General features: G+C 43.9%; 1 protein-coding gene across 3 annotated transcripts; it reads right to left on the bottom strand.

The window, feature by feature from the left end:
* Nucleotides 1-2,603: 2,603 nt before the first annotated feature.
* MGST2 (microsomal glutathione S-transferase 2) lies at nucleotides 2,604-40,055 on the bottom strand. 3 transcript variants are annotated; one of them, XM_019025762.3, is made up of 5 exons: nucleotides 39,706-40,055; nucleotides 27,153-27,252; nucleotides 10,554-10,624; nucleotides 3,308-3,389; nucleotides 2,604-2,828 (listed from the first exon to the last, which is right to left on the bottom strand). In XM_019025762.3, the coding sequence occupies exons 1-5, from the start codon at nucleotides 39,761-39,763 to the stop codon at nucleotides 2,696-2,698; spliced, it is 444 nt and encodes a 147-aa protein (XP_018881307.1). In that variant the 5' UTR covers nucleotides 39,764-40,055; the 3' UTR covers nucleotides 2,604-2,695. The 3 variants fall into 3 exon arrangements, with proteins under 3 accessions (XP_018881307.1, XP_055240700.1, XP_018881308.1); XM_055384725.2 differs by lacking the exon at nucleotides 27,153-27,252 and having other exon boundaries at nucleotides 39,706-40,028; XM_019025763.3 differs by lacking the exons at nucleotides 2,604-2,828; nucleotides 10,554-10,624 and having other exon boundaries at nucleotides 3,314-3,389; nucleotides 39,706-40,050.
* Between the last annotated feature and the right edge of the window lie 20,893 nt (nucleotides 40,056-60,948).

Below are 60,948 nucleotides of genomic sequence, written 5' to 3'. Positions count from 1 at the left end.
ATGCAATTAGAACAAAGGAAAATCTATCGTTTGAATGTTTAAAGTGACAAGGCCTTGATAGTCTGCTACACCCATTGCTTATTTCCACGTGTTTAACCAAAGTGTGTGTGTGTGTGTGTGTGTGTGTTTTACCCTGCCCAGAGCCAATTTAAGTGCAAAACAGAAATTGCTTAAAAATCTTCAATTGTAAGATTTGGAAAGTTTCTTTTCAACTTGCAAAGGACATGGTTATGAAGTAATTATGCCTTAGTATCAAAAATTTGCATTCTCATCCTTCATTGGTCTCAATGTATAAAACAATTAAAATGTCACAATTCAAGTCACGATCATAACTGAAAAGAATATTAAGTAAAAAGACCATAGAATCATAGCTTTTTAGCGTATTTGCCCTATTTTACCTAAAAGAAAACCAAGGCAGAGAGCTACAAAGTGCTGGGGTAGCACAGCCAGCAAGTGATAGGACAGGATAGGGTGGTCTGGTTCTGGAGTCTTCACTTCTTTGATTCACAACCTCCTACTGATGGGGTGTCTTGTCCAAATTCAAATGGCCAATGAGTAGGGGAACCTGAGCTAGTATGCAAATGTGCCCACTCCCAGGCCAGTATATTCTCAGTGTGCTTTGGGGTATTTAATACTGTACTGCTATTTAGGATGCAGGAGGTTATGTATTATGGGAACACTAGTATTTAAGTGTCTCTCTTTCTTTTTCTATTAATATTTTTCCCAGCCTTTTTAACTTCTATTGTATCCACAAAAAAAGAAAAGTACTACTAAACAACTTTTGAAGATGCCCACACCAGACTCAAGGCTGTCCAATTTTCTTTGGAAAATTGACAGAGGGCCCTTTTCCTGACGTCAAAATGTGTTATGTATGCTCATAATTCATTTTGCCTTTTATTTGAAAGCTGTGAGGTAGAATCGTTCTCATTTTACAGATGAAGAAAATGAGGAAAAGTCATCTGCATTTTGCCAGACAATGACTGCACATCAGGGTCAGAACAGCTTTGGGGGTTCCGCTGTACTTCCCATATCACCCTCCAAACCCCACATGACACAGGGCATGCAGCAGAACCCAACCCACGTTCTACAGCCGTGAGCATGACCCACCTTCCTCAGCCAAGAGAAAGAATATTCTCTTCGCACTTGTCCCTGGGCAATTCCTTGAAATGGTATCCTTTTTTTTCTTCTTCTTCCTCTTGAAATTGTGCCCCCAAAGAGTTCAAGAAACCAATAACTAAAGGAAATTCTTGAATTTGGAGGAGGGCAGATAAGAAAAGAAATAACGTACTGAAACACTGAAACTCTCTCTCCTTATGAGATTAAAAAATAAACTGGCTGAAATCTGTTGGAACCAAGATGGCTAACTGGAGTCTGCACAGAACAAGCTTGCTGATGTCACAGCCTGAATTTCCATGACATTTCATACTAACTCCTCTGGAATTTGCACATGCTACCTCTGAGGCAGCATAAAGAGATAACTGGACATGCCCAAGGACTTTTCAGACCTCCCCTTTCTTTCCACCAATCACCTACTAATCTCAGAATTTACCCCCCTGACATTTTCTAATAAAAATACTGCTTGGAAGCCAGCAGAGGGAGACAGATTTGAGCTTGACTCCTATCTTCCTGTGAGTTGACTTGCAATATAAAGCTTTTGTTGGCCGGGCAGAGTGGCTCACACCTGAATCCCAGCACTTTGGGAGGCTGAAGCAGGAGGCTCGCTTGAGCCCATGTGTTGGAGGCTCCAGCCTGGGTGACAGCAAGACCGTCTCTTTTTTAAAATTAAATTTTTTTCTTTTCCCAAAAACCTGGTTTTACAGTATGGGCATCAGGCAGCGAGCTCTTTTGGCCTGGAAACACTTTTTTCTCTATAAAGTACATTTTTATAATCTGTTTTTGTTTTTCTTTGGGTTTTTTGTTGGTTTGAGACAGAGTCTGTCACCCAGGCTGGAGTGCAGTGGCGTGATCTTGGCTCACCGCAAGCTCCGCCTCCCAGGTTCACACCATTCTCCTGCCTCAGCCTCCCGAGTAGCTGGGACTACAGGCACCCGCCACCATGCCCGGCTAATTTTTTGTATTTTTAGTAGAGACAGGGTTTCACTGTGTTAGCCAGGATGGTCTCGATCTCCTGACCTTGTGATCTGCCCACCTCGGCTTCTCAAAGTGCTGGGATTACAGGCATGAGCCACCGCGCCCAGCCTTCTATAACCTGTTTTGTTTTGTGCTATCAGTTGATGACTCCCTTCTCTGGCTACTCTATGTGTTTGCCTGATGTCCCCCACATACCTTCCTATCTGTTGTTTTCCTATAACCAATGAAAGGGCTCAGCTGCCTTATCAGCTTCTGTCTGAAACTTTCCATCAAGAGAGAAGCAGTCAGAGTGGCAGGATATGTCAGTAGTCCTCGGAAAGGCCAGCACACGGGTCAGGCTGCTGTGTCCCTACATAACCGGTCATGACTTCAGCATGCATTTCTAAAACTAGGGCACAACACACTTCCACTGATGATATGGATGTACCTACCCCAAGCAAATTTCAATTCTTAAACAGGAAATGTATTCTCTAAATGGTTGTTTCTACAAAGCCATTTCAAGAAAAACAGAATAAAGACTTTATTTATTTTTATTTAACAAATGATACCATATTACCTTCATGGTGGGAACAGCTTCTGCAAGCATTAAAGGGAAGAGAAAAAGTTAGAATTGCCGCCTCAGTTTCTTGGCAATATTGAGGTCCAGATATTCATCCAGAAAGCTGTTTGCAATTCCCAGGGCACCTAGGAGGGTCAACAAGGCCAAAATCCCCAGACTCAGTCGGAAACCAGTGATCCTGCAGGGTGGACATGAGGGAGAAAAGTGACAAACTGGACTGTAATAAGAAAGCTGAGAGTCCTGAGATAGGCTGTCCTATCGTTAACACTGTCCAGAACTTCTATATTTTTGCAATTTGAAAATTTTGGCTCATCACATAAGTTAAAGGGAATGCCTAGCCATAGAGATCACTTGGTTTCTTTGAACATTCAAAGCATTATCAAGGCTAGGCAGGATTATTTCCTCGGTAACTTTCTGGAGACAATGCAAAATTTTTGCAAGGAACTAGAGTCCACATTCGGTGCACAGTTTTATACTTGCATTTTCCCATCTCATGCCTAATTGTGTATGAACTGGCAAGACTTGACCTCAGACAGTATGGATTACTTTTGCCACCACAACTCACAGTGCTGTTAATATCTCTCAGGAGAAGGAAACTGACCCAGACCTTATCCTGCTACTTTTTGCATAAATACAAAATTACTGGGTTCTCCTTACCGTTTTTTAGCAGCTTCTGAATATCCCCAGAAGTATAGGTGACGGCCATATATGTACACCAGACCCAGACAAGTAGCAAAAACTATAGAGGGGGTGGGAAAAAAAGAAAAGGCACAAAATACAACAGCAGTCTCTTAAGATGTTGTATGATGACTGAGAAAATATTCACAAAACATATATTGGACAAAATACTTATATTCAGAATATAGAGAGAATCCACATAGGAAGGAAACAAATGTGCCAATAATCACAAGAAAAATGTTTCAACATGATTCAACATCAACAAATTCCCACTTAAATCTGTAATGAGGCTGGACGTGGTAGCTCAGGCCTGTATTCCCAGCACTTTGAGAGGCCGAGGGGGGTGAATCACTTGAGGTCAGGAGTTCAAGACCAGCCTGGCCAACATTGTGAAACCTCGTCTCTACTAAAAATACAAAAATTAGCTGGGCATGGTGGCGGGCACCTGCAGTCCCAGCTACTCAGGAAGGTGAGGCAGGAGAATCATTTGAACCCAGGAGGTGGAGGTTGCAGTGAGCCAAGATCATGCCACTGAACTCCAGCCTGGGTGACAAATCGAGACTCCATCTGAAAAATAAATAAATAAATAAAAAACTATAATGAGATGGCAACACCACACATCCAACAGAATGGCTAAAATTGTAAAAAACAAACAAACAAACAAACAAACAAAAAAAACCAGTAACACAAAATGTTGGTGAGGATGTGAAGCAACTGGAATCCGCACACATCATTGGCAGGAATGCAAAATAGTACAGCCACTTTGGGAAAAGTTCTGGTAGTTTCTTATAAAATCGAACGTAACATTTGACTCAGCAATGTCATTCCTATGTATTTACCCAAGAGAAATGAAAGCATGTGTTCACAAAAGGACTTGTTTAAGAACGTTCATTGCAGATTTATTCATTATAGCCAAAAACTGGAAACAGCCCAGAAGCCTATCAACAGGAGAATGGATAACCAAGCTGTGATAGAGTCTATTCAATTAAAAGAAACAGATCTATGCAACACAACATTTTGCAATGAAAAAAAAACAGATCTATGCAACACAACATTTTGCTGAGTGAATGAAGCATTATACAGGCTACATACTGTATGATTCCAATTATACAAAGTTCTAGAATGGACAAACCTAACTGATGAAAACAATCAGAAGTGCTTGCATCTGGGAGTGAGAATGGGGACTGACTGGGAGAAGCAGGAGGACACTTTCTGGGTGGTTGTCATGTTCTAGATCTTGATAGAGATTTGGACCACACAGGTGTGTGTACTTCTCAACATTCATTGAAGATTTATGCATTTTATTACATACAAAATTTATCTCAAAAAGAATTATGAAATACAGTATGATGATGTTCTATCATCGCATCCAGTGAAACATATCAATACATATCAATGTCTTCCCTATGTTAGGGCCCCACTCTCTTCCTCAGCACCTCACAGATGCAAGTTGCCAGAGCCCTACTGTAAACATTTGGAGTCTATGTGTGGGACTGCGATATGCTAGATTAAATTAAATTTATTATTTTACTTGGCCGCATGATTTTTTTTTTTTCTTGAGACAGGGTCTTGCTCTGTCACCCAGGCAGGAATGTGTGACATGATCACAGCTCAACACAGCTTTAACCTCCTGGGCTCAAGCAATCCTCCCACCTCAGCCTCCTAAGTAGCTGGGACCACAGGTGTACGCCACCAGGCCTGGCCAATTTTTTAATTTTTTTTTTTTGCGGAGAAAAGGCCTCCCTATGTTGCCCAGGCTGGTCTTGAACTCCTGGACTCAAGCCATCCTCCTGTCTTGGCCTCCCAAAGTGCTGGGATTGCAGGTGTGAGCCACCACACCCAGCCCCGTATCTACCATAAACCAGGTATTACTTTAAGGATTGAGGTCGGCAGTGAAAAAGATACAAGCTCCCTGACTTCAGAGAGTATACATTCTCTCAGCAAAGACAGACAACAAAGAAAAAAATGAGAAGAAAAGTGCAAACTTGAAAGTGCTGTGAAAGAAATGAAGAGAGATGGGAGAGAGAGGAACTGGAGGAGGTTGCCAAAATGGGGTATAGGAAGGCCTCTGGAGGGGATGACATCTGTATCGGCGCCAGAGGACTGGAACGAGCGGACCAAGGAAAGAGCTGGGAAGGAAGAGCTGGTGGACCCTTCCCAGGGTCTGAGGAAGCCAAAGAGTTCTGAACATGGTTCTCAGTTTTGAGACTCCCTGTCTAGGGAGTTACTCCCAGAAAGCCAATGAGAACAGTTCAGGAACAGTTAGTAGGTGACTTACTTTGGATGAGAAAGAATGAAAAGAAATTTCTGACAAGATACTCAAGAAATCCTTTCTGACAGGCAGTCTGCCTCATTCAGCCTATCACAGAGAAATCCAAAGGGTCAAATGGCAGAGACAGAGTCCCATTACCAAAACGCGCTTTTCTTATTAGTTGTTAATGTGCTCTTACGTGACAAGGAACAGCGGTTTCATTCATGCCCTTAAGCGACACAAGTATGAGTTGTAATAAAGTGAAGAAGTCTTTCTCTAAAGGACATTGTACCTGAAATTACTCAGTTCACAGTAAAAACTACAAGAAAGAGAGTGATGGGGTTGCCTTTGAAAGCAGCTGGATTTTGGTTTATTTAAATCTTGGCAATCAAGTATAGACCAAAATGAGACAGTGAAAGTTACCAGAAAAAGGAGATTGAATTTCTCCAACCAAGGTAGCAGGGGGTCGGTCGTCTGACTCACTGTTAAACGCATAAGCCAAGTTTGGAGAAAGCCCTCAGCTCACCAAGGATACCCCAGTCAAATAGAAAGTGGATGTTTGTAGAGTCGCTACGTACAAACGGCAGCACTACATACTTGGAGACCTTTAAGAAAAGGTGCATGGGTTGTTGGTACAAATACTTACAGACCCGGCTCTGCACTTGAAAGGAAAAATTTCCCCACATTGGTGAATGTCAAGTTGGAAAAATTACTTAACATCTCTACCTCAGCTTCCTCATCTGTAAAGTAGAAATTAATTATAGACCCTCCCTCATATGAAGGTTTTAAATCCTGTAAATCTTACACATGGGACAATGTATGCATAAAACTTAAAAACAGTACCTGGTGGCCGGGCGTGGTGGCTCACACCTGTAATCCCAGCACTTTGGGAGGCCAAGACAGGCGGATCACGAGGTCAAGAGATCGAGACCATCCTGGCTAACACAGTGAAACCCCGTCTCTACTAAAAATACAAAAAATTACTTGGGCGTGGTGGCAGGCACCTATAGTCCCAGCTACTCGGGAGGCTGAGGCAGGAGAATGGCGTGAACCCAGGAGGCGGAGCTTGCAGTGAGCCGAGATCGCACCACTGCACTCCAGCCTGGGCAACAAAGCCAGACTCCATCTCAAAAAAAAAAAAAAAAAAAAAAAACCAAAGACCAAAAAACAAAAACAGTACCTGGCACATAGTAAGGGCTCAATAAATAATAGCTATAATGATAATTATTATTATTTTCTTTTTGAGACAGGGTCTCACTCTGTCACCCATGCTGGAGTGCAGTGGCACTGTCATGATTCACTGCAGCCTGAAACTCTTGGGCTGGAGAGCTCCTCTCACCTCAGCCTCCCAAGTAGCTGGGACTACATGTGTGCCCAGATAGTTTTTTAAAAAAATTTTGTAGACACAGGGTCTCCTTTGTTGCCCAGGCTGGTCGTGAATTTCTGGCCTCAAGCAATCCCTCCACCTTAGCCTCCCAAATTGCTGGGATTACAGGCATAAGCTGCTTGGCCTCGCCAGCTATAATTATGAATGTGAATTGTTCATTCTGTGTCCTCTTCCTTCAGTTAATTAGAATTATAGGCGACCCTTGAACAACATGCGTTTGAACTGCACAGGTCCATTTATGCATGGATATTTTCAAATAAATATATTGGATTGTGCAGGAGGTGGGTTTACAAAAATAAACACATAAATATATTGGAAAACATTTTGGAGATTCGTGACAATGTGACAAAACTCACAAATGAATCACATAGCCCAGAAATACTGAAAAATTAGGAAAAAGGTCTGTCACAAATGCACAAAACGGATGTAGATACTGGTCTATTTTATCATTTACTATCATAAAATATACACAAATTTTTACAAAGCTTCAGCAGAAAGCCTATATAGATATATATATGAATTTTATGCAAAGTTAAAATTTATCAAAGCATACAAACACAGACCATAATGCATGATGCCACTTGTAGTTGAGAGAAATGTAAACAAATGTAAAGATGCAGTATTAAATCATAACTGCATAAAATTAACTATAGAAATACTGTACTACTATAAATATTTTGTAGCCACCTCCTGTTGCTATTGCAGTGAGCTCAAGTGTTGCAAGTATCTGCTTAAAAGGTGATGCTAATCATCTCCAACTGAGCAGTTCTTCTTTCCAGAAAATTGCGTATCGCAGTAAAAAGTGATCTCTCAGGGTTTTTGCCTATTTTTCATCAATGTTTAGTGCAATTCCATAAACCTTGAATAATGCCATGAGACCCATACAGATTGTTACTAGTGGTGCTGAAAGTGCTCCCAAAAAGCAGAGAAAAGTCATGATATTACAAGAAAAAATTGAATGGCTTAATATGTGTCATAGATTGAGGTCTGCAGCTGTGAGCTGTGGTTGACCACCATTGCAAGATAAATGAATTCAGTGCAAGGACCAGTGAAAAAAAAAGAAGATGAAGAAAGAAGAAAAGAAAGGATAAGAAAAGAAAAAAGAAAGAAAAGGTGATTTGTAAAGCTGTCACTTGCAGCTACACCAGCAGGGGGAAAAACCTTGCACTTTTTCCAAAACATCTTTTTATCTCATATTGAAATGCAGCTTTTATGTGGGAGCAGGATTGCTATAAGAAACACATACTTGTAGACTGTAATAGGATTCGAGAAAAAGCAAAATCCTTATATGACAACTTTAAGCAAAAGGAAGATGAAGGATCTAAAGCTGAAGAATTTAATGCCAGCAAAGGATGGTTTGATAATTTTAGAAAGAAGTTCAGCTTTTAAAATATCAAGATAACAGGAGAAGCAGCTTCTACCAACCAAGAAGCAATACATGAGTTCCCAGACATCATTAAGCAAATCATTGAGGAGAAAGGATATCTGCCTGAACAGGTTTTTAATGCAAACAAAAGTGCCCTGTCCTGGGGGAGGAAAAAAAAAGTCACAAAGGACATTTATTAGTAAAGAAGAGAAGCAAGCTCCAGGATTTAAGGCAGGAAGGGATAGGCTAACTCTACTCTTTTGTGTAAATGCAGTCAGGTTTATAATCAGGACTGCCCTTATCTATAAAGTTGCTAACCCCCTGACCCTTGAAGGAAAAAGATAAACAACACCTACCAGTCATTTGGTTGTACAAAAAAAAAAGCTTGGACAACAAGAACCCCTTCTCTCGATTGGTTCCATCAATGCTTTGTCCCTGAAGTCAGGACGGGATTACCTTCTAACATTCTTTTGATATTGGACACTGTCCCTGACCACCCAGAACCCCATGAGTTCAACGCGGAAGGCATAAAAGTAGTCTACTTGCCCCCAAACACAACATCTTTAATTCAGCCTCTAAATCAGGGGGTTATCAGGACCTTTAAGGCTCGTGATACAAGGTACTCTATGGAAATGATTGTCAATGTTGTGGAAGAGAACCCTGATAGAAAGAGCATTATGAATGCTTAGAAGGATTACACCATTGAAGATGCTAGCATTGTTATAGGAAGGTTGTGAAAGCCGTCAAACTTGAAACAATAAATTCTTGCTGAAGAACACTGTCTACAGGCTTGTGCATGACACTCACAGGATTTACAACAGAGCCAATCAAGGAAATCATGAAAGAGATAGTGGCTGTGGCAAAGAATGTGGGGGATAAAGGGTCTCAAGATATGAATCTTGGAGAAATTCAAGAGCTAATAGACACTACGCCAGATGAATTAACAGAAGATGACTTGGTAGAGACGAGTGCTCTGAACCACTGCCAGATGATAAGGAAGAAGACAGAAGAGGCAGTACCAGAAAACAAATTGACATTAGACAATCTGGCAGAAGGGTTCTGATGATTCAAGTCTGCTTTTTTACTTCTTTTATGACATGAGCCCTTCTTTGATACAAGCACTGAAACCAAACATAACAGTGGAAGAAGGATTGGTACTATATAGAAACATTTTTAGAGAAAAAAGCAAAAACGTCAGAAATGATGATATTTCTATAAATTTATACCTACTGCGCCTGCCAATTCTGTCTGCCCTTCCACCTCCTTCACCTTTTCTGACTCTGCCACCCTTGAGGCAGCAAAACCAACCCCTCTTCTTCCTCTTCCTCAGCTTACTCAACGTGAAAATGATGAGGATGAAGACCTTTATGATGGTCCACTTCCACTTAATAAATAGTAAATATTTGGTCTTCCTTATAATTTTAATAACATTTTCTTTTCCCTAGCTTGCTTTATTGCAAAAATACAGTATATGATACATAAAACATGCAAAATATTTATTAGTAGACTGTACTCAGTAAGGCTTCCAGACCAATAGGATATTAGTAGTCAAGTTTTGGGGAATCAAGTTACATGCAGATTTTCTACTGTGTGTGCGTGGGGCGGGGTGTCAGCGCCCCAACCCCTCCATTGTTCAAGATTCAACTGTAGATTACTAGATTTGAAGACAAAGCTCATGTCGTTCTCATCCTTGAGTATCTAGCATATAGTTTATCTCAATATTTTTTTCATTATTGAATTAAATTAGAATGAAGCCAAAGTTCATATATCTGCAACATAGCACTCTGATGCACACACTGTTTATTTTGTTTAGTCTCCAGGATTGGTAGCTATATAGTTGCATATCTGCTTCTTTTTTTGTTTGTTTTTTTGAGATGGAGTCTCTGTCACCCAGACTGGAGTGTAGTGGCACGATCTCAGCTCACTGCAGCCTCCACCTCCTGGGTTCAAGTGATTCTCCTGTCTCAGCCTCCCGAGTAGCTGGGATTACAGGCATGCGCCACCACACTCGGCTAATTTTTGTATTTTTAGTAGAGACAGGGTTTCACCATGTTGGCCAGGCTGGTCTCGAACTCCTGACCTCAGGTGATCCGCCCACCTGGGCCTCCCAAAGTGCTGGGAATATAGGTGTGAGCCACCGTGCCTGGCCATATATCTACTCCTTAATCGTTTAAGCATCATAGTCATCATTAGAACACAGTTGACTGTATTTTAACATTACCTTGGTTGAAATACCACCCAGCCATCCACAATGTAATTATGAATATAGGATAAAACTCCACACAGTTTTGTCTGCAGAAAAAAATAAAGACATAGGTTATTTTATGAGAAAAGTATACACTGAAGCATTGATTTTTCATCTAGAGGTAAATGTTCAGCCTATTTTAACAAAAGTAATATAAGAACTTACAAAAGAGTTTAAATGACCTTTACATTTAAAATCAATCTTTCAAGGTTGAACATTGTTTAAACCTCAGAGCAGGGCCAAGAATATTCTCTTACATATAAGTTGCCGGTAGTAGAAGTGAGTTATAGCACTTTCCCAAAAGACAGGCCTCCTGAGCCTAAAGATCACTCCATGTCTTATCTAAAGAACTTAAGAGATTACTCAATTCATATTCAAGAGATTTCTTATTTTAAAAATTCCCTCACATCCATTGCCTTCCACTTGAGTTACCCAGAACATTACAAAATGGTCTTTAAATAATTCCCTTAAAATCTCCTGAAGTAAATCAGTGAGCATATTTCATTCCCATTTTATGGAGGAAGAAACTAAGGCCTGAGAGCCCAGACTGACATGCATTGCAGAGAATTAAAGATAGACAGCATCCATCTCTAGATTCCAAAGCTCTGTCCTAATGTCAAGTCATATTGCCTCTATTCATAGAAGACGTGGATGGAAAATCTGACACTAATTTAAGCAAAAGGGAATAGTTCTCTGGGAACTATAATTAATTCATCTGCATGTAACAAAGGGGAAAAAGATGAATTATATTCATCCTCCTCCTAAGGTATAACTCCAAGTGATCTTGGTTAGGTTGGCCGAGCTCTTTGCTGACAATTTCACCACCAGAAAGAATTTAACGTAATGTGTGATGAGGTCTTGAGTAGATCCTGGTGGAAGGTCATAGTCTACAGGATTGTAAATGACCCCATATCTTTCCTTCAGTAAGCCTCAAAGCTTAAATACTTAATATTACAAGGCAATTGATGTAGAAATAGATGATGCTGGTTGTTGAAGACCTAGGTCTTTTAGCCTGGGTCACCATAAGTGATCTTTTTTCTCTGAATTTAAAAAAAAAAAGCATAATTACAAAGCGTAATTCTTCCCTCATTCTCCATAATCCCACAGAAAATTGCGTCTAGGTCAGCTCAACCTTATCAACTTGTGCCTCAACTACATGGGAAAAAACTCCCCAACAATAACTCAATCATCTTTTCAAGCTGGGTAAGAAACATGCATCATTAACAAGCTCAATGCTCACAGAAAGACATGGCTGAGGTAGAGTCCTGAAGCACGTATGGAAAATTTTAACCCCACCAGCAAAGACACCAGCGAGCTTACCCACACACACCTCTAAGGGCCAGGAGGGTGACCATCAGTCCCCTAAAAAATTGGAAATGGATAATATGAATTCAAAATTGCTTTCTTCTTCCTTTTTGGACTGTGGCCATTACCACCCAAAAGGCCACTGGTGACCCAAGGAATGTCTTGTCTAAAGCCTAACACTGATACTCTCGCAAACCGTAACTACAACTTTCTAGAACTCACAGAAGTAACCAAAGTTTTTCCTCCTGCTGCTTCTCGTTCTTGGCATGATTTTGCTTCTGATGGTTGTCTTTCCATTAACGTCTTTTTGAGTGGCTATGATAGGTTGAGTGAAAAGATACTTGATAAAATTCATACTTTATATTATGGCTATGCAAGGAATAAACAGCATTCCCACATTTCTTTTTCCATGTTTCTTTTTCCTTGGCTAAATCCATAGGCCTGTTTCCCATGAGGTAAAATGTAGTAGTAGCAGAGGAAGTCTCTAGTCCTTCCACACTCACTGAAAAATTTTTTTTTTTTTTTTTTTTTTTTTGAGACGGAGTCTCGCTCTGTCGCCCAGGCTGGAGTGCAGTGGCATGATCTCGGCTCACTACAAGCTCCGCCTCCTGGGTTCACGCCATTCTCCTGTCTCAGCCTCCCGAGTAGCTGGGACTACAGGCACCTGCCACCATGCCCGGCTAATTTTTTGTATTTTTAGTAGAGACGGGGTTTCATCGTGGTCTCGATCTCCTGACCTCATGATCCGCCTGCCTCGGCCTCCCAAAGTGCTGGCATTACAGGCGTGAGCCACCGCACCCAGCCCACTCACTGAAATTTTATATGAACTTTTTTGGAAACATAACACAATTGTCCCATCATTTATTGTTTTGTAATACACCTTAAATTATTCCAAATGTAAGCATCAAGTTTTTCCACAACATATTTTTATTCAAAATTAGGTGTGATAAGATTGTTTTAAAAGCACCTTCAAAAATAGCCCAGGTTAGCCTTCATAAAAGTCTAATTATTTAGAGGTTTTTCTAGTGGCCTTGGCTTGGCATCTGGGAACAAAGAGATAATATTGTGTAAGAATGTCCTAAGTCCAAACCGCACTGCAGAGGGCAGAAGCCCTTTGGGTGTCTGTCCACATAAATTGATAGGCATGTGTGCTTTTGTGTCTCTTATCTGAAAGAGGAAGAAGGCCTTTGAGCAAGGAGAAAGGAAATAAAAATAGAGGGTATGTTTTGGAGTTCCCCTGCTGCCCTCACAAGCTAGGGAACTAGTTTCACACCTAATGGGAAACCAGAGACCAGAACAGATGCTGACGGATCGTCCTCATGAAAAACTTGGTGAGATTCCAGACACAAGTGGTGCCATGCCTCAGATGACAGAAGAGACAAAGTCGGGGAGAGTCACACCCTTAATCTCCCTCTGCCACAGACCCAGAGCAGCTCCTGGTGGTGGTGGAAGGCACTCCAGAACCTGGGGAGGGTATTGTACTCACAGAGGACTGGGGAGCAGGACAGTGGCATAGCCCCTTGCTTCAACTGCTTGCCAGCAGGAGCTGTGTCCCTGGGCACATCCCCTGTATTCCCAGAAGGAATTGGGAAGATGGGGAACCGGGGTGCTGGGATCCTGGGTGAGCAGCAGGTGGCTGGAAGCCACTGAGATTTAGGCAAGGATGTGATTGCAGCTGTGTTTGTGCTCACAGGATGGCAACACCTGGAGTACTGGAGCAGCTCAGCACCATATCTCTGTACCTTTCTTTCTCAAGAAATAGGCCCTTTGTCCCCTGCAAGTGGCTGGTCACTGCTGAGCTCACCCCGACCTCACGTCCCAGCTGTGCTCATTGTACTTTCACCCTGGTCCCTCTTTTGCTGACCTGCCTCAAGCCTTAGTCCCTCGGAAATGAGACTTTGCCCATTTCTTGCTATCATCTCTCAGAGATTGAAAATAATTGCTGGGCGCAGTGGCTCATGCCTGTAATCCCAGCACTTTGGGAGGCTGAGGTGGGCAAATCATGAGGTCAGGAGATTGAGACCGTCCTGGCTAACAGGGTGAAACCCTGTCTCTACTAAAAAAATATAAAAAATTAGCTGGGCGTGGTGGCGGGCGCCTGTAGTCCCAGCTACTCGGGAGGCTAAGGCAGGAGAATGGTGTGAACCTAGGAGGCGGAGCTTGCAGTGAGCCGAGATCACGCCACTGCACTCCAGCCTGGGTGACAGAGTAAGACTCCGTCTCAAAAAAAAATAATAATAATAATTATCTGACTGCCAGTAGGGTGCCCTGTTTGTTGCTGACAGTCTTCCCTGCTGCCTGCCTGGTGAAAGCACCAAGTATTGCTTTGGCCTTGAAATACCTGGAATCCCATTCTACCTGCTAATTGTCACCTCCTCCAGCCCCTCCACCATGTGACCATGTCCTTCTGCCTGATTCTGGGTCCCTCCAGGCCTGGATGGTGTCCCACAATAACACGTCCTCAGTAAGCTGTCAGCAGGCATGTTTAACTCAAGGGGACCAAACTCTGAAAATTACTTCTTGACAATCCTGTCAGTGGCTAATTACAGTTTCATTGACATGAAAATAATTTATAGCCTATTTTAAGTCATGAAGGCAGATATATTCTATCCTCTTATTACAGGGGATCCTCAGGAAAATTTCCCAAATGGAACAGCAAACAGCCTGCAGTAGCTGTCAATCTTCCCTTCCTGTGAGAACAGGGGGTAGAGTTGATTATGACCACTGTCTCCTCTCCTGCATGTCCATACCGGAAAAACAGGCTGTCCATGGGAAAACAGGCTGTGTCTACTCATTCCCTGGCGAGAGCCCTCTTTGAACAATCCCATGCTCCTTTGATATTGAAGCTTCCCATGAAAGCTATCTTGGTTTGCCTGGGACTGAGGAATTTAGGGGGACATGGAGCTTTAAGTGCTAAAACTGGGTAAGACCCAGAAGAACTGGAAAGAGTCTGGTGGGCACTGTGGAGATTGAGTAGTTAAAGCTGCTGAGACCCCTTGTTGTTCATCCCAATACCATGGAGCCTGGGCCCTGGGGGCTCAGGACTACTGCACATTCCCACCTGGGTATGGTAACCAGGAGCAGTAAGGATGGCCCCAAACTAAGTGCTATTTGGGCCTTGTCTCAGTCAATAAGTATACTACAAAGTTTATGTTATTTGGGGGTGGGAAAAAGAATCAAACTGTGGCCTGGCAGCTCCAAATGTGGCAGTTCCTTCAACACTAGTCTCCAAACTTTTCTGATTGCATAGCTCTAACAGTTGCACAGCCCCATAAAAATATGCACACATCCTCCTGCAGCAGAGGAGGCCCACAACCCAGGAGCTCCCACATAGGACCAGACTTGAGCAAGACATGAACTTCCACTGTGTTAAACCATGGAGAATCTGGGATTTATCCATTAGCACAGCTAATACATTCAACTGGAAAAGAATATCATATTCATTATAAAACAAACATCATAAAAATTAAAGGATGGGAGATCAGGAAGCTGGTTCACACCTGTAATCCCGGGCCTTTGGGAGGCAGAGACAAAAGGACCATTTGAGCCAGGAGTTTGAGACCAGCCTGGGCAACACAGTGAGACCTCATCTCTATAAAAAAATAAAATTTTTTAAAAAAAGTTTAAGGCCAGGAGCGGTGGCTCACACCTGTAATCCTAGCACTTTGGGAGGCCGAGGCGGGTGGATCACTTGAGGTCAGGAGTTCAAGACCAGCCTGGACAATATGGTGAAGCCCTGACTCTATTACAAATACAAAAATTAACTGAGCATGGTGGCACGTGCCTGTAGTCCCAGCTACTCAGGAGGCTGAGGCAGAGGAATCGCTTGAACCCAGGAGGCGGAGGCTGCAGTGAGCCAAGATCGCACCACTGCACTCCAGCCTGGGCAACAGAGCAAGGCTCTGTCTCAAAAAAAAATTTTTTTAATTAAAGGATAGGATTTTAAGAATAAGTACAAACAGATGCTCCAATATTTTCCTCACCCTCACAGTGGATTACTTAGTGTATTCCTTCAATGTGGGCACATCACTTGGGAGACTTCTGGCCTAAAACTTTTTATGAATATTTCTCTATTTGACCGTGTCCAATGAACACAATATGCAACTTTGCTTGCAACAACTTTGTTCAGAAAATATGAAACATTCTCCTAAGGAAAACCTCATGAGCCATTTCTAATGCCAGGTTCACAGTAGATCTTTTTCTAAATAAAAACAGACAAAGCAATTCAAAGGAGGTTTGCTTCTTGCAGGTTTTCTGTTTGCTCCTGATTTTTTCTCTTCTTGTTTAGGTGACTCATCCTGAACCAGTGGGCTGTACACTGCCATGAGCTGTTTGCACTCTGAATGGATGACCCGGCCTCGGTCTTCTGACTTTGGACCCCGGGCGGTCTTTTGGATGATTACACTGACTGGGATCAGAGCAACAGGTTAATATGCTCAGAAAAGGCTTGGGGATGAGAGGTTGCTGGAGTTAATCTTTTTATAAAGACGTGTAACTGTCTAAATTGCTCCTTGTCAAGTAACTCTGAGTGGGACACAATAGAGAGGTGGCGGCTGGTGGCAGGAGAGCATGAGTCCCACCAGTGCCCTTCAGTGGTGCTGCTTGTAGGGAACACGAAGAGCATGCAGGGAAAGGAGATTTGCAGTTCCTCCACCTCCCAGCTCCCTCTTGTGCCCTGACCACCTGGAGAATCTCCCGGATTATGTGACAGATGCTGCTTGGTATTGGTAAGGACACTGGAGTTTGAGGAGCTCATCACACAGAGTCACTCTGTCATTTTGGGAGATCTTTTTTTTTTTTTTTTTGAGATGGAGTCTCACTCTGTCACCCAGGCTGGAGTGCAGTGGCGTGATCTCAGCTCACCGCAACCTCCGCCTCCTGGGTTCAAATGATTCTCCTGCCTCAGCTCCCAAGTAGCTGGGATTACAGGCATGTGCCACCACGCCCAGCTAATTTTTGTAATTTTTGTAATTTTTAGTAGAGACGAGGTTTCATCACGTTGGCCAGGCTGGTCCTGAACTCCTGACCTCAAGTGATCCACCCGCCTTGGCCTCCCAAAGTGCTGTGATTACAGGCACGGGCCACTGCACCCAGCCCCAGCCCTTTATAATAATTCAGTGGATAAGGGCATCTAGTGTTTTCTGCTATTATCCATGATGGTTGAACTTGTAAGAAAATAGGAATATGTTTACTGTCTCTTTTTTTTCCACTTATTACAAAAGTCAGTTGCCCACATTACTGTAATCTTATAGTTGCACAATATCTGAAAAATCACTATTCTTGTAAATTTTCTGTTTCTCCATAGTTTTTAGACATGCATTAAGGTCACTAGTTTTAATTTCCAAATTTCAGAATCAGAATTCAAAATGACATTAAAAAGTTAATAAAATGTAAAAAAAAAAAAATACAGTATCACAGTAGAATGAGAAGAGGCTAATATTTCTAAAGGGTACCGAGATTCACGATGATCAGGCTTACCTGTGCCTTGTGGCAGGTTAATTTTGGAACAGGAACTGAATAATTCAGCATTAAGCAAATAGGAGTGCATTCACAAGAACTAAGAGGCAATTCTTCTGTCTTAACCAGCACCAAAGAAACCATTATTAGTATACTAGATATACATCTAGACTCCAGGTTTAGAAATAATATTAAAAATTTTTGTCTAAAGAGAACCAAAATTTCTAAATGGTTGGAGAAAAAAAGCTGAAGAATTAGTGCTCCCTAGCCTCAAAATCCAGAAGATGAAAGATGCTTAATAATGGTCTTTCAGCACATGAAAAGGAGTGAGGTCAGCAGCTATTCTCCCCTTCCAGTGAAGGTAGAATCAGAGGAAATGTATTCAAATTGCAAGAAGATCAATTTATTACTTGGATCTACTTTTTAGATTTTATAAAATGACTTTACTCTAAAGGGATCAAGGTGCTCAGATTAGATGAGATAGAATTTTCTAAATTCAGTAATAACGTAAAGGAATGGTCCTTGGTGAAATTATAGTTGCTATTTTCACAATTTTAAAAAATGTATTCTGGCAAAAGACGGCAAGACTCTAGAGACTGTCATCTGTAAGTCCTCTCCTGTAAGGAAGGGAAGAGGAAGTGAATGGAGATTTTAAGGAGCCCAGGGCTAGTAACTCAGAAAGGCTGGACTCCATATCAGCTCTGCTCACAAATAGATACCCACCCTGAGATGACCTTCCAACAAGAAACAGTCCTTCAGGATCAGTGAACCTTGAAGTGACGCTGATGAGGTGTCCAGGTCCACCTACAGATAGAGTTAGTCATAACTTTGGGCTTCTTGGCTATGCTGAGGGCAAAATCAGCAGGAGAAAAGGGTAGGGAAAAGGCTGGACCTCTAAGCTCTAAGTCCTTCCAAAGAGGCAAAGGGAAACCAGTGCTTCTGGTCCAGGAGAGCCAGAAAAGACAGTGCATTCCTCCTCCAGGGAAAAGAACAGATAACCAAGTAGGCTTTGGACTGAACTGGTTATCCCAGGGAATTCTGCTCTAACTACTTCAGATAAAGTCTAAATGGCTTTGCAAGCAATGACTCTTGATTTGGTTTGGCCCGATTTATCCTACACCTTAGAATCTAAGGCAAAAATTGGGCTAGGGCTGGGAAAATTCAAGAAGAAATTCAGAGTATGGAGTAGAGCCATCCCCATTCACTCTTCAGTGAGAAACCAGGGGAACAACTACTGTGTTGTTGCTCAAGGTATTTCCTGGCTCCAAATCTGTCCTGATTATTGATCGTCATTTTTTAACTACTCTCTGTTCTACCATGATTAATCCAACAAAGCAAAACATCTCTAACAAGGAAACTGGGTTTGTATACAGTACTTACTTTATAAATAGTAACTTGAGAGAAATACTTGGAAATGGTGTTCAGTTTTATTCCTGGGACAAGAGGATTCCAGATATAGAAGAGAAGGGAGAGCAAAATAACTTCAAAGAAAGTCAAATTTGTGGAAACTATGAGAATAAAAATAGAACCAAGAAGTGGCCCAAGGACTTAGCCTGCTTAATACCCAGCAGTTCCCAACAAGTTTTCAGATCATGAAAGACAAAGTGGGAAGATCTGGAATTTCCTCCCGTGATGATTTTTATAAATAGCATAGTGTCTCCCAAACTTCAAGCATTAATCTAACAGTCAAAGTTTTAGCCTTTTAATGTATCACTATCTTTCTACAAATCAGCTTCTTTTTTGCTTAAATTAGGAAAAAATAAATTTTACATCATTACAAGTGCAGAAAGAGTGTAGCTTTCTAAATAAAGGTTAAGTACAAAAATAAATCCAATGAAAGCAAAAAGTTACTAAATTCTAGTTAGCTACTAATGATTGCTGACGGCTCTGACCATGAGATTCTTTCTCTGTTGAATAGGATGTAAACCAAAAATTAAATTCTAAGGTCCCCCAACCATCTGAATGGACTTCCTCCTCAGCCAGGGCTCTTTTAAAAATTTAACCTGAGAGGCTGTTTCAGGCCATGATGGAAAGTGAGAGTCAGACATACCCCCTTATACCTCTTCAGCATTAACAGCAACACAGACCTTAAGTCTGATAAGAAACATTTTACAAACTATTCTCTCTGAAGCCTACCATCTGAAGGCTTCCTCTGCAAACAAGAACTTTGGTCTCCATAATCCTTTATCTTAACCCAGACATTCCCTTCTGTTGATCCCAGGTCTTTAGATAAACTCAACCAGTTGTCAACCAGGAAAAATTTTAAATCTACCTCTAAGCTGGAAGCCCCCTGCTCCCACCCCACCACACTTCACATTGTCCCACTTTTCTGGACAAAACCAATGTATTTCTTAAATGTATTTGATTGAAGTTTCATATCTCCCTAAAATGTATAACGCCAAGTTGCACCCCAAACAAACTGGGCACGTGTTCTCAGGACTTCCTGAGGGCTGTGGCATGGGCTATGATCACTCATATTTGGCTCAGAATAAATCTCTTCAGGCTGGGTGTGGTGGCTCATGCCTGTAATCCCAGCACTTTGGGAGGCCGAGGAGGGTGGATCACTTGAGGTCAGGACTTTGAGACCAGCCTGGCCAAGATGGTGAAACCCTGTCTCTACTAAAAATACAAAAATTAGCCGGGTGTGGTGGCACATGCCTGTAGTCCCAGCTACTCGGGAGGCTGAGGCAAGAGAATCGCTTGAACCCAGGAAGGGGAGGTTGCAGTGAGCCAAGATCGCGCCATTGCACTCCAGTCTGGGCGACAGAGTGAGATTCTGTCTAAAAATAAATAAATACATACATAAATCTCTTTAAGTATTTTATAGAGTTTGACTCTTTGTTGACAAGGGAAAATGGGTGTGCACAGGATATCAAAAACGTATCATGATGACTTCCTGTTAAACATGGCAGATTGAACCCATGTTCATTTCTTCTCACTTCTGAAGCTTCACTAAAATGCTAGTTAAAGAATAAAAAATAGATATGAGTAATCAAGAACAAAGAGAATGAGAGCAGACACAAGAGTAAAAGAGAGGAAGTGAGGGTAATCTGGCTGCAACATCTGTCACCCCATCAATTGCCAGGGTTGATTCGGCTGATCTGGCTGGCTAGGCGGGTGTTCCCTTCCTCCCTCCCCACTCCATGTGCGTCCCTCCCAAAGCTGCATGCTCAGTCATAGAGGACGACCATCCTCCATAGAGGAGGACCAGTTTTCAGTCAAGGGTATATGAGTCGCTATGCTCCCCTGCTGGAACCTCCAAACAATCTCTCAAGAGTGGAAGAGAGCCATTAGCAAAATTCTGTGGGAAAGACAGCACACGGAGGAACAGTGGCTGGACTGGTAGAGTGCAGAAAGCTGAAACCTATGTGCCTGCTGAAGGAAGAAGCAATGAAGACTGAGACCATCCTTACCCCAGAACCAAAAGAAGCTCAGGAATTGGGCGCCCCAGGTACCTTAGAGGCCAAAGGCTGGAACATAAGTGTGGTTAAAAACTGAATAAGGAGGGCTTAGCTGCCCTCCACCTCTGCTTCCCACTCCTGAGCCCCAGCCTGCTCCCCATCACAGGAGGTGGGAGGCTTATTGCCTGGAGAAACAGAACCAGAGACTGTTAGGAACTTCAGGAATAATAGAGGGTGGGGGTAAAATTCTGTCCTGAAAACAGTCAGAATCTGCATGCTGCACACTGCACAGTCGAAAAACCTTCCTGTCTTTACTACTGCACTCTCAAAAGTCAGGCCTATTATCCTATCTCCACCCCTCTTTCCTTCAACCCCTGAAGGAGGTTTAAAGAGTTTTCTCTAGAGAAACTAAGTGGTACCAGAAAGATGACCTACAGATACTTTGAGGGTTCTCCAGAAGAAAGCTGCCTCCTGACCAATCACAAGCCCCAGTCATGCACATGGAGCTTCCACATCACTCTCTAATGCCTCTTTCTTAACAGCCAGTTGAGAATTATTAATACCAGATGTTTGGGTAAAACCTCTAAGATCTCCTTTATTCAGATCTCTCTGCAGGACCCTTGTCATCATCTTGACCTCCTGATGCCATCAGGGCTCAGTCCTCTTTTGTTCTTTACCTACTGATATGGTTTGGCTGTGTCCCCACCCCAGTCTCATCTTGAATTCCCATGTGTTGTAGGAGGGACCTGGTGGGAGATAATTGAATCATGGAGGCAAGTCTTTCCCATGCTATTCTTGTGACAGTGAATATGTCTCACAAGATCTGATGGTTTTAGGCCGGGTACGGTGGCTCATACCTGTAATCCCAGCACTTTGGGAGGCCAAGGCAGTCGGATCACCTGAGTTTAGGCATTCAAGACCAGCCCAGTCAACATGGTGAAACCCTGTCTTCATTAAAAATACAAAAAATTAGCTAGGCATGGTGGCAGGCACCTGTAGTCCCAGTACTCAGGAGGCTGAGGCACAAGAATTGCTTGAACCTGGGAGGCGGAGGTTGCAGTGAGCCAAGATTGTGGCCACTGCACTCCAGCCTGGGTGACAGGGTGAGATTCCATCTCAAAAAAAAAAAAACAAAACACAAAACTGATGGTTTTTAAAAGAGGCATTCCCCTGCACAAGCTCTCTCATTTTTTGCCTGCTGCCATCCATGTAAAATGTGACTTGCCTTTCTCCATGACTGTGAGGCTTCCCCAGCCACATGGAACTGTAAGTCCAATTAAACCTCTTTGTTTTGTAAATTGCTCAGTCTCGGGTATGTCTTTATCAGCAGTGTGAAAACGGACTAATACACCTACACACACTCCCCTAAGTGATTTTATCCAGTCTCATGGCTGTAAATCATCTTCCTGTGCCAATGACCCCTGAATTTATATTTCCAGCTCAGATCTCTCTCCTAAAATGCAGATTTGTTTATCCAGCTGCCTCTCTACTTGGAGGTGTAACCAGCAATGTATTTGTCAGTTTATGATGCAATCATAAACAATCCAAATAGCTTAGTAGATCATAATGCTTAAGGCCTCTCCTTAAGTCACATCTCAAACACAACATGTCAAGACAGAACCTCCTAATACTTCCCCAAAACCAGTTCTCCTGCAGCCTTCTCCATCTCAGATCATCGCAAGACCATCCTTTGGGATGGATGCTCAGGCCAATAATCCAAGAATCATTCTTGACTGTTCTCACACTTCACATTCATTATGTCAGAAAATTCTATGAGTCTACCCTCAAAATATATCCAGAACCTGACCACTTCCCATCATTTCACTGCTATCTCCCTGGCTCTAGCCGACAGAGACAGGAGACAGCCAAGGGTCCCTGGTGAAACCCCACCCTCAAGTCTAAAAAAGCTTGAAGGCTGAAAGCCCAGACTGCTGGTCCAGGATGAAACTCGCCACCCTGAGGGAGAACTGCCCCCGCTTGCCTGCCCTTTCCAGACTGATTCTTTCTGAATAAAGCCTGCGTGCTCACTGGAGGAACAGGGTGGAGCCACAGGAAGTTCCAACCTTGTGCAGAGGGAGGAGCCTGGTCTCCAGCTTGTGGGTGGTGACCTGGAATTAATCTGCGAGGCAGGGGCCTGTGAGTAGGACCCCCTCCCGCTTTGTTGAGTTTCTTTTTTCTTTTTTCTTTTTTTCCTTTACATCCCATAAATTCTGCTCTACTCACCCTTCAATGTGTCAGCACGCCTAATCTTTCCTGGCCATGTGACAAGAACCCAGTTTTAGCTGAACTAAGGAGCAAAAATTCTGCAACACAGCCACCATCATCTCTTGCCTGGAATTCTAAATGCATTTTCTGCTTCTACCAATGCCTCTATACAGGCTCTTCTCAGCAAAGCAAACAGGATTCTCCTTTTAAAATATAAGATCATGTCACTCTTTTGCTTAAAACCCTGTCATGACTTTCCATTTCACTCAGAGAAAAGCCAAAGTCCCCTACAGTGGCCTTTAAGGCCCAGTGTGACCCAGCCGTCTATGACCTCTCTGAGTTGACCTCCTCCCACTCCCTGCCAGGCTCCCTGCAGCCCCCTGACCTCCTGACTAACCCACTGGGTGTATCCCCAGCTAAGGGCTTTTCCCTGACTATTGTCTCTGACCCAAGAGCTCTTTCACTGCATGTTCACAAATGCCACCTTCTCAGTGGGACCTACACCCGTAGCCTTATTGTACATCACAGACCACCCAACTTACCCCCCAGGAACCCATCCCATACCCTCTTACAACGCTATCCTTTTTGTTTTTGTTTTTGTTTTTTTAGCACCAATTACCTTCTAACATAATATATGATTTTCTCTTTCATTTTGAGTTGGGGTCTTTCTCTGTTGCCCAGGCTGGAGTATAGTGGCATGATCATAGCTCAATGAAGCCTTGAACTCCTGGGCTCAACCAATCCTCCAACCTCAGCCTCCCAAGTAGCTAGGACTACAGGTATGTACCCACATGTGGCTAATTTTTTAATTTTTTTTTTAATAGAGAGAGGGGGCTCTTGCTATGTTGCCCAGGCTGCTCTTGAACTTCTGGTCTCAAGCAGTTCTCCCGCCTGGGCCTACTGAGTCCCTGGGATTACAGGTGTGAGCTACTATGCCCAGCTTATATTATTTTCTTATAATATCATCTGCTTATTGTTTATTTTCTGGCTTCCTCAGCGAACTCCAAGAGGGCAAGGATTTTTGTGGGATTTGTTCATGGATCTAGGCCAAGCTATTATAACAATGCCCGGTACACAGAAGTGCTCAATAAATACTTAATGGGTAAATAATAAATACAAATGAAAGACAAAAGCCAAAAAAGACACAAAGATACTTGGAAGAAACAGAAATGTTACAGAGAATTTTTAAAATTATAATTAAAATCCTCAAATATAAGAGAATAAACTACATCAATGAAATAAAAAAGTGACGGTTTAACATCAGCACCAACAACTAAAAAGCAATCAGAGAATAAAAATAAGTTATTGGAAATTAAAATTATGATATCTCAAATTTCAGATAAAAAGTTAGAAGTTGAGGAAATTCCTCTGAAAGAACAAAAATCCAAAAATATGAAAACCTGAAGATAAAAGAAAACTAGAGGATCAGTCCTGGAGGTTAACACACAACTAGTATGTGTTTTAAGAATGAAAGAACAGAGAAAATGAAGGAGAGGAAATCTGGGGGAAAAAATAATATTAAAAAATATTTTGGGCCAGGAGTAGTGGCTAACGCCTGTATTCCCAGCACTTTGGGAGGCTGAGGTGGGCAGATTGCTTGAGCCCAGAAGTTCGAGACCAGCCTGGGCAACATGGTGAAACCTTATCTCTACCAAAAAATACAAATATTAGCAGGGCATTGTAGCACGGATCTGTAGTCCTAGATACTCAGGAGGCAGAGGTAGGAGGATTGCCTGAGCCTGGCGGGTCAAGGCTGCAGTGAGCTGAGATTGTGTCACTGTACTTCAGCCAAGGCAACAGTGAGACCCTGTCTTAAAACAAAAAAAAATCTAAAACACAAGGACATGAGTTTTCAGGCTGTGAAAAGGCCTCACCTGGGGTTGAGCACAGTGAAGAAAAAGCCTCTCAACAAGCACAATGCTATTAACATCTCGGGACAGTAGGCCAGGCAAGATCCTGAAGCTTCCATAGTTTCCAAACAAAAGGTCCAGAATCAGAATAGCACAGAACATCTCAACAATATCAGTGGGAACTAGGAAGCCATGGAGCAAATTTTTTCAAAAACTCTGAGGGTAAGGATTTCTAATACAGAAATGCATGTAACCAAGCCATCCCTTAACTGTGAGGCAACATAAAGGTGCATTTTCAGATATGTGAAGTCTCAAAACTTTACCAAACATTCACCCTCTCTCAGGAAGCTTCTGAAGGGTGTACTCCACTAAAACGAGAGAGAAAACCAATAAACAGGAAAACAGGAGGTCCAGGAAATCCAAATCAGGACAGGATAAGGGAAATTTCTAGGATGGTGACAGGAAGTCCCAGGATAGCAGCTGTGCAGCAAGCACCAAGAGCATCCCGCAGCTTGAAGCGAAAAGTGGAGGACTCAGGCAGAAATGACTCCAAGACAGAAAAATGTTATCACTAGATTATCTAATGCATTTGAATGTAATGAAAGGAGATTTTCAGTTCTGCAGAAGATTTGGGCATGAAACTAAGCAAACAAAGAAATAAAGAGACAATTATTAACCCTAGGGAAAAAAAATTGCACAAGAAGGAAATGTAACCACAGTATACTATAAGGCCCTGCTTTCAACATTATTTTCTTAATCACAATAATATAAACATTGGCTATTGATTTAACTCAACAGAGTGATATAATGTTACTGGAAGGATGAGGTAAGGAAAAGAGGAAGTAAAGGAGCATGAAATTATTTCTTCCATAAAAAGAAGCCAACTGACAATGTCTAAAATTTGTGAATCAATAAATAGCAGTGAAAGTATAATGTTTAGAAATACAGAAGTAAATATCCAAAGTAGTAATCAAAAAGGGTTATCTCTAGGGATAGAGGGAGAGGGGAGGTAGGGACAAGGAAGAGTTATTTGTTGTCATAAAACCTGTAATCCCACTTTATCTTCAGATCATGTACATAAATTACTTTGATAAAAATAAACATTAATTTTGAGGTGTGGGACATGCTGGCTCCAAACCAATACTTTCCACTTGACATAACCATAAGGATTCAAAGATAATTGAAATGAGAATGACTTCTCATCATGTAGTTCAATGTTATTTAAAACCAAGTCTACACACCTCTTACAATTATCTCGTGTACTCCCGGTGGTATTCACCCAACGCTTTCAAGCCTAAGGAGTAGTCTGTAAAACCCTCCTTGGAGCAAGTGGGTAATCAAGAGACCAATGTTATCATCTCAAGGACCAAGGCCTACCAAAATTGATTCAAGATGTAACAAAAAGCCTGCCTAGTCCAATAATCATTAAAGAATGCAAATCCCATAATTTAAAAATTCCCCACCAGAAAAACATTAGGCCCAGATTATTTTAAGGCAAGTTCTACACAACCTTGAAGGAACACACTCTTCCAATCTTATTAAAATTCTCTAAGAAAGTAGAACAGGATGCTTCCTCCAACTCATTTGACACTAGGTTCATCTGTATCAAAATGAGACAAGAACCAGACAAGAAAGGCAAAGTGTAGGCCAATCTCACTTGTAAACATAAATGAAAAATCCCAAGATGGTAACAAAAGAACCCAATGATATATCAGTAGTGACGCATGAAATGTTTCTTAAAGCACGTATTTTGGGGGATGAAATATAAAGTACGCCCTAGCGTTCCTGCAGCAGGCAAGTTCACGGTGTTTATGGTGGAACATTTTGTGTGCGTCTGAAAAAACAAGGAGCACAAGATGATCAAAAAACATGGCGCATGCATGTGAGCTGGCAAGCTTTCTCATTCTTACAGGTTTCTGATTTTAAGAAATGGTTCACAGAGAAACTGGCAGAAGATTAATCCTGATCTACCTCTGTTCTGAAGTAGGGAGGAAAAAATAAGATAGAAAATTGTAGCATAACCAATCCAACTTCAGACTATTGTGGTCTCACAAGGCTCCAGGGGACCTCTTTGACCCAGTGACCCTCCTTGGGAGACACAGCAGTCCCTCCTGAGATCCCAGCCTTTTCTGTAAATATACCCTGCTGAATTGGTAATAGATGTGGGCAGAGACTTCATGCCCCGAACCCTTCAAACTTTCTGGATTCTGAGAACGGTCTTGGCTGTGAAGAGTGACTTGTTATAACTAGATATTGCACATGAACTTAGGGTCTTCTCCATATCCCTTTCCCCTAGTCAGGAATTGTGTCTCTATGGCAGGCACAGATCCATGAAGGGTGGAAGAAGCATTACTTACTGTGCCCGAAATACTCTCTCAAACTCTGGTGACCCAGTGACTGCTGGGGGCGTAACTTTGTATTTTAATCTTGCCTTTCCAACTTGCAAAGCAAAATAACCTGCAAGTAAAGGGAAACGTTGCGTTAAAGATGGGGCACGTCATTAGTCATTAGTGGAATGCAAATTTAAATCACAATTAGATAGTACTACATACCTATTACAATGTCTAAAATCAAAAAGACAGATGATAGCAATTAAAAAAGACAGGAGAGGATATGAGAGCAACTGAAACTTTCATACAATGCTGGTGGGAATGTAAAACGGTACAACCACTTTGAAAAACAGTTTGGAAGGAAGTCTTTTAGTTAGACATACCTCCAATGTATAACCCAGTCATTCCATTCATAGGTATTTCCCTAAGAGAAACAAAATTTTATGTCCATACTGTAGAGGCCAAAGCCCTTGGCCCCCTGGAGGTTCACTGAAAATCACTGACATGAGGCAGATTAATTAACAGAAGTTAAAAGAAAGATCACACACATTTATTTCATATGTATACATAGCAGCCTTCAGAACAAAGACCCCGCTCCACAGTGAGGTACAGAAGTTCATATGCCATCTTGAGGCTACAGAAATGTGAAAGGAAAATAAATCTCAGGACCCCAAAATCACTAAGCCAACGGAAAAGTCAAGCTGAGAACTCCAGCAGGCAAACCTGCCTCCCATTTTAATTCCTAAATAAGATAGCTACAAAGCACAATTTGCCCACAAGGAAAAGCTTACCTTCACAGGTGCTGGACAGAAAGTCACCCCCTGCTCATCTGAGACAAACACATATCTGATTGCTTATGTAAAAATGTGCCGATCACGGTGGCTCACGCCTGTAATCCCAGCACTTTGGGAGGCTGAGACGGGTGGATTACCCAAGGTCGGGAGTTCGAGACCAGCCTGACCAACATGGAGAAACCCTGTCTCTACTAAAAATACAAAAAATTTGCCGGACGTGGTGGTGCATGCCTGTAATCCCAGCTACTCAGGAGTCTAAGGCAGGATAATCACTTGAACCTGGGAGACAGAGGTTGCAGTGAGCCGAGATCACGCCATTGCACTCCAGCCTGGACAACAAGAGTGAAACTCTGTCTCAAAAAAAAAAAAAAAAATGCAGATTCACTGAGCCAGACTAAATTGTGTATTCAGTGAAAGGCTTATCAAGGACTCAAAAGAATGCAACCTTTATCTCTTATCTATCTATGACCTGGAAGCCCCTGCTTTGATTTGTCCTGCCTTACCTAGACCAAACCAATGTACATGTTACACATACTGATTGATGTCTCATGTCCCTCTGAAATGTATAAAAGCAAGTTGTACCCTGACCACCTTGGGCACATGTCATCAGGACCTCCTGAGGCTATGTCACGGGCATGTCCTTAACCTTGACAAAATAAACTTTCTAAATTGGTTGAGACCTATCAGATATTTTGGGTTCACAGAAGCAATGCAGGCTCAGAACATGGCCAAAAAAACAGGTTATGGTGGTAAGTCAGGTTTTAGTGGCAAGACAGGATATGGGAGGGGAAGAAGAGGCGGCTCAGCTAGCCAAGGGAGTCATGTTATGCAGATGCAATCTCACAGATAGCAGCCCCTCGGAGAAAATAGATGGTAAGTGTTTCTTCCAGATCTTTACAGGTGTCAGACTCCATTAATCTCTCCCAGATCTGGACAAGGGAAGGCCTTGCTGCATTCATGGAGATTCTCCACAATGCAAAGTTCCCCCACAAAAAACAGCTTTGCAGGGCCATTTCAAAATCTGTCAAAGAAATCTATCTTGGGTAAAATATTTTTATTTCCTTCAGTACAAAGAATTGTACACAAATATTCACAGCAGCTTTGTTTGTAACAGGAACAACTCTGTGATGGCTAATTTTACCCATCAACTTGGCTAGCATATGGTGCCTAGTTGTTTGGTCAAACACCAGCCTAAATGTTGCTGTGAAGGTGTTTTTTTAGATGTGATTAATACTGAAATCAATTGACTTGGAGTAAAGCAGATTACCCTCCTTAATGTGGGTGGGCCTCATCCAATCAGTTGAAGGCCCTAGGAGGTAAGACTGAGGTCCCCCAAAGAGAAAGGACTTCTGCCTCCAGACTGCCTTCAACACCAGATTGTAACATCAACTTTTGCCTACCAGCCTTTCCTGCAGATTTCAGACTTGCCAGCCCCCACAATTGTGTGAGCCAATTCCTTAAAATAATTCTCCGTGTGTGTGTCTATGTGTGAGTGTGTGTATTGATTCTGTCTCTCTGGAGAACCCTGACTCATAAGAGTATCCATCAACAGGTGAGTAGATAAAATAAATCATGATAGAGCCATACAATGGGATACTACTTAACAATAAGAAAAAGGAATAAACTATTGATACCCCCCAAAAATGAGTGAATCTCAAAATAATTTTGCTGAATGAAAGCAAGGATTTTAAAAAAGAGTACTACTGAATAATTTCATTTATATAAAATTCTCAAAATGCAAATGAATCTATAGTGACATAAAGATTGCCTGGAGATGAGGAGGCCAGGAGGGAGGGGCCACTAAAGAGAGCAAAGACCACCTGGTGGCCATGAAGCCGACCATCCAGAGGCAGAACTCCTTATCTGAGGAGTTTAGAAATAATTGATCTTCCCTATATCTAAGGCTGGTTCCAGGCTTCTTTCCCCAAAATTTATACGTAACTAGACTTTCTCTACCTCTATACATCTCCGGAATGCATGCATGACAAAACTCATTGTGCAACCCTTGCTGACATTACGACACCAAAATGTCTACAAATGTAATCATTTATCATGACGTACGTGGCTAATATGGACTAAATTACCCCTAAGCTCTTGCTTTAAGGTCCATAAATACCCCTAAGGAAAATCCTCCCCGGCGCGCTCAGTCCTCTCGCTGAGGCAGCCCGCTGCACTCTTCTGCAGCTTTCTCTCAATCTAATAAAACTTTCCTTTTCAAACCTATACTGTTGTCAGTAAATTCTTACTCCCTGTGGGCCAATCACTTTCCATTGCCAGGGCTCTGACACCTTGCCCAGCAGGTACAAGAAAACTTTGGGGATGATGGCTCCTACCTGCCGACATTTCCCTGTTATAAAACAGTATGACTTTCTTCTCCTTTATTTCGTTAGATAATCAACTCTGATGCCTGGGACCACCTTCATCTTGTGATGAGCTCTGTGGACTTCTTTCACTTCCACATCCATACTTCCCCCTCTGTCAGTTTTTGAGCCTTCAATAGGTCTTGCCTCCTGTCCTTAACTTCCTCTTTTCACCCCATAATAAACTTCTGGCATTGAGACAGAGCCAGGAACACTCTTAGGGACCTGCTAGCCACCTCAAGCATGGAAATAAAAACTCTTGAGTTCCTTCAAGGGAAATTCCAAGCACCTTGCTAGCCTTCAGTCCCGCTAAGCGAGAAGATAATAATAGTTTAAATAATAGTCACCCAAATAAGACAGAGTTACAAGACGTTCGGTTCCCTATAGAAACTAAAGATAACGTCTTCACATAGATTCTTGAGTTGTTTCTCAGAAACCAGGACCTCCATCAGATGGAAAATGCTGACCACCGTCACATAGACCTCAGCTAAGCGGGAACTGAGGACTGAATTCTGACCACCATTCCCTGTTCTAAATTTCTTCCTGAGGGGCCTGCAGAGAATCACACACACACACTTTATTTTCGTGAAAGGAAAATAAATCTCGGGACCCCCAAATCACTAAGCCAAAGGGAAAAGTCAAGCTGGGAACTGCATTGGACAAACCTGCCTCCCATTCTATACCTAAATAAGATAGCTATAAAGATTTTTTTTTTTTTAAGAGACAGAGTCTCATTCTGTCTCCCAGGCTGGAGTGCAGTGGCATGATCTCAGCTCACTGCAACCTCCACCTCCTGGGTTCAAGCAATTATCCTGCCTCAACCTCCTGAGTAGCTGGGATTACAGGTATGTGCTACCACGCCCAGCTAGTTTTTTGTATTTTTAGCAGAGATGGGGTTTCACCATGTTGGCTAGGCTGGTCTTGAACTCCTGACCTCAAGTGATCCACCCGCCTCAGCCTCCAAAAGTGCTGGGATTACAGATGTGAGCCACTTTGCCTAGACCCCAGATAAAAAAAAGAAAAAAAAAACTACATAGCTCCCTCACAATTTACCCACAAGGAAATTCCTTGTGGACAAAGGACAGACAGAACTCAAAGTGATTCCTCTGCTCACTTGAGACAATACATATCTGATTGCTTCCTTCGATTCAGTAAAAGGCTAATCAGAAACTCAAAAGAATGTCTCCTATCTACCTATGACCTGGATACAGACTTTGAGTTGTCTCGCCTTTCCGGACTGAATCAATATACATCTGACATAGATGAATTGATGTCTCATGTCTCCCTAAAATGTATAAAACCAGGCTGTGCCCTGACCACCTTGGGCACATGTTGTCAGAAGCCCCTGAGGCTGTGTCATGGGCATGTCCTTAACCCTGGCAAAATAAATTTTCTAAATTGTCTCAGATACTTTTTAGTTTAGAACCTTAATATTTCTTTCTGCTAACCCCAAGTTTTTAGACAAAGCCTTGCTCCCTTAACCAACTGCAAACCAAAGAATCTCTGAATCCACCTGTGGCCTGTAAGCCCCTGTGTCAAGATATCCTGCCTTTTGAGGCCAAACGAAGGTATAACCTCCATGTATTGATTTATTATTTTTCCTATATCTTCTGCTTTCCTGAAATATACCCCTGCTTTTAAAAACCCTTGCTTGGGCCAAGTCTGGTGGCTCACTCCTGTAATCCAGAATTTCAGGAGGCCGAGGTGGGAGGATCACTTGAGACTAGGAGTTCAAGACCAGCCTGGGCAACATGGTGTGACCCTATCTCTATAAAACAAATTTTAAAAACCCATTTAGGCATGGTGGTTCACACCTGTAATTCCAGCATTCTGGGAGGCCAAGGCAGGAGGACTGCTTGAGCCCAGGAGTTTGAGACCAGCCTGGACAACATAGTGAGACCCCATGTCTAGAAAATAAAAATACAAAAATTAACCAGGTGTGGTGATGGTGCACGCCTGTAGTTCCAGCTACTTAGGAGGCTGAGTAGGCAGGATCGCTTGAGCCTGGGAGGACAAGGCTGCAGTGAGCCAGGATCAATGCACTCCAGCCTGGGTGACAGAGCAAGACCCTGTTTCAAATAATAATAAAATAAATAAAATTTTAAAACCCTTGCCTGAAAGCCATTGGGGAGTTAGGGTCTTAAGCATTAGCTGCCCAGTTCTCCTTGCTTGGCACCCTGCAATCAATGCTTCCCTTTCTGTCACTGCAAATCCTGGTGCTTGTGTTTGTTTCTGTATGCTGGGCGAATGGACCCACGTTCAGTTGGGTTACAGTAACTATTATTTCGCTTCACATTATTTATTTCAGTTTTAGCTCCTTACCAGTTGTCTCCCCCACTATCCCCTTGTCTGACTTGTTTTAGTACCTCAATATCTGTTTCCTACCTGCTAATATTTTTAAAATGTTTCCTTTTAAAATTCCACACCAAGTGTGTAGTTTGGGTCTCCCCTGTGTTAAGAGTATTAGAGGCAATGTGTTTCCTACTGGAACAGGATATGATCTCCCCCTCTCACAAGAAGTCAATATTGATCCTGGTGTAGCAAGGGCTCTCAAAGCAGGCTCTTCCCTTCCACTAATCCCCTTCTGCTACAAATAAGCTGTTGTTTAGGATTTAAACATTGTCACTGAATATCTAAAGTGTGTAAATGCTGTCCGGGCCCGGTAGCTCACGCCTGTAATCCCAACAGTTTGGGAGGCTGAGGCGAGTGGATCACTTGAGGCCAGGAGTTTGAGACAAGCCCGGCCAACATGGTGAAATCCCGTCTCTACTAAAAATATAAAAATTAGCTGGGTTTGGTGGTGCACACCTGTAGTCCCAGCTACTCAGGAGGCTGAGGCAGGAGATTTGCTGAAACCCAGGAGGCGGAGGTTGCAGTGAGCTGAGATCGCACCACTGTACTCCGAGTCAAAAAAAAAAAAAAAAAAAAAAGTGTGTAAATGCTTGGGATTGGAGTTTTCTCATTCACACTGCAGCCTGAGAGAGCAGAGTGAGGAGAAGGAATGTACAGATGGGCCCTGGCTGTCTCCAATCCTGGGCTCCATCCCTCCAGGGCAGCATCAATCTGGAAAGGCCAATGACTCATGGGCTCAGCTAAAGGGATTTGTCCATTGAGGGGGAAATGAGGACTTGGCCACTCTGCACCTGCTATTACCATTGCTTCTAACATGCTTCACAGCCTTGCAGAAAATACTTGGCAAGTCTTCTTGTTTCCACCTATAAAATGGAAATAATGAAAGGTATGTGCTCCTAGACTTATGAATTAGTAATGCACAGGAGCCTAGAGCTTCAAAATGAGGCTGGGAGTAAGCAAGCCTTAAAAGTGCTATCTTTTCTTATGCTAATTGCACCCAATGGGCATCTGTTTGTGACACTAGCAAGTGTGAGGAATGAGCTTCAGTAAATGGAAGAGGTACTGAGATATCCCACCTACTCCCAGTCCAGCCCCAAGAAAGAGGATTCAGCTGGGCTCACCTCCAGCCCCAAGGGATAGAAGCCCTTCTGTTCTCTCAGGTGAGGGGCCTCAGAGAGACCATGGCTATTTTTGGAATAATATGATGAGAGTGGGGCCAGGTGCGGTAGTTCGTGCCTGTAATCCCAGCACTTTGGGAGGCTGAGGCGGGTGGATCACTTGAAGTCAGGTGATCAAGACCAGCCTGGCCAACACGGTGAAACCCCGTCTCTACTAAAAATACAAAAATTAGCCAGGTGCAGTGTCGTGTGCCTGTAGTCCCAGATACTCAGGAGGCTGAGCCGGGAGAATCACTTGAACCCGGGAGGCAGAGGTTGCAGTGAGCCGAGATCGCACCACTGCACTCCAGCCTGGGCCACAGAGTGAGACTCCCTCTCAAAAAAACAAAACAAAACAAAAAGAACAACAACAAAAATTAGCCGGGCATGGTGGCGCGCCTGTAGTCCCAGCTACCCGGGAGGCTGAGGCAGGAGACTTGCTTGACCTCGGGAGGCAGAGGCTGCAGTGAGCTGAGATCACACCACTGCACTCCAGCCCGGGTGACAGAGCAGTATGTCTTAAAATATATATACGTATATATGATGAATATATGATGACAGTGGGGTGCTATTTCACCTCCTTTTCTGTAGTTTCAACTTTATTTCCCTTCTTATGAGTTGATTAAAACCTCTAGATAATAATCTCCTTTTGCTTTGCCTGTCTTTCCTCTTTCCCTAGCTTTCTCCAGAGATACACATGTGCTGAGGAGAAACCAAAAATGAAATCCCAACCCCCAAACAACTGAACAGACCCACTCTTGGCCAAGGGAACCCCAGAGAGACCTGAAAAACTGAATTCCCTGCCGTGAGGGGAAGGGAGGTAGGACACACCTGGTTGTGCCCCCTCCCGTTTGGAGTCTAGGCACAACTGCCCAGGATTAAGGTTAAAATGGGGATCATAAGACTAACAAAGCCGGCTGCAGCAAGAAGACATCAAATTGTAGACAAGACCTAAGGCCTTGCAAGGCAAGGGTTAAGTCACGCCCTACAAACCATCAAATCTCATTAGGCCAGCTCTTTTAAATTAACCCAGTACGCGGCTTACTTTCCATCTGACGCTGGTATAGCATCACATGACCTCTTTATCTCTTTTTTTTTTTTTTTTTTTTTTTTGAGATAGGGTCTCACTGTCACCCAGTCTGGAGTGCAGTGGTGCGATCTCGGCTCACTGCAACCCATGGGCTCAAGCAATTCTCACACCTCAGCCTCCCATGTGGCTGGGATTACAGGTGAGTGCCACCACACTCAGCTAATTTTTTGTATCTTTAATAGAGACAGCATTTCATCATGTTGCCCAGGCTGGTCTTGAACTCCTGGGCTCAGGCAATCTACCCACCTTGGTCACCCAAAGTGCTTGATTAAAGGCATGAACCACCACACCTGGCCACCCCTTCTCTTAATGTAAGCATTTCTTTGTGCTGAATTCAAGTCTTTAAACAAAGCTTTACTCCTTTAACAACTGCAAATCTGAGCATCTCTGAGTCCACTTATAATCTGTAAGCCCCCTAGCTTTAAGATATCCCACCTTTTGGGGCCGAACCAATAGATACCTTCCACGTATTGATTTATGTCTTTGCCTGCAATTCCTGCCTCCTTAAAACGTATAAAACCAAACTGTAATCCAATTGCCTTGGAACCACCCACTGAAGGCTTCTTGGGTTTGTGTTTTCTCCGAGCCATGGTCACTCATATTGGCTCAGAATAAACCTCTTTAAAAGATTTCACAGAGTTTGGTATTTCTGTTAACCCCCGCCCCGCCCCCCACCGAAGGAAATCAGAATATTGCACCTCAAAATATGACTGAACTAAAGAAGCTGCCTCAAGGTCTTTGTGACCTCTCCACTGCCTCCTGTCTCAACCTGTGGTCTCTACCAAGGCACAGGATGCAGCTCAGCAGTCCTCTGAAACTCCCTTATCTACCTAGAAACCAGACCCCCTAAGACAAACACAATTGCCTGCCGTCTCCTCCCTCAGACCTCATTATCTCATGTGGAAAAGAAGACCGAGGAATGCACACACCTGGACGGACTTTCCCACCAGATTAAGCCTACCCCTCTGGCCAATCAAATTCCAGAGAATCATTGACAAGTTACTTTGTCTCCCAGTCCATTCATTCTCCCTAATAATTGTTTACTACCACTCAAAAGAATTGTCTGCATTCCCCATTTCCTCCCTCCCCTGTGAAGAATGGTATACAAACTGCTGTACCCCTTTGGATTATTGGGCAACCATTCTCTCATGCTGTGCATATTAAAATAAATTGTCATACCCTTTCTCCTGTTAATCTGCCTTTTGTCAGTTGACGTTCAGTGAACCTTCAGAGGGTGAAGGGGAAGCTTTCTCTCTGCCCCTTACCCCCTGTGATGCCCACCCAGCCACAGCTGGGTACCTTCACCCCGTCTCTACCTCTCCATGCAGCAGAAACTTCTCTCTTCGAAGAAGGACCTTAGGATGGGAACTGACAGTGCTGAGCGCCTACATGGGGCCAGGAACTGTGGTGGGATTTCCTCCCCAGCGTCCCATTAAACCCTCTTTGATGGTGACATTGAAGGGCAGTATATCCTGAACAGGGACACCCAGCTAGGAAGTGGCTAGACCAACAGATACAGCTCTGTCTTGAAAACCTAAGCTGCTTCAACCATGGCACATGGTGTCCCGACTCCATGAACATCAGACTTGCAAAAGGAGCAAATTCTGGTTCCTAATGCCAGCTAAACAGTTGTGTCTTCCTCTCTCTGTCTCCCTCTTACACACTCTCTCCTTTGTAAACCAAAAATAAAATTCTAAGCCCCCCAACCATCTAAATGGAGTCCTCCTCTCAGCCAAGGGCATTCCAAAGTTAACCTAAAAAACGAGTTCAGGCCATGATGGGGAAAAGGTGTCAGATGTGCCTCATTATATCCTCCTCCCTTTGGAATTCAGGCATAACTGACCAGCATTAACATTAAAACAGACCTTAATGTTAATCCAAACTACACCATTTTGTAAGCCCCCTGCCATTTCACAGACCTTGGTCAAAGTGAAACATTCCATGGGGGTTCGGGCCCTGAGAAATCCTGCCTAGCCACCTGACCACAAGACACAGGAACATCTTTATCATACCCTGCCAAGCAAAGGCCCAACTGAAGAAATATCCCTATCAAATCCTGACAGAGCCCAAGGAACATCCCTGGCCAAACCACCTGAACATAAGAACATCTTATCAATATCCTCCAAGGCAGCAAGCCATACTGCCCAAACCCCTCCCACCCATACCTATACATACCCCAGCCTGTAAGCAATGGCGGGCTCTGGCATTAAGCTGGTCCCCCATTTCCACAGGTTTTTGTAATAAACCTGTGTTGTTGTAAAGCCTCTCTCTCTTTCCCTCTCCCCCTCCTCTCTCTCTCTCTCTCTCTCTCTCTGTGTCTTTCTTTAACCCCACCTTCCCTTTAAAAAATCTAACACTTAAGACTTTTTGTAGAAATAAGACACCAAATTCCAGCCTGACTCTAGTATAGCATCACATGACAGACAGCAGGCCTTGAAAGAAATTGAAGTATTTTACCCTAAAATATATTTCTTTGTCATATTTTGAAATGGTCCTGCAAAGTTGTCTCTTGTGGGGAAAGTCTACATTCTGTAGAAAATCCCTTTCCCTTGCCAGGTCTTTTCTCTGATCCAGGAGAGAATTAACAGAGTCTGGCACCTTTTCAAGTCTCATAAGAAACATTTACAATCTATTCTCTCCAAACGCCGCTACCTGGAAGGTTCATTTGCATAGTAAGAACCTTGGCCTCCACAACCCCTTATCTTAACCCAGGCACTCCCTTCTATGGATTTGAGGTCTGTAGATAAACTCTTTTAATCAATTGCCAATCAGAAAATCTTTAAATCCACCTATGACCTGGAAGCCCATGCCCCACTTCCAGGTGTCCTGCCTTTTGGGACCAAACTAATGTACATCTTACATGAATTGGTTGATGTCTTATGTCTCCCTAAAATGTATAAAACCAATCTGTAGCCAGACCCCTTTGGGCAGATGTTCTTAGAATCTCCTTGGGCTGTCACCGGCCACTCGTCCCTCATGTTTGGCTCAGAATACAGCTTTTCAATTATTTTACAAAGTTCAACCCTTCATCAACATCTTTTTTTTTTCTTTGAGATGGAGTCTCGCTCTGTCGCCAGGCTGGAGTGTAGTGCTGTGATCTCAGTCCACTGCAACCTCCCCCTCCCAGGTTCAAGCGATTCTCCTGCCTCAGCCTCCCTAGTAGCTGGGACTACAGGAGCGTGCCATCACGTCCAGCAAATTTGTGTATTTTAAGTAGAGACGGAGTTTCACCATGTTGGCCAGGATGGTCTCGATCTCTTGACCTCGTGATCCACCTGCCTTGGCCTCCCAAAGTACTCAGATTACAGGGGTGAGCCACCGCGCCCGGCCCTAACACCTTGTCATTAAACATTCCCTGTCCACCATTAATCATCATTCACCCAGTCTCCTCTCCTCTCTCCCCACCCCTACCCCATCCAGCCCCCTAACATTCTGGCCCCAGTTCACACACCCCCTGCACAAGCAGCAAACAGGGAGGATGAGCACCTCTGTCAGCTTTGGGACATCTGTGGACCTGCAGGCCTAGGATAAAGGCGCATGCAGGTTTGGTAGCACCTGTGAGTCAGGATGCTACCAACAGTGAGCCTTAGACCTGTTAAATTAGGTTTAGCCTAAAGCTGCCTTCTGACATATTTTAAGTTCGGCCTAAAGGTTTCTCCGTACATCGTGAACTATATGCTTCCGTTTTCTGGGAGTCGCTTTCCTTTTTCTGTCCGTAAATCTTCTTCTACCACGTGGCAGCCCCAGAGTCTCTCTGAACCTATTCCGGTTCCCCATGCCCAACTGTGAATCGTTCTTTGCTCAATTAAACTCAGTTAAATGTAATTTGTCTAGGGTTTTCCTTTTAACAGATCTAAGTGCTTCTTTAATTAGAAACAAATATCCTGCTCTTCTCCACAACAGATTGTGTGACTCAAACCACAAAACGTGAGCCTGAAGGTTCAAGATCTTCATACAATCTCAAAACAGACTGGCTAGGCAAGACATTGAGCATGCACGGAGGCCTGGACTGGATCCTCAGCTGTGAGGCCTTCCTGCTTCTGGCTGTTTGTGTAACCTGAGCAGTCTACGGCTTGGCCCTATTTCCTGGTACAGGCATACTTGGAAATATAAAGAAATATGCATGCTTGGTAAGAAGTCTTGCACTCTTGCACTCGGACCCCTTTCCCCAGCTGACATTGTAGGTAAGATAATATGAATTGAGCAAATGTGACTCCCATGGAGTAAAAGCCCTCTATTTAACCAGGCACTCGGGATATTGAACAATCCTAGTGGGAAGCTGTTTTAAAATTTAGAGCTAATTACTTAATCTAAAGCTAATATTTCTGAAGGAAGTTTTTTTCAATCTGATAATCATACCACCATAGGCAGTTTATTTAAGAAAACACATTAATTAAAACGTCAACGTTCAAGAAATCACAACCAGGTTTAGAAGCAGGCACGTTTCCTTTGGAACACTTGTAATTAATATTCACACCACTTCCTGCAGGTTAGCAGTCTACTAACGCTCGTTTGAACGGGCTGTGGGTCGTAATCACAGATGATGCAGAATCGCTGAGCTCGGAGGCCCCACAGCGTTCCAGTTGGGAGAACTAATCTCTGGAATGTTCTCAGTCTCTGCTTGCCCCTGGGAAGAAGGGGAGCAGGCGGCATGGGTGACCCTGAGGCGACTGTGCTCTGAGGACCCAGAGCTACCTGCAAGGGCAAGTAGGAAACAAAACACCGGACCCATCTCCCTCCCTCCCTCTCTCTCCCGCAAGCCTTGTCACACACACACACACGCGCGCACACACACACGCACACACACGAACTTCCCATGCCTCTTACTTTGCTGACAGGCCGAGAGAATAGAGACAGCAGCCAGCAGGATCGAGTTCCCGGCCATCTTTCTCACGGAACTATTTGTAGAGCGCAGGGGAAGATAAATGGCGCTTCTTGACTTTGAATGCTGACCTTCCTTATCGGGTAAACAAAGTTGGGGACCGGGTGGGGGGAAAAGGCTGATTCAAGCGGCTGAATGACCTTTGCTCTGGAACAGAAGTCAGGAAGGCAGGCAGGTCTGGGGCTGCCGGTCACAGATCTTTATGGGGCTGGGAGTTGCTTCCGGCGTTTGTTTTAAGCCTCTCCCACGGCCAGCGGGCAGGGCTGTAGCTCACTGTGGGACCAGCCCTCCAGCCGCAGTGCCAGTTACACTATCTTCTCTGCCAATGCACAGACTCTCTGGATCCCTTTCATCCCCACGCCCTTCCCTCCCAGGGCCTTGCTGAGACCTTTCTCACCTCCTGTGGAAAAAGTGAGAAGGAAGTACTTACTTAATCCTGTTGACATTTTAAATGCTAATTTAAGCCAGTTCTAATTTATTCACGCTCTGAATGGCCGATTTAGGATTTGAACCCAGTCTAGCAGATTACAACTGTGCCCTATCCCCTGCACCAGGCTGCCTCTCACTGTCACCTAGAGACTCTGATAATAATCATACTTTTTTTAAGACAGGGTCTTGATCTGTCACCCAGGCTGGAGTGTGTAGTGGCACGATCATAGCTCACTGCAGTCTCCAACTCTTGGGCTTAAGTAATCCTCCTGCCTCAGCCTCCCAAGTAGCTAGGACTACAGCCACAAGTCACTGTGCCCAGCCATTTTTAAAAAAATAAACCGGCCGGTCGCGATGGCTCACACTTGTAATCCCAGCACTTTAAGAGGCCAAGGAGGGTGAATCACGAGGTCAGGAGATCAAGACTATCCTGGCTAACACAGTAAAACCCCTTCTCTACTAAAAATACAAAAAATCAGCTGGGCATGATGGCATGAACCTGTAGTCCCAGCTACGCAGGAGGCTGAGGCAGGAGAATCTGCTCTTTAGAGATGCAGATTCTGGCCTGGAAGGATGGCTCATGCCTGTAATCCCAACACTTTGGGAGGCTGAAATGGGCAAATGGCTTGAGCTCAGGAGTTCGAGACCAGCCCGGGTAACATGGCAAAACCCCATCTCTTAAAGAAATACAAAAATTAGCAGAGCATGGTGGCACGTGCCTGTAGTCCCAGCTACTTAGGGGGTTGAGGCAAGGGGATTGCTTGAACCCAGGAGCCTGAGACTGCAGTGAGCCAAGATCGTTCCACTGCACTTCAGCCTGGGTGACAAAGTGAGACCCTGTCTCAAACAAATAATAAAAATAAAGATGCAGCTTCCCAAAAAACAAAGCTGGGAGCCTTTCCTCACCCCATCCGACAGCACCATTAGAGGGTATATCTTGGCTCAAGCTGCTATAACAAAGATACCATAGACTGGGTGGCTTACAATAGCAATTTATTCATCACAGTCCTGAAGGCTGGGAAGTCCAAGATGACAGTGCTGGCCAATCAGTTCCTGGTGAGGGCCCTCTTCCTGGTTTGCAGAAGGACACCTTCATGTTGGAGACAGAGAAAGAGCAAGCTTCCTGGTCACTTATTATAAGGGCACAGATCCCATTATGGGGGCCTATGCTCATAACCTCACCTATAGCTAATTATCTGCCAAATGCCTGATAACATCACGTTGGGGGTTAGGGTCTCAACATATGAATTGCAGAGGGGACACAAACATTTAGTCCCTAGCAGGGAGCTCCCAGTGTCTTCTGGGGAGGGCAGTTGCCTCAGCCTCACACAGACCCTACAATTTAATAACACAACCTTGGGCCTCTCTGAGCCTCCATTTAATAAGATAGGGCTAATAAGAGCTGAAGAGAAGTTTAAATGACATAGTCCTATTCTAAGGACTGAATTAGTTAATACTTACAGAGCACTTAAAACAGCACCTGGCATATACAAATGTGTTCTGTGTGTCTGCAAAATAAACACATAAAGTATCTAGACAAGTACTTAGCATATAATGTACCTAATGTTAAAAGATACTTTCAGAGGTAAAAATCATGCCTTTCATACAACATAAAATGAAAACATATCAAAATTTTTATGTAACTCATTCATGAGGGAACCAGTAAGATGTTATAACCAGTTCAAAGTAGAATTCATGGAACTACACATATATGGGAAAGAAGGAATAACAAAATTAATTTATAAATAGTTGCAAGCCAGGTCTGCTCAAAGTTTCTTGTTGGTCTTCAGGCTTCCTTGGCTGTTTGCTCTTGAAATCATTGACAACTAAGATTAGAAAAGAAGGTAGAGCCAAGAAGCCAGGGCAGCACCAAAACATTCTTGTATACTCAGTTTAATAGTTTTGGGCTTCAGTACATGGCAGAGATTCTAAACTGCAAACTAGCTGCCCTGAACCCATATCACCATCTACTATAATAACCTCCCAAATGACAGATCTCGAAGGAGAGGTCTACACTAGGCCTGTGGACAGGCAGAGGCTCTCAAAGTCGGAGAACGGCTCGGGAAGAGAGGAACAACAGCAGGAGGAGCTGAGCAGAGAATTGTGGCCCTGGCTGATGACTGTAACTTTTGGGTGCTGGTAACTCTTATTTTGAGAAACTCTTGGGTACACCTGTACTAGTCAACTGGTTTAAAAACTACAACTTCCGGCCGGGCGCGGTGGCTCACGCCTGTAATCCCAGCACTTTGGGAGGCCGAGGTGGGCGAATCACCCGAGGTTGGGAGTTCCAGACCATCCTGGCTAACGCGGTGAAACCCCGTCTCTATTAAAAATACAAAAAAATTAGCCGGGCGTGGTGGCGGGCGCCTGTAGTCCCAGCTACTCGGGAGGCTGAGGCAGGAGAATGGCGTGAACCTCGAAGGCGGAGCTTGCAGTGAGCTGAGATCGCGCCACTGCACTCCAGCCTGGGTGACAGAGCGAGACTCCGTCTCAAAAAAAAACAAAAAAAAAAAACAACTTCCCAGCTTCTGGACAAATCCTGAGGTTCCCTACTGACTTCTCCCAGCCAATCTTAAGTCAGTCCCCCAAATCCAGATTCTAAGAGATGGTTGACACAAAGTAAAAAAATAAAAAATCAATTAATCAATAAAATCTCAAGTGCTTCAAAACCCCGTGTGTCTATTTAAAAAGATCTTCATTGTCAGTATATGCAGTTATTGCCTCTAGGAAAGTATAAAAGAATAGAGCATTGTATAATGAAATGTTTATCACCTTCTGCAGTGATAAAATTTCCAGGTGACCCACAGCTGAAATACTGCCATAGCATTAACAAAAACTCACAAAAATTAGAGTTTCTCTGTACGTTTTCCCTGGATTGGTTGAAGAGGAATGGCATTTTCCCTGAATGTTGTCCCCATAGATCCTTCTAGGATGTTCCATTTATTACATTTTTCTATGAAAAGGAAAATAAGAGGACAAACAGCATACTGGTAATTGCTATGGTCTGAATGTTTGTCCCCTCCAAAACTCATGTTAAAATTTAACTTCCATTATAATGGTATTAAGAGGTAGGACAATAAGAGGTGATTAGGCCATGAGAGCTCTGCTCCCATGAATGGATTAATGTTGTTATCATAGGAGTGGATTGTTACAAATGTGAGCTTGGCCCTCTCTTGCCCCCCCACCCCCTTTGGGATGACATAGCACAAAGGTCCTTACCAGATGCCAGCACCTTGATATTAAACCTCCTAACCTCCAGAACTGTGAGAAATAAATTTCTTTTCTTTATAAATTACCCAGTGTGTGGTATTCTGTTATAGCAACAAAATGGAATAAGACAGTAATGATAGTAAAATGTTTTAAAAATATTTTTATTATCTATGTAAACTCAAAAGAAACCTAAAAGACTTTCTGAGGACTTTGGTTACTACTGAATCACTGTAACCAAAACTATACTCTAGGTAAGGTGAAACAGAGAGGCCAAGATTTGATCACATAAAAACAAACCTGAACCATGTAAAAGAACTGCTTTCATGAAATGTAAACTCTAAATGTAACTCTTTCAGTATAATTTTGGTAATAGATGAAAAGAAATGTTATATTAAACTTTAGAAATGTTTTTCCTCAGCCGGGCATGGTGGCTCACACCTGTAATCCCAGGACTTTGGGAGGCCAAGGTGGGCGGATCACCTGAGGTCAGGAGTTCAAGACCAGCCTAGCCAACATGGTGAAACCCCATCTCTACTAAAAATACAAAAATTAGCCAGGCATGATGGTGCACATCTGTAATCCCACCTACTGGGGAGGCTGAGACATGAGAATCACTTGAACCCAAGAGGTGGAGGTTGCAGTGAGCCGAGAATGCGCTACTACACTCCAGCCTGGGTGACAGAGCTTGCTCTGTCAAGCTCTGTCTCCATCTCAAAAAAAAAAAAAAAAAAAAAAGGTTTTTCCTCAAACCAATTGCAACCCCCCAAATTATTCCCTGGTCTCACCCTCTCTGTTCACTTGCTACCCTTCCAAAATTGACAGCACATCATCCAGGTTTCTGCTGAGCACTACAGCAGGGCTGTCCTCACTGCCATCAGGCCAGGTAGCAGAAAGAGACAGAAAATACACCTCTTTCCCAGGAACTATCAGAGTGATCATGATTATCAATGACCACATAACTCTCCATGTACCCAGAGTTCATTACATTATCTTGCTAGAAGTCCTGACTAGTTGAAGAATCTTGTAACTACAAAGCAGTTTTTCTGTGTTTTGTTTTGTTTTGAGACAGGGTCTTACTCTATCACCGTGGCTGGAGTGCAGTGACATGATCATGGCTCACTGCAGCCTCAACTTCCAGGGCTCAAGCAACCCTCCCACCTCAGTCTCCCGAGTAGCTGGGTTTAATAGTGGCTTTAACACAGTAAGTTTTTAAGCAAAGCTCAGATAAACACAATTTGAAATTATGCTCCATTTTGCTACATGTTGCAAAAATTTAGGAAATTTTAGTCATCCTACGGAATATTTTCTCCCATTTCAGAAACTGCAGCATTTTGCTTTGTAGCCCTGAGTGTGAAGAAATGAGCTAAAGAAGGCAAAGGCATTTTATTCCCATTGAGGAGACTTTGCCCTGGACCAGACAGGGCAAAGGGTTACAGTTGAATGCCAGCTACCTTCCAGCAGAAACTGCCCACTACCCAGCACCAGTAATGACATATCAAGGCTCAAAGATAAAGACAGAAAAAGAAAGGCAAGGAAAATAAAGATCAGTTACCAATGTAGTGTAGAAAAAAAGAGTGCAATGTTTAAGCTCCTATCTCTGTGTCATGGTGGACAAGTTGCTAAACTTCCTGGACATGTGTTTTCAAAGGGAAATAATAATACTGACCTTGCAGGGTTCCTCTGATGAATAAAGGAAGTCATGTGAAGGAAGCAAATAGCACAGAACCTGGCATGATGCTGGCTGTCCACAGGTGTTACCACCCTGCCCATTCTCTCTGCCATCCCGATGCCCTCCAACCCTGGGCGAAAGCAGAAGAGACTAGGCCTATTTTGTTGAAAAGGCCATATTACAAAGCAACAGATGATTTTAGAATGCCATTAGAATTTCTGAGACAGCACAGATTTCCCAGAAGAATAGAAACAGAGCATTTGAATTGCTTCAAAATGGCTTTTGACAGTAATAGAGGGTCTCAACCTGAGTTGTCTTAAGTTTGCATAAGGCTTAGGAGAGGATAAAATAAAGCAGGATCTAGAGATTGGTGAGGAGAAATAGAAGTCCCCATTCTTGACAGCTCTCAGCACATGCAGCCCTCCCCACACACACACAAAGTCACACACACATCCAGATTCACACACATTCCTACACACACACACCCACACTCATAAACACCCACACACACGCACACACACTTGTGCACTCACACATTCACATTCATATACTCCCATCACACATTCAAAACACACACTCATACACTTACATACTCTACAAAAACTTATGTTCCAAAAGGAGATTTGTAAGCTGAATGTTTAGACCTCAGAACACATATTTTCACAAAAATAATATTATGGCCAGGAGCGGTGGCTCACGCCTCTAATCCCAACTCTTTGGGAGGCCGAGGTGGGTGGATCACTTGAGGTCAGGAGTTCAGGACCAGCCTGGCCAACATGGTGAAACCCTGTCTCTACTAAAAATAGAAAAATTAGCCAGGCATGGTGTCGCGTGCCTGTAGTCCCAGCTACTCTACTCAGGAGGCTGAGGCAGGAGAATCACTTGAACCCAGGAGGCGGAGGTTGCAGTGAACTGTGATCGTGCCACTGCACTGCAGCCTGGATGACAGAGCCAGACTCCGTCTCAAAAAAAAATAATAATAATATAAATGGTGGCCATGTTTCCAGGTTACCACACATGAAACAAAACTTTCTATTCTTTTTTTTTTTTTTGCTTTTGTGTTTAAACCAAATTTGAACCCATAAATTAGGTAACATACTGCATATTGGCAATTAAGCAACAACAAAAACAACTAATACTATTGGTTTGCCTTTTTCATGGAATCATTACAAATTTTTTAAACTGAATAGTACTTTGTATTAGATGCTTTAAAACAGGGTCACTGGCATGAACATGCCCTGGCTCCTGTAGGCCATGCTCAGAGCTCGACTGTTGAACTTGCTGGGATAGAGCAGCAAGAGACGGGACAGCATGGAGCCCAGAGGCCTGAGGTGCTCTGGATGAGCCCAGGGCTGCTGAGAAGGCCTCACTCTGATGGGGGCCTCTCATGCCCACCCTGCCAGCTCCCAAATCCAGCCAACAGAAGGCACTATACTAGGCCCTATGCCAACCACTGGACAGAATTATCTCAACTAATCTGCATAGTCAAACAGTAAAGTGCATATATTATTCCCATTCTTCAGATGGAGAAACTGAGGCTGAAAGGTTAGTGACTGGCCCAGAGTCAGTACAACCCAGTCCTGCTGCCCCAGAGCCTTTACTCTTAACTTTGGCTGCACATTGGAATCATGTGAGGAGGGGTCATTAAAAATTACAGAACTTCAGATTTAATTAGCTCAGGTTCAGCCTAGGCACCTGAACTTTTTAAAGCTTCCCAGATAATCCTAATGCACAGCCAGGTGGAGAACCACTGTCTTAACCAATGTTTCTCAGCATAGCCCATACCACTGCTACCACACTGGAGGTGACAGAAACACGCAGATGTCTGGGCCTCATCCAGGATCCATTATGACACGCCAGCAAAGCACACGTGGTCTCATGTAACTTGCACAAAACTCCCAGGAGCCTGTAAATTATTCCCATTTTATAGATAAGGAAACTGAAACTGAGACCTAGAAAGCTTCAGGAGCTTGACTAATCACTCCATTTGACTGCATCCCAAAGAGGGAAGATGGGGCAGGGCTGTTGAGGGGGTGAATAATCTGGTAGGTGCCCAAAGTGAGCATCAGTGGTGCCAGGATAGAGGAGAAAGGGGTGTGGAAGGTTCTGCAGTGGCAGAAGGGAAGAGGTGAGGCTGGGAATAGATGGGACCTGTAGGCCTCAGGGGTGCAGCCCAGGGGAAATGCTGGTTTCCACTGGAGGAGTTTACAGTATGCCTGGGTGGAAGAGAGAAGGACAGACAGACATGGGAGGGAAATCTGAGGCTGAGATAGGGCAACAGGCTCTGAGGCACCAGCAAAGGTAAGTGTGGCTGGAGCCGAGTCTCAGCTGATTGGGCCCAGTACTTCCCCGCCCACTGGCTTTGAAGTGCGTGGAGACTGGTGATTCTCACATTAGAATCACCAAGGGCGTTTTTGAAATAAACACTGATTTAAATGAAAAGTCTCCAGGACTACCAACTACTGCCTCAGAGAACTTACTGAGATTTCTATGCACCAGAGGAGAGTTTACTCTCTTGAAACCTACAGCATAGCATGTGATTGGGCTACTTAAAGAAAAAAAAGGGGTACCGTGGCTTCACTTGGTGTCTCTCTGGGGCTTAAGGCAAAAGAAAAAGGGCAAGCTACCCCTCTTTTGATGAGAAAACACAAAAGGTTGGTGGATTAAGAACAAACAGTTAAAAGCAGCTCTTATTCACTTTGAAATGTGGTGCTAAACCTGCATCTGGGCTGACACACCAAACAACAGTCATTTCAACACAGCACAATCCTGTTAGAACATGACTCACAAAAACACCGATGTGTCTAGATCGGAGGCCAAGTCACGTCCTGCACAAAAAGAAAGGAAACACAACAAAACAAGAAACCTACTGGCCCCAAACAGGAAAGCCTTCCTGTGCATGCGGGCCTGTGACTGCATCCTTCAGCTACCTTAGCAAGATGATAAAGAACTTTGAAAACTGCTTGCCTGGTTCTCTTTTCTTTTCTTTTCTTTCTTTCTTTCTTTCCTTCCTTCCTTCCTTCTTTCTTTCTTTCTTCTTCCTCTTCCACTTCGTCCTTTCCTTTCTCCGCTTCTCCCTCCCCTCCTTCTCCTCCCCTTCCTCCCCCTCCCTTCTCCTCCTCCTCTTCCTCCTCCTCCTCCTCCTTCTTTCTTTCTTCTTGTTCTTCCCTCGTTCTTCTTTCTTTTCCTCTTCCCTCCTGCTTGCCCTTAGAGTGTGCCTGGTTCTCACCTTTGCTTCTGGGACTTGGACAGGATGATATCCTCGGAATTTCAGTTTCTGGCCATTCCCAGACAAACCTGTCTGGGACAGGAATTCCAGACAAAACAGCTTATCCGCCCTTCCACGCCCTCTCCTGCATGAGCCTATTTCTCATTCTCTTCTCAGAGGTCCCACTGGCTGGTCATCTAATTTCATCCCTAATTTGTAGTAGAAGGATTCTAACAGCCACACATTCAGAGCTAGGAGCTGCAGTTTAAGGTGCACTATCAAAATAACATATTTTGTGAAACCGCTAGGGGGAGTCAATCCAGGGCTGCCAGACCTGCCGGGATAACACCACCAGAGGCAGCTCAGCTTCCAGGCAAGCCACCCTCTGAGGTCCCTGTGATAGCTTACTCCTCCAGGTTTCCAGAAGTCCCTACAGATGCACATCAGCGAAAATGGAACAAGTCAGTTAACACAAACTGTCAAAATCATGTCTAAATAATGTCCTATAAAAATTCAGTTTTTCAGAGATGAACACATTGACCATTTCCAGCAAGTGACCTGTAACAGTCAATTGCTCAAAACCCACAGGTGCTCAAATGTAAAAATACCAGGATTTAACCGTTAGTCCTGATCCACTCAGAGCTAGACAGAAGCCAAACACAGATGCTGCCCCAGAGACGTACATTCCATGGAGAAGGGTCAGAAAAGGACACTTTACGTTTGGCATCCCTGTGGCAAACTGCGAGGGGATAGAGGAGGGGTGAGAAAAGACACAAGGTTTCCACCTGGTGGTGGGGAAATCCCTAGCCAAGGGGATGCCTGTTTTTTGATCAATATTCTGAGGAATTGGATACCACACCTTGGACTTTGATTTGATCCCTTGATGTACCCCTAGCTTTTAAAGTGGCTTGGTTAAAAAAAAAAAAACAAAAACTTTGCATAAATTCTTTGGAAAGGAGTGGGTCAGAGAGCTGGGCAGTGTCTGAAGAGTTTCTCAAGATCAGGCAGACAGTTTGGTTGGTAAAACATCCGAGAACTGGGTGTTTATTCATACTGGAATGAGGGTACTGCTTTGCAATGAAAGAGAAAAATCTAAAACAAGGAAAGGGGGCCAGGTGCAGTGGCTCACGCCTGTAATCCCAGCAACTCAGGAAGCTGAGGCAGGAGGATCGCTTGAGTCCAGGGGTTCTAGGCTGCAGTGAGCTATGACTGCACCACTGCACTCCAGCCTGAGCTGCCATCTCAAAAAAAAAAAGAAAAGAAAAGAAAAGAAAAAAGAAAGAAAGAAAGGAACAAACCAGAAAATAACAATGCACATAAGGCCGGGCGTGGTGGCTTATGCCTGTAATCTCAGGACTTTGGGAGGGCGAGGCGGGCGGATCACATGAAGTCAGGAGTTCAAGACCAGCCTGGCCAACATGGTAAAACCCCATTTCCACTAAAAATACAAAAAAATAGCCAGGTGTGATGGCATGCTCCTGTAGTCCCAGCTACTCGGGAGGCTGAGGCAGGAGAATCACTTGAATCTGGGAGGCAGAGGTTGCAGTAAGCCGAGATCGCCCCACTGCACTCCAGCCTGGGAGACAGTGCAAGACTACTTCTCAAAAAAAGAAAAAGAAAAAAAAAAGAATGTGCATAAGTTCATTTGTTCATTCATTCATCAAATGCATTGAGTACCTACCACATGCCAAGCTCCATACTAAGTGCTGAGACCCAGGGATAAGCAAGACAGGCAACAGCCCTGCTCTTACAGTATTTATAGCAGAGTGAGGAGGATGTACATTAACAAGCCATAACCAAAGCGAATTAATTCATGATCAATGTGGGGAGTGCTGTGAGAGGTCCCAACTGCATATATGAATGTATGTCAGGGGGCCTAACCTAGTCTGGGAGGCAAGAAGAGCCTTCGCAAAAGTGACATTTTGGCTGAGGACTGATCCTAAAGTGTTAGCTAGATGAACGGTGCACAGGTGTGTGTGTGTCAGAGGGTGGACTGGAAGGAGAAAGGGGAATATTCCAGGCTGAGAAAGAACAGTAAAAGGCTTGTAGAGGGAAAGGCTACGGCATGGTCAAAGAATCCTGAATGAAGTCCGGTGTGGCTGTTGCTTAGAGACCTGGAAGAGAGTAGTGTCTGCTGTGCCAGGGTTGGCCCACATAGGGTCATGTTAAGTATGCTTACTTCATACCAGCTGTTCTCAACCTGGGATGATTTTGTCCTCAGGGGGCATTGGGTGATGCCTGTAGACATTTTACTTATTACAGCTGGGGAGTGAGGTGCTACTGGCCCCTAGTGGGTAGAGTCCAGAGATGCTGCTAAATATCTTATGTTGCACAGGGCAGTGCCCACAGCACAGCAAAGAGTTGCCCCGCTCACAATGTCAGTAGTGCTGAGGTTGAGAGACCCTGTTTACAAGGAGGATGTGAAGCCTGTCATGGGTTTTAAGCTGGAAGGTTTTGTGATGAGATTTGTTTCAAAAAGATCACTCTGACACCAGTGTGGACTGATGGGGCAGTATCACTCGTGTAGATACGAATGGATCTGTTAGGAAAGCATATTATGGTCTAGGCAAGAGAAGATGTTGGCCTGGCCTAGGGAAATGTCAGTGTGGATGGAGAAAGAGATTTAAAAGAACAAATCAATTGCATTTCAGGGCAGATGGGTTGTAGAGGGTCCCTTAGCCCATGCTTTCTAGACAAGGCTGGAATGCTGAGGCTTTATTTGGCGGGTGCAGTATCAGGGCAGCAAAAGTGATGGGAGAGCCAAGTATGGCAGATTGGCCAGAAGCAGAGCATGTCCACGTGGGGTGCTGCTTCAGATGCCCTGTGATGAGATGTAGCCAGTCACCGCACAGGCACCCCAGCCAGCCCTTGGGGAATCTCTGGACAGGCTGAGTGGAGAAACTGCACCTCAGCACAATCCACTGAAGGGAGGAAAGGAGAGGGAACTTATTTTCTTTTATTACATATATTTTTTAACTTTTATTTTAAGTTCGGGAGTACATATGCAGGTTTGTTACATACATAAACGTGTGTCATGGGGCTGGTTGTGCAGATTATTTCATTACCCAGGTATTAAGCCTAGTACCCATTCGTTATTTTTCCTGATCCTCTCCCTCCTCCCACCCTCCACCCTCCGAAAGGACCTGGTGTGTGTGTTCCCTCCATGTGTCCATGTGTTCTCAGGACTTTGTCTTCTACACCTCATCTCCCATTGGGGCAGTTTCCCCCATGGCAGTTTTTAAACAGAACTGCGAATTCTTTGCCATTTCTCCCGTCGTGAGGTGGGGACACGCAGCAGGAGTGATGCTGTGCAGCTTCTGCTTTGTTCACCGGGGCCCTCATGCTTGGAGCCCTCGGCTGCCATAAGAGAAATCAGCTACCCGAAGGGCACCATGTGAGCCCATGTGTAAGAGCCCTGGGTGACAGCTCCAGCTATGGCCCCAGCACGCAGCCCCACCTGCGTGGATATACGTTCATATGATTCTAGCCCACAGCTGTGGGGGCACTCCCAGCCATTGTCTCCTCAGCTGAGGCCTCAGACATTGAAGAGCAGAGACATGCCAGTCCTACTGTGCCCTACTGACCCACATAACTCATTAAAGCCTAATTAAATGGTTGTTATAAACCCCTAAACTTTGGGGTACTTTGTCACACCTGAGTAGTCACCAGAACAACCTCATTGCAAGGTAACAACTCAGCTTCCCAGGGTTCATCATTTGGCTCCAGTGATACCACCCCATGCCCTGCAAGTGTGGCACTTCAGACAGGAGCCAGGGACACCAGGAGTATGGCTGGTGGCCCTTAGGTGGCAGGATTGCAGAGGCCCCACAGGAAGTCAGCTGGCCACAGCAGAGCCAAGGTAGAGTGCATGGTTGAAAATTCAGGAGACAGGATGAGCTCCAGAAAATTGGGCGCTGCACTGGACGTGCCTGATAAAGCAAAGGGGGAGAGAAAAGAGGAGTTAAGGATTTCCACATTTCTGGTTTCTGAACAACTAGGTACATTAATGATGGGGCAATTTACTGCCACAGAATTTAGACCAAAGGAGGGGGCTAGGTTTGAAGTGCCTGTGAGTCCATTAGAAATGAAAAGAAGTGGGAGCCCAGGTCACCAAAGATGGTCAAGGTCATTCATCTTGAGATCACAGGGCCCCAAGAAGGCTTAAGGGTCTGTCCCTGATTCTTGTTTCCTGTGTGAGAAATATTTTGCAGGTGTCAGGCTGGGACTCTTGACTAGCCGAATTACGTATTTCCAGAACAGGGTGTTAAAGAAGACAGAAGCGACCCCAGGAAAAAGCGTGGCTTCCACAAGAGCTGCCATATACAAACACGCATGCCCCACAACGCTGGCAGGAGAGATATCATCAGATTTATTTATTTATTTGTTTATTTATTTATTTATTTATTTATTATTTGAGACAGGGTCTTGCTCCATTGCCCAGACTGGAGTGCAGTGGCAAGATCTCTCTGGCCCATCAGATATATATTTTTTAAAAACTGGGAGGAGAAGTGCGGGCGCAGTGGCTCACGCCTGTAATCCCAGCACTTTGGGAGACCGAGGCGTGTAGATCACAAGGTCAGGAGTTCAAGACCAGCCTGGCCAATATGGTGAAACCCCGTCTGTACTAAAAATAAAAAAATTAGCTGGGCGTGGTGGCAGGCACCTGTAGTCTCAGCTACTCAGGAGGCTGAGGCAGGAGAATCGCTTGAACCCAGGAGGCGGAGGTTGCAGTGAGTTGACAGTGACCACTGCACTCCAGCATGGGCGACAGACCAAGATTCTGTCTTAAAAAACAAAACAAAACAAAACAAAAAACTGGGAGGGGAAAATATATTTTTATTTTCTAATGTGTTAGAACCCTTTCTCAATGTGTAACTCTCCTCATTCTTCTCCCTCTCATCTTTAACCAAAATTGTAAATGTTCTACATGTGCATCATGTTAGTCTATCAGGTGTTATTTAGATAATTGGTGCCTTTGACTTACATTCTTGTGAACGTTGCTTTAGTTCATAAACTCATAATATTCCCATACCTGAAGCCTGTCTTAAAACTGATAATGTAAATCATCTAGGCCTAAAATGATGGGGAGCTCACCACCTCTTGTTTCTGGTCATAGGTAGGTGAGATCCCTTCTGCAGCAAGAAGTCAGGGGCAGGCCTGTGACACTAGCTCTGATTCCTGCAAATGACCAACTGGTGGTCTCCCAGTCCCAGCTGAGGCTCCCATGACCTGCACCCTCCTGCCCTCCCAACTCTCAGGTTCTCCCAACAGCCCTCCCCCAGCTAATTTCATAAAAGGCACTAAAAACTTTTGATCAGTCACAAAATCATGGGAAGAGAAAGAAATACAAGAAGAGAGAAAGAAGGGAAAGTGGGGTGAATCATTAACAAAGGCACCACATCCCTGATACTGTACTGTTCTGGGTGCTTTTTTCTCAATGAATTCTCACAAAATCCTGTTGGTATTAGTGATCCATATTTCTTACATAAAGAAACTGAGTGGCAAAGAGGTTATTACTTAACTTGCCCAAGATCGTACAGCTAATAAGATGCAGAGATAGAGTCCACTTTTGACTCCAGTCCAGTGCTCTTTGCCCTATTGCTTTCTTCCCAAGAGTCGTTGTATCCACTCCTCTTAAAGAAAGGAAGGCGTTAAGTTTGGGATAGACGTAGCTGTGTATGCACAAGAACCACTGTACCTCTCCCTGAACGCCACCAGATGGCGCAGTGGAAGGCTAAAATCCTGTTGCTTTTTATCAGTTCACTTGGCGAGACAGGCGTGGGGGAGGCCAGCTGCAGGGAGAATGTCAAAACAGAGTTCTATTTAGGAAAATGAAGCCTTCTGCCTGCCCCGTCTCCCACCGGGATCCTTGGATGGCTCTCGGCAGACTATAAATGAATTCGCTTCTTTCTTCCTTCCCCATCCTACTGCTAACCCACATCTCTGATTCTATTTTCTCTCCATCTCTGACACAAGGGCACTAGTTCCACCCACATCAGAGAATAGTGTGTCCTGAAGACAGAGAGGAGCAGGCAAGCTGGGTGGTGGGGAGAATCAAGACCTGCAGTTCCCTGTAGCAACTGGAGGGGCATTTCCCAGACATATCCCTTCCTGCCTGCTTACCCAACACACACACACACACCATAACACAGACATGCACAACACACACATATCATAACACACACACATCTCATAACACCATAACATGCACATATCATAACATACACATACACATGAACATGCACACAACACACATGTGCTAATCTAAGGGCCCTGTCTTAGCCTGATGTTGCTGCCATAATAAAGTACCACACACTATGTGGCTTAAACCAGCTTGAGGGAGACCAGCTGCAGGGAGAACGTCAAAAAAGAGTGCTATTTAGGAAAATGAAGCCTTCTATTTTCTCAGAGATCTATTTTCTCACAGTTCTGGAAGCTGTAAGTCCAAGATCAAGGTGTGGATAGGTTTTGTTTCTTCCGATACCTCTCTCCTGGGCTTGCAGATAGCTGCCTTCTCACTGTGTCCTCACAGGGTCTTTTCTATGTGCACCCTGGTGTCTCTCTGTGTGTCCTAATCTCCTTTTCGGACACCAGTCAGATTGCATTAGAGCCCATCCTAACAGCCTTATTTTAACTTCATCACCACCACCCCACCCCCCCTTTTTTTTTTACTTTAAAGACAGGCATCACTCTGTTGCCCAGGCTGGAGTGCAGTGGCGTGAACATGGCTCACTGCAGACTCAACCTCCCGGGCTCAAGTGATCCTCTCACCTCAGCCTCCGGAGTTGCTGGGACTACAGGTGTGTGCCACCACGCCCACCTAATTTTTAAATTTTTTCTAGAGACGGTGGTCTCCCTATGTTGCCCAGGCTGACCTCGAACTCTTGGCCTAGAGCAATCCTCCCACCTCAGCCTCCCAAAGTGCTGGGATTTCAGGCATGAGTCACTGCACCCAGCCTATCACCCGGCCTATCACGTGGCCTGTCTCCAAATACAGTCATATTCTGAGGTACTGGGAGCTAGGGCTTCAACAAATGACTTTGGAAGTGGGAGGATACAACTCAGTCCATAACAGGACCGAATCACTTATTTTATTTTATTTTAATTCTGAGTAGTGGGTGCAACTTTGTGCTTAATAAAGATGTTTGACCCCTAGAGGTCACAGGAGAAGTCCTAGGTTACAATATGCTCACTAACAAATGAAGCTCAATTGTGTGACACTAAGGGTAAATATGGCTGAAATGATCCAAGTAATTTTAAGATGAATCTTCCCTCCCAGGAGCCTCACATAGTTACCTGGATAGATCTGGTTTGGAGGTCTCTATTGATAACCAGAACATCACCAGTGTCCACTTCTTTGTGAAAAGCTGTCCTTTCTCTGTTCACTCTCCTTTGGATGTCCTCCAAAACAGACCATTCCTGGAGTTCATAGAACTCCCTCATTCTCTGAGATTTTTCTAACCTGGAAGATGGTGCTGAGAAGGCGTCCTAGATCTACCTGATATAACCTGGGTGACTGTAGAGGTAGCAGAGTTTTCTTCAGGTTGAAAGTTTAAAGCAGAGGGTCTGCTCAACCCAGAAGTGTCCCAGGCCAGGCTACATGGTGCCTTGTTTAGAAGAAAGTAATATAAAATTAAGAAACCCCAAAGAATGAGGATCACTTGAGGCCAGGAGTTTGTGACCAGCCTGGCCAACGTAGACAGTCCACGTTCTACAAAAAAATAATAAAATAAAATATTTGTAACTAGCCAGATGTGGTGGCAGACAACTGCAGTCCCAGCTACTTGGGAGGATGAGGCGGGAGGATGAGGCGGGAGGATGAGGCAGGAGGATCACTTGAGCCCAGAAGTTGGAGGCTGCAGTGAGCTGTGATTGCACCACTGCACTTTGCAAGGGTAACAGAGCCAGATCCTGTCTCTAAAAGAAAAGAAATCCCAAAGAATTTGTCCCCTCCCAGAGGGAAAATTATATATATACATATATATATATATATAGAGAGAGAGAGAGAGAGAGAGAGAGAGTGCGAAGTGAAATAAATAAAGCAGCTTCTGCTTGATGAGGCCAATAAGGCCTGGGGTCTGGGATCGGGGTTTTCTCGAAGCTGGGTGATGATCATAAGATCACTTTGATACCTGTGGACCTCCAACACCTGCTATTCCCAAAAACCACTCTGCTATCCCCTCAGATGGCAAACTAGCACTGTCTGCTGACCTAAGTAATTCTCAACCCACTCAAGGGGGCAGCTTGCCTTATTTAAGACATATGATTTTTGTACTTGAATAGTTAAAGTTACATGAAGCTGAAATGCAGCCACAACTGAGTGCAGGCAATAATTGTGAGTCCAGCCTCCTACAGTTAAGAGTTGCTCTCCTTTAGCCAGGCGTGGTGGCTCACGCCTGTAATCCCAGCACTTTGGGAGGCCGAGGCGGGCGGATCATGAGGTCAGGAGATCGAGACCATCCTGGCTAACATGGTGAAACCCCGCCTCTACTAAAAATACAAAAAAATTAGCCTGGTGTGGTGGCATGCACCTGTAGTCCCAGCTACTCAGGAGGCTGAGGCAGGAGAATCTCTTGAATGAGGGAGGAGGAGGAGGTTGCAGTGAGCTGAGATGGCGCCACTGCACTCCAGCCTGGCAGAGCGAGACTCCATCTCAAAAAAAAAAGAAAAAAAGAAAAAAAAAGAGTTGTGCTCTTTTGGGGACAGGGAGAGACAAGTAGCAGGGGGCACTTCCCTGAATGCTCTCCTTAGTGGTGGGAATTTGACCTGTTTAGAAGTTCTACTCCATGAGGGTTTTTTTTTGGGTTGTTGTTTGTTTGTTTGTTTGTTTGCTTGCTTGTTTGTTTTGAGATGGAGTCTTGCTACGTTACCCAGGCTGGAGTGCAGTGGCATGATCTCAACTCACTGAAACCTTTGCCTCCTGGGTTCAAGTGATTCTCCTGCCTCAGCCTCCTGAGTAGCTTGGATTACAGGCGCGTGCCACCATGCCTGGCTAATTTTTGTATTTTTAGTAGAGATGGTGTTTCACCATGTTGGCCAAGCTCGTCTTGAACTCCTGACCTCAGGCGATCTGCCTGTTTCGGCCTCCCAAAGTGCTGGGATTACAGGCATGAGCCACCACAGCCGGCCTACTCCATGAGGTTTTGATTAAACAGTTCAAAATTTATACTCAGGAAGACCTCGTTTTATTCTGCTTAGCCTCATTGCACTTTGCAAATATTGTATTGGTTTGTGGCAACCCTGTGTTGAGCAAGTCTATCTGTGTCATTTATCCAACAGTTCATGCTCACTTTGGGTCTCTGTGTCAGCATTTTTCAGCAATAAGGTATTTTTTAATTAAGGTATGTACATTGTTTCTCCAGTGCAATACTATTGCACACAATAGACTACAGTATAGTTACTTTTATATGTACTGGAAAACCAACAAATTTTTGTGATTCAACCCACTCACTTTTTATGATATTTGCTTTATTGAGATCATCTGGAACCAAACCCACAATATCTCCAAAGTATTGCCAGTAATGAAGCACTACATCACATCAGGCCCCATGCTAGGTGCTGGAAATACGAAGGTAATAGTCTGCTGGAGGAGACAGGGATCTAATTAAATTTATGTATTTATGTATTTCTTTGAGACCAAGTCTTGCTCTGTTGCCCAGGCTGGAGTACAATGGTGTGATCTTAGCTCACTGCAACCTCCGCCTCCCAGATTCAAGCAATTTTCCTGCCTCAGCCTCCCGAGTACCTGGGATTACAAGCGTGTGCCACCATGCCTGGCTAATTTTTGTATTTTTGATAGAGACAAGGTTTCCCCATGTTGACCAGGCTGGTCTCGAACTCCTGACCTCCGGTGATCTGCCCGTCTCGGCCTCCCAAAGTGCTGGGATTACAAGTGTGAGCCACTGCACCCAGCCATCTAATTAAATTTAATACAGTAAGGCATGTGCAATAATAAAAGTTGGTGTAGGGTACAAAACCAGCCAAAAGAGGAAAGAGTTAGTTCTTCATGGAAAGGTCAGAGTGGGCTTTACAGTGGAGGTGACCCATGGACAAGGGTATTTGAAGGATGAGTAAGAGTTCACCACACAAGAAAGGGTGGAACAGAGAAAGCTCCACCCAGAAAGTGCACAAGGCATGGAACAAAAGCAGAGTGATGCGAGACAGTGTATCTCCGGAACTGCAAGCATTTTGGTAAGGTGGAAGCAGAAGTGTGTGTGAAGGAAGAATGTAGGATGAGCTGAGAGGGGTAGGAGACAGATCATCTAAAAGAGCCTCAGGTAAGCTCATGCAAAGAGTTTCAACATTCTTCTGAAAGTCTTTATATGATTTGAAGCAGGCTTGTGGCCTAGTCAGGTGGACATATGAGAACAGCCTGGGGGAGGAAGGATGGTGGCTACTGCAGTCGTCCTAGTGAGATCACATAAGGCCAGTGGCAATGAGCATGAAAAGGAGAGGATGCATTTACCAAATATCTGGGAGGGGTTTAGTGTGTGTGGGAGAGAGAGGGATTTAGATATGATTTCATACTTTTTTCTAGAGTGGCTGGGATGGTGGTGCCAGAGGTGGAGAATGTTAGAAGGGAGTTGATTTGGAATGAGAAGGTGAGAATTGTCTTCAGTATGCCATGTTTGCCAGTCAAGAGGGAATGTCAATAGGCCTCTGAATATATGGGTGGTCTAGAGCTTGAGGAAACATCAGAATTGGCAGAAGAGATGCAGGCATCATCAACATATAAGCATTTAAACCACCTATGACGGTGAAATATCCCAGGAAGTGTGAGTGAGAAGAGAGAGCAGAGGTTGGAACTATGAGAGGCAACAAAACATAATGGCTCAGCCCATAGGATGGGAGGAAATATTTGCAAATTGTGTGTCTGATAAGAGAATAATATCCAGAATATGGCCAGGTGCGGCGGTGGCTCATGCCTGTAACCCCAGCACTTTGCGAGGCCAAGGCGGGAGGATCACTTGAGTCCAGAAGTTCAAGACCAGCCTGGGCAACATGGTAAAATCCCATTTCTACAAAAATTACAAAACATAGCTGAGCGTGGTAGTGCATGCTTGTAGTCCCAGCTACTTGGGATGCTGAGGTAGGAGGATCGCTTGAGGCTGCGGTGAGCCAGGGCAGCACCGCTGCACTCCAGCTTCACCCTGCCTAAAAAAAAAACAAAAAACCCAGATTATGTAATGAACACTTAAAACTCAACAATATAAAAGCGAACATCTCAATTCAAAAATGGGCAAAGAATGTAAATAGACATTTCTCCAAAGATATGCAAATGGCCGTCTTGATCTATTCAGGCTCCTACAACAAAATATCATAGACTAAGCAGTTTCTTAAAAATGAAAATTTGCTTCTCAAGTTCTGGAGGCTGGGAAGTCCCAGATCAAGGTGCTAGCAGATTTGATGTGTGGTGAAGGCTGTCTTCTGGTTCATAGAAGACTAATTGCTTCCTAAAGGCCCAACTTCTTAATACTGTCACATTGGCAATTAGGTTTCAACATAAAAATTTGGGGAGTGGGGGACACGAACATTCAGACATGGCAACATGAAAAGATGCTCAACATGACTAGTCATTAGGGAAATACAAATCAAAGCCACAATGAGATGCCATTTTACACTTGCTGGGATAGCTATGGTATTAAAAATGGAAAATAGGTGTTGGAGAAATTGGAACCATCACACATTGCTGATAGAAATAAACAAATGGTGCAGCTGCTATGAAGAACAATTTGGTTGTTCCTGAAAAAGCTAAGCACAGAATTATGATATGAGTCAGTGATGCCACTCCTAGGTGGGTACACAAAGGGATTGAAAGCAGGAACTCAGATACTTGTATGCCAACATTCATAACTGCATGATTCACAAAAGCCTAAAGGTGGAAACAATCTGTCTCCATCAAGAGACAAATGGTAAAACAGGCCGGGCGTGGTGGCTCATGCCTGTAATCTCAGCTCTTTGGGAGGCCGAGGTGAGCGGATCACCTGAGGTCAGGAGCTCAAGACCAGCCTGGCCAACATGACGAAACCCCATCTCTACAAAAAAACAAAAACAAAAATTAGCTGGGTGTAGCGGCACTCACCTGTAGTCGCAGCTACTCAGGAGGCTGAGGCACAAGAATCGCTTGAACCTAGGAGGCTGAGGTTGCAGTGAGCCGAGATCGTGCCACTGCACTCCAGCCTGGGTGACAACGAGACTCCATCTCCAAAAAAAAAAAAGATGAATGGAAAAACAAAATGTGTTATATGCATACGGTGAAATATCATTCAGCCATAAAAAGGAATGAAACTCTGACACTATCAGTCAGCCATAAAAAGGAATGAAACTCTGACACATGCTACGACACAGATGAACCAGAAAACATTATGCTAAGTGAAATAACCCAGTCATGAAAGCACAAATATTGTATGATTCCACTTATAGGAGGTACCTACAATAGGCAAATTCATGGGGACAGAAAGAAGATTAAAGTTTACCAGGAGCTGGAGAGAGTGGAGAATGGGGAGCTATTGCTTAATGGTTATAGAGTTTCTGTTTGGGGTGATGAAAAAGTTTTGCAAATAGTGATGATGACCGCACAACATGTGAATGTACTTAATGCTACTGAATTGCACATTTAAAAATGCTTAATGATAGGTTTTATGTTATATACATTTTACCATAATTTTCAAA

Source organism: Gorilla gorilla, chromosome 3 (assembly GCF_029281585.2).
Source record: "Gorilla gorilla gorilla isolate KB3781 chromosome 3, NHGRI_mGorGor1-v2.1_pri, whole genome shotgun sequence".
NCBI classification, from domain to species: domain Eukaryota; kingdom Metazoa; phylum Chordata; class Mammalia; order Primates; family Hominidae; genus Gorilla; species Gorilla gorilla.
Note: the sequence above shows the minus strand (reverse complement) of the source record. Positions and strands in the feature narration are given on the sequence as shown.

Coding starts and splice junctions, on each gene's coding strand:
- MGST2 (XM_019025762.3), bottom strand. CDS start 39,763: ATGGCCGGGAACTCGATCCTGCTGGCTGCTGTCTCTATTCTCTCGGCC. Junction 27,253..39,705: donor TCTCTCGGCCTGTCAGCAAA/GTAAGAGGCATG, acceptor CTTTACTTGCAG/GTTATTTTGCTTTGCAAGTT. Junction 2,829..3,307: donor TCAGAAGCTGCTAAAAAACG/GTAAGGAGAACC, acceptor TCCACCCTGCAG/GATCACTGGTTTCCGACTGA.